The sequence below is a fragment of the Hevea brasiliensis genome, unplaced genomic scaffold, assembly GCF_030052815.1.
Source record: "Hevea brasiliensis isolate MT/VB/25A 57/8 unplaced genomic scaffold, ASM3005281v1 Scaf32, whole genome shotgun sequence".
Taxonomy (NCBI): Eukaryota; Viridiplantae; Streptophyta; class Magnoliopsida; order Malpighiales; family Euphorbiaceae; genus Hevea; species Hevea brasiliensis.
The window spans coordinates 171,802-243,890 of NW_026614829.1; the positions used below are offsets into that span (position 1 = coordinate 171,802).

Here is a 72,089-nt window from a genome sequence, read left to right on the forward strand (position 1 = left end):
ATTGGTTTTGTATACGTTTTGGTTCGGCGGTAGATCAAACTGGTATGTTATTGCATGATTTGGAAGTCTTCTGGAAGAAGATGAAGTAAGGTCTATCGAATAAAGACATTCAACAATATACTTTTTTAGACCTATCAAACAATCAATTATCAGGTGAAATTCTTGATAACTTTGGTGAGCTGAAAAATTTGAAGTCATTGAACTTATCACATAACAAACTTTTTGGAAGAAAAACTTTGAGTTTTGGTGGTTTACAAAGCTTAGAGAGCTTAGATTTATCATACAACAATCTCTTTGGTAAAATTCCTTGCACGTTGGCAAATCTCTTCGAGCTAAGTTACTTATAGTTGAGTAACAATAAATTGGAGGGTCACATTCCACATGGACCTCAGATGGATACGATAAATGACCCAAATTCTTATGCCAACAATAGTGGATTGTGTGGAATGCAAATAAAAGAATCATTTGAAAAGGGGCCTTCTAAACCAAAGCTGAACGAGGGAAAGACCAAGAAGAGCAAGAGTTGGGAGACATGGTTCTCTTGCAAAATGGCAGTGATTGGATATTCTTTTGGCTTTTTGTCAACAATTTCGGTTATGTATATGTCATTGGCTACTTCAATGTTGGACCACAGTCAAGTAGATGAAGAAGAAGACGCATTGTTAGGTATGGCCTTTTTGGTTTTAGGCATTTGATATATGCTTTTCTTAGTTTATGATTTATAAATAAAGACTTGTAACTTACAAGTTGTAAGGTCTATTTATGCAAGTAGAAGTAGGATTTGATGTGGTAATACTACCATTTTTGTCTTGTTTAGGAGTTTTTGTCTTGTTCATATTCTTTCTTTCTTTTCGTCTTGTCTAGGGATTGATCTTCTCTGATTCCAAAATTAAGAAGACTTGACTTGTAACAATGTTTTTTTTAATTTGGTTATTAAATATAAGGTAGAACTTGGTTAGATATTAAAATTATTAAAAAAAAAGGAGAAAATTTCATTGTATTGCTACTGTTTCCTCCATCAATTTAAATATAAACATGAATTGGATGAATGGTTAATTTTAGTTATTATAGATATGGGCATCCATAAAAAAAAGTTAAAAAAATTACATTTACTTAAAGTATTTTTTTTCATTGTTTTTTTTGTAGCATAAATTAAAAATTATTAATAACACATCATACAACACAGAATATATATGAATCGTCACATGAACACTCTCAAAGATAAACAAGGTTTAATACAAAATCGGTAAAATAAATAATATTCAATCCGAAATTTAAAGACAAAACTTTATTAAAAGAAAATATGATAAAGTCTAATAAAAATTTGTAAAATATGAAAATACATGATATTTATAGTGCTGTAAATCTAAACTAAGTTAAAAAAACTAATTTAAAAGTCCTAAACTAATTAAGAATAAAGTTTTTAAGAACCTAACTTAAATAGAAATAATGTTTTAGAAATCCTAAACTCAATAGGAAGTAAATAATATCTAATTAGGAACCTAAATACATTTGAAATTAAAATCCAAGCTAAAGTAGAATTGAAAATTGAGCATCTCACCCCTTGGGTATGAGATTTTTGCAAGAAACCTGATAATAAAATCAATTTATCTCACACCCTCGCTGTGATATTTTGTGGAGCGCACAGATTGAGTGTGAAATTTTCGGACGTTCTTTCTGATGCCCCATCAATTAAAAAGGCAATTTTACAAGGTAAAAAAATATATAAAAATTAGAACCAAATGACATACAAACCAAGATAATTTACTTTTGGGGTCCCCAATGTGGCTGTAACAACCTAAATTCTTTTTAATAAAATATTTTAATTAAAGTATTATTTTACTAAGCTTTTATGTTTTATTTTATTGATTTTGTTAAATTGATATTTTACATAAGGGTGGTTTTAAAGAAACTATCTACATATATTATTATTATTATTATTATCTTCTTAGACATATTACTATCTACAGATTGAGGGCTTTAATTTAAAATATCTATATTCTTACCATATGAAGATTCAAGTATGTTAAGATTAAATTAAAGGAAGATATAAGTTTATTATTATTTTACTATAATTAAAAAAAAAACTTAAAAATACCCAACAAGTTCCGGTTCTTCCCCATGTCATTCCTCCCCCTCCCCCTCCCTCTCCCCATTCGAAAACCATCTCCCCATTTCCCATGAATTCTGACCACCATCCAGACCACCGCTGGCGATGAAGGCGGCCACCCTAGCAGCACCATATGATGTCAACATCACCCAACAGCGGCGAAAAGGATGAACGACTGCAAGGGAATTTGAGGAGAGAGAAAACTGCACGGCCAAAACTTCTCTCATCAGATTTCGACCACTTCCAGCTGTCCTACTGCAGCCAATCGAATCACCGTCTTCCCAGGAGTACTTTCCATCCCACCTTGGCTTTGAAAACCCTTGTAGCCGCCTGAAGTTTGGAGAGAGAAAATAGATTTCTCAAATCTTCTAAGGCATTTTCCGGCCAGTTAGTCATCTGGAAGAGCGATCACGTTTGGTAATCTTCATCTACACTTCACAAGTTTCAATTTGATAGCAACCATGCCTCGATTGGAGATCAAATGGAAAAGATGCTCATCGGATAGTTTAAATTAAAACAAGTGATATCAAGTGATCAAAGGAGAATCTCGATGAACCGTCTTCGAATATGTCACCAATGGTCTTCGGGCATTCCCAAAGTGTACTTGAATTGGCGAAAGCTCATTGGTGCTCGAGACCGAGTTTTCAATCCGATCTGGATGCGTGACAAACCATCTAGGGCATAGTCAAGATTACAGTTGATCCTAGCATTTTTAAAAGTTTTGAATGCATTCTAGGTGTCAGAATCAGCATTGTTAAGTCCGAACTCCAACTTAGTGTTTTATATATGTGTACTGCTAGTCAATTTAATTAATAAAATATTCATGGCATGTTGAAAGTTATTAAAATAAAATTTATAGACATAAGTATGATGTGATGGACCCCAGGAATATTTTTAAAATTTTCTAAGTATATTTGATAATTAATTAGACTGTAGAGAAGTTAGGAACATGAGTTAGAAATTTGACTAATGGACATAGTTTAGGGTTCTTGTAGGCCCATGATGAGCATGTGAATACGTATTGTGGGCTTGAGGCCATTTGTGTTGCTACCATTCTAATATTTCAATTTTTTTTTCAAGGGTTAGGTCTAGTTATAAAAGTAATTCTGCTAAAATTTTGGCAAAACTCTAAGATTGATTTTTGCTTATGTAGTTTAAATTAAATATTTTTAGTTCGTTAAATTGATAGAAGTTAGTGTGCCTATATAGGTGATTAGAGCTTGCCATTTTTCCCTTCTAACTAGACTAGCTACAATCAAGTTATCAGCTCTGTGAGTTAGATATTGATTGATTTTGTAATTTCAATATTATCTATATTTCTTTCATGCTCATGCATTTCATAAATATATATATGAATATAGTTAGTTAAATATGTTAGGGGCATTTTTCTTGCTGCTATTTATTTCTTACTAATTAATTACTTGTGATTGTCGCCTTGAGGGTAATTTGATTAATTAATTAAATGTGCATTTTATTTCGGGATTGCACTAGTTTTAGGTAGTTATATAAATTGCATCTATGATTAATATTTAAACTCTATGAGTCGAATACTCACTGTTCAAATTTTTTCCCAGGTTGCAAGATGAGCATTTGCTTTTAGAGTTTAACCAGCATTTTTTCTCATAAGGTATTAAACTGTGTAATTAGTAAATTATTAAATTTATTTATTTATTTATTTATTTAATTCTTAAAACTTCATTATGATACTAATGTATAATTATATACATATTTTAAATGGTAAATGGTAATAAAATTAGTTAGCAAGGCTCCCCTAGATGCTAGACAATATATTAGGTTGAGTTAGACTCCTCAAAATGATATATGATATTTTTATTCTATAATGTCAGGTTTTAAGTTTGGGTATTGTCATGAGTTTTGGAACAATTAGGTTTACTGTGTGCTTTGAGGGCCTTATACAGTTATATATTACTGGTCCGGCTCACAAAATCGAGTCATGACAATGGCCTCCCAACCTATGTGGCTTATAAGAATGAATTAAATGGTCTGGAGATATTAGATTGCTCCATTAATTCTAAAGATGGAACCATTAATAACACTTGATTTAGAAATTAATTTGTTTTCTAGTAAGATCCCAACATGTTTGTTCGATTGTGACAACATCTATGAATTTAATCTTTGGGGAAACAAACTTGTTCTGAAAAAAAAAAAGAAATAGCACCAAGAAACAATCTTGCTATCTTCTATAGGGAAAAATTCCCAATTGGATTTCCGAGCTTTCGTTCTTGGACTTAAGTGATAATAACATGCAAGAAACTCTCCCTCAATAGTTAGGTGAAAGATTGTTATATTGTTATCTCAATCTCAAACTTTAAATTGTAATTAATATTTGCCGCTCTATGTTGTTAATCAAGATGATGGCAAAGAACAATTTAAGTGGAACACAATGTCTAATTAATGTCCACCACAATAGATTTAGGTTTTAACAATAATTTTTTAATATCATATTGTACATGATATCAAAGTAATAAAAAATATCGAGATAAGATATTAAAATATCGAGATAAGATATTAAAATATCAAGATAATGCGTAAATATTAAATAATGTATACATCATGTGTAATAGCGCTATAAAATAGTGTGAAAATGTTATTAAAAACTTTAAATTATAGAGCTTATGCGCATCACCAAGAACTCGTTAATAATTCTTATTAATATCATATTTTAAATTTTTAATAATATATAAAACATACTGTTACATTTTTTAAAAGCTGAAAACCTAATGACATTTCAACCCTCTTTGCATTTGATAATAGTCATAGGCCATAGGAAATGGTAGAATTTCAAATAATTTTCTAAAATATTCATAAGTTCAATATACTTAGCCCTTAGTAAGAGATTGTCATGTAGCACCTTTTTTCTATGTTGATTTTTTTTTATTCTACAGACCAATGTACAGTATTGGCACTCTCATAATGCATGAAGTATATTTGCTTAGAACTTATACTCTATCCACCTCAAAATATATGAATTATTTATTTTTTTAATTTTTTTAAAAATTAAACTCTAAACCTTAAACTCTTTTTTATTCTAATAAATTAACTTGAAACGTTTAGCATAATTCATATTTTTTATTCTTTATTTTTTCAACCCTAATATTATTTAAAATTATTTTCACAATAATTAATTATTTTTAATATCTTTTTGAATAATTTACTTTTAAATAACAAATATTTCTTCGTTTACTTTCATTTATGATACAACACTGGCATTATTATGATAGTTTATACAAATGAAAAGAATAACTTAAAGAATTTTTCATTGAAAATTCTTCTTATTTAAACTTATTCATCATAAATATTAAACATAAGATATATTATGGATCTCTCTATTAAATATATAAATTTCATATAATTATATTTTAAATCACAGTGAAAAGAGTTTAAATATAAATTTTCCTTCGATTCATTGCATTGCAACTATTTTTTTATTTTATTTTTTAATTTCTTGTATATAAATACTTGGATGACCTAGATAATTTTTTTTAAATATGAAAAAGAATAATTTAAATTAATATAAATAAATTCATTCCTAAAAAAAAAAAATTAATATAATAAATTTATATGAACCGTAATTAACGCAATGTTTGCTTTTCACCGACCATTTCGTATGCTATTAGAAAAGAGCACCTTGTCCTCCAATCAATATCCCATATTTGGAAAACTTACTTTCTTTCCATCACACTTTAGAAAATCGATCACCTTTAAAATATAGAGAAAGTTTGGAGTTAAATTCCTATACGGAAATTTATCACCTTCTAGTAAGAAATGAAGATGTCTATATACTCAATAAATTTCCAATGAATAAAGAAAAAATCATTTACTTAAGATAAAAAAACTATAATTATATAAACAAGTTAAATTGGAGTCACTTATTTTCTAAGATAATAATATTTATTTGATTTTTTTATTATTACAATAATTTTTAATAATTTAGGTAAAACTATTAAAATAAAAATTCGGATAAAATTAAAAAATATGAAAAAGTTTGCCTTTTTCAATATATTAAGTCTTATTTTAAAAATTTATAATTTTTTAATGATTTTTCTTATATCTCTTCATTTAATCAAATTAATTACTTTGCAGGATTTCAAATTTTATTTTAAAATTTCTGTTTTACTCTAATACATCTTTGTGATTTTAATTTAAACCCTACATCATTATTGGTTTTTTCTTTTAGGCAAGTTTTTTAATTTTTATCTTTATTATAAAATAATATGATGGATATTAACTTTTATATATTATACTGAATTTATCTTCTTAGTTTGATTAAAAAGATAAATTATTTATTTACAGTGACTCAAAACACAAACATGTAAAATTGATAAAATTGATGGATTCCATCATATATTTGGTATTTTGACTTCATGGTAAATAAGGTTTAATTAATATAATCAAATAAATAATGTCTATTTGAGAATGTAAAAATAGATTATAATAATTACTTTAAACGAAATTCCCCTCAACCCACGCAACTAAAAGAAAAATCATAGCTTTATTGATTAATTTTATTTGTTTTATTGGAGTTATGATACAACTCAACTCAACTCAACTAAACTTTTATCTCAAAAATTTGGAGTCGGCTATATAGATTCGCTTTCTCCACTCTAAACAATTTTGGGTTAATCCTCAAAAATTTGTAATGCTTCTAGGTCATGTTGTACTACTCTCCTCCAAGTTAATTTAGGTCTACCCCTTTTTTTCTTTCTATCCTCTAACCTATTGTACTCTACTTGTCTAACTGGAGCCTCCGTATATCTACGCTTTATATGACCAAACCACCTCAATCTCCCTTTTCTCAACTTATCCTCAATTGGTACCACTCCTACTTTTTCTCTAATACTCTCATTACGGACTTTATCTAGTCTAGTATGGCCACTCATCCACCTTAACATTCTCATCTCTGCAACTCTTATCTTAGACGCATACGACTCCTTCAATGCTCAACACTCACTACCATATAACATAGTCGGTCGTATAGCTGTACGGTAAAATTTTCCTTTTAACTTACTAGGAATCTTGCGATCACATAAAACTCTCGTGGCAGGTCTCCACTTCAACCATCCGGCTTTAATCCTATGACTAACATCCTCCTCACATCCCCCATCCACTTGAAGGACTGAGCCGAGATATTTAAAGTAATTACTTTGGGACAGTATCACTCCATCCAAACTAACTCCTTCCCTATCACCAATTTGGCCTTCATTGAACTGCAATGCACGTATTCTGTTTTCGTTCTACTTAACTTAAAGCCCTTTGACTCTAGAGTAATTCTCCAAAACTCTAGCTTTCTATTGACTCCTTCTCACGTCTCATCTATCAAAATAATATCATCCGCAAACATCATGCACCAAGGAATACTCTCTTGTGTATGTTTCGTTAATTCATCTAAAACTAATGTAAAAAGGTAAGGGCTTATAGCTGATCCTTGGTGTAATCTAATTGAGATAAGAAAATCTCTTGTGTCCCCTCCCACTGTGCGCACAATAGTAGTTGCTCCTTCATACATATCTTTCAACACTTGTATGTACCTAATAGATACCCTTTTTTATTCTAACACTCCATAGGATATCTCTTGAAACACTATCATAAGCCTTCTCCAAATCAATAAAAACCATGTGTAGATCTTTCTTCACATCTCTATATTTCTCCATCAAGCTTCTAATGAGAAAGATCGCTTCCATAGTTGAACGATCGGGCATGAAGCCAAATTGATTTGAGAGAGATAGAAGTATCATGACGTAGTCGATGCTCCATAACTCTCTCCCATAACTTCATAGTATGGCTCATGAGTTTAATTTCCCTATAGTTCGAGCAACTCTGTATGTCTCCCTTATTTTTAAAAATAGGTACTAATATACTCCTCCTCCATTCATCAGTCATCTTCTTTGAGTTTAGAATCTTATTAAATAATTTAGTTAACCATGCCACTCTCATATCTCCCAAATACTTCCACACTTCAATTGGTATTCCATCGGGTCCACAGACTTTATCCACTTTCATTCTCTTAAGTGCTTCATTTACTTCTAAAGATCTAATCCTTCTAGTATAATTCACATTCTTTTCTATCGTTCTATAGTCTATATTCACGCTATTACCATTTTGACTATTATTAAAGAGATCATTAAAATAATTTCTCCATCTTTCTTTAATGTCCTCATCTTTCACCAACACTTTTCCTTCTTTATCCTTAATGTACCTAACTTGATTGAGATCTTGACATTTCCTTTCTCTCCTCCTTGCTAATCTATAAATAACTTTCTCCCCTTCTTTAGTTCTAAGTTTCTCATATAACTTTTCAAAGGCCTGTGTTCTTGCTTGACTAACTGCCTTTTTTACCTCTTTCTTTGCTATCTTGTACTGTTCATATGCCTTATTATTATCACATTTAGGTAATTTCTTATACCATTCCCTTTTTCTCTTCACTGCCTTTTGTACTTCCTCATTCCACCACTATCTCTCTTTTGAGAGTGGTCCATGTTCTTTAGACTCTCCAAGTACTTTTCTAGCTACTTCTCTAATCTTTGATGCCATCTGTATCCACATATCATTGGCCTCCATATTCAGCTTCCATGCTTCGGACTCGAGAAGCTCATTTTTGAACTTCACTTGTTTTACTCCTTTGAACTCCCACCACTTTGTTTGAGCTATACTATTTCTTCTGACCTTACTTGAATTGTTCCTAAACTTGACATCCAAGACTACTAACCGATGTTGACTTGTTAAAGCCTCTCCTGGAATGACATCGCAATCCTTGCATAGAGCTCTATTTGTCTTCCTGGTTAAGAGGAAGTCGATTTGGCTTCTATATTGCCCACTTTTGAAAGTCACTAAATGTGACTTTCTTTTTATAAAGTAGGTATTTGCTAGTATTAGGTTGTATGCCATAGCAAAATCTAGGATGCTTTTTCCCTCCTCATTTCGACTGCCAAAACCAAAACCCCCATGAACATTCTCATAGCCTTGCCTATCACTTCCTACATGTCCATTCAAATCTCCACCAATGAAAATATTCTCTTCATTCGGTATGCTTTGCATTAAATCATCCATATCTTCCCAAAACCTTTGTTTACTCTCACTATTTAGTCCTATTTGTAGGACATAAGCACTAACTATATTTATTGTTTTTCCTTCTAATACTAGCTTTACTAGTATAATTCTATCTCCTACTATTTTCACAGCTATTACAGCGTCTTTCAATTTCCTATCTATGATTATGCCCTCTCTGTTCTTATTTCTCTCCTTTCCGGTAAATCACAGTTTGTACCCTGGATTACCCACTTCCTTGCTTTTCTCTCCTACCCATTTAGTCTCCTGAATGCAAGCAATATTCACCCTTCTCCTTTCCAAGGTATCCACAAGCTCCATTAAATTTCCTGTAAGTGATCCAACATTCCAAGTACCAACCCTGATCCTCCTCCTGTCCTATTCCTTCCTAATTGGTCTCCTTTTATGATATCTTCTATTATTTTCTATGTCTATCTTGTGTTCTGTTATACTATCTGTTCTACTATCTATCCTATGGACTAACTTCTTTACCCACACCCGTCCATGATGTGGGAACCCTTGCTCGCTTAACACCACACCCGGGCGCCGGCATGGCGTGTCGCTTTCAGTGAACGCCCTACACCCTTGCATATTTCTCACTACACCCGGGCTTCGATGTAGCGCGTCGTTACTAGAGGACGCCCCAAAGTTTATATCATTTGAATCCATATCATAAGGTGTGATGAAATTTTTACGCTGGTTGTCACCTACCGCAACCCTCCTCCTTTATCCGAGCTTGGGACCGGCTAAGCGCAAACTACTTAGGCGGAGTTTTTATTGGAGTTATGATATTGCTGAAAATAATTAAAGAAAGAAAATGTTCTTGGCTGTGGATGGGAGTGTTCAATGGGTAAAGTTAACATTTAAAAATGGTGGAGTCAAGTCATCAACACCAGAAAAAGAAACTAAGGCTATATGTATGCATGGAATGGGTAGAAGGATGTGCAAAGAACACAAAAATGGCCAAACTAAGCCTACTCTTTTTTATATTCTTCTTCCTCATAACCCCTTCTCTTAGTTGCCCTTCATATCAGAAAGAAGCCCTCCTCCATTTCAAATTTCTATTACTTGGAAACACTTAATCCAATTCCCACATGGTTCTTTACGGGAAAGAAAACTCCACTTCTGACTGCCGTCACTAGGGTCCGGTCTCTTGTACTTCGCAAAAGGTGACTCATCTTGTCTTTTATAGTCTCTTTCCCTCACTAGACCTAAAAACTATGGTGACATTTGATGTTTTAGCTCCACTCTTTCACTTGCAAACACTCATTTTACTCGATATTTCTTATAATAATATACATGGTGAAATCCCAAAAGTTGGGATTGCCAATTTAAGTAACCTTGAATTTCTTCGAATGAGAGGAAATAAATTCAATGGCTGCCTTCCTCCCCATTTGTTTTCTTTAAAGCATCTGGTGTTTCTCGACATGAGTTATAATTTGATTGAAGGGACGTTAAGCAACAACTTGGGAAATCTTTCCAACTTGGAGCTGCTCTACTTGGATCATAACTTAATCCATGGAGGGATTCCTACACAGATTGGAAATCTCACTAACTTGAATGCGCGTTCACTTCACAATAACAAAATTTCTGGAGCAATTCCACCATCGCTATCACATTGAATTGCTATCACATTTGAAAAGCTTAAGTTATTTGGATTTGGGACGAAATTTTCTCACCATGGAGTTACCAACTGAGATTGGCAACCTCTCCAACATAGTATCTTTGGTCTTAAGTAACAACTATTTGTCCGGTGAGATTCCAACATGGCTGTTCGATTTCAATAACCTCACTGAATTGTTTCTCGAGGGAAACAAATTTGTTATGAAAAATGCTAGAATAGCACCAAGGAGCATGTTAAATATATTATCATTGGGATCTTGCAATCTTTTAGGGCAAATTCCCATTTGGATTTCCACCCAGACCCAGCTTATGTTCTTGGACTTGAGTGATAATAACATTGAAGGAACTCTCCCTCAGTGGTTATTTCAATCTCTATCTTTAATATTTCTCTTACTTTCAAATAATAACTTATCAGGAGTATTGCCAGATACAATTGGTGAAGCCACTGAAATGAATGTGCTCATGTTGTCAGGTAACCATTTCTCCGAACCAATTCCTATAACCATCTCAAATATGTTTCACCTTGTGTTGCTGGACTTGTCAAGCAACATATTTTCAGGCAATGAGTTTCCAATATTTAATCCAAATCCATCATTGGTTTATATTGATCTTTCCTCCAATATACTATCTGGTCAGGTTTCTACAACTTTTCCTTTTGGCATAAAAGTGCTTGTTTTAAGCCAAAATGAGTTTTCTCATGTCTTGCCTCAAAATTTCTCAAATGAAGCCGGAATCGCGTCGGAAAGTTGCTGCCCACTGTGCGCGCATTGAGGAGGAAAACTCCTCCATTTGCGCTATTGCCGTTGCTCCCGCCAGTAGCTACTCAGGCGCCGCCAGGTGGGGACGCCTCACCGGCCGGCCATGGTGGCTGGAGGCTTGCCGGCTGGAAGAAAAAGGGAGGGGGAGGGAGAGTGACGGGAGGGAGAGTTTAAAGAGGAGGGGGCGGGGGGGAAGGGGGGGGGGGGGGAAAGGGGGGCGACTGGTTTTGTTTTGTTTTGTTTTTTTTTTTTTTTTTTTGAATCTGGGAATGAATCTGGACAGATATGTTGTCCAGATTCATTCCTGGAAAAATTTTAAATTTAATGTTTAATTTTATTTTTAATTAATTAATTTATTTATTTATTTATTTTTTGGGTTGTTACATTCTTCGCTCCTTAAGAAAAATTCGTCCTCGAATTTTCGAATAAACAAGAGATAAGGAAAAGAATATTATTAGAATAAGTGCAATCATTACTCCTCGTATATTATATATGACATTCTACTACTCTCTGATTCTACTATAGTGTCCTAACTGTCACCATCTCTTCCTAGAGATGCTCTTATCTCTTGGCTATTCATTGACCATTTTCTGATATCTCAAGTATTCATTATAACTCCACTACTCTCGACTTGATATTTGATAACTTTAATCAACTTTGGCGCTTACCTCACTTTTATTACGCCCTAACGTGTCTCTTGGTGACTTCAGTCCTCATTTCTTTGTTTCAATAATCTCTATTTCCCCAAAACATGACTTATGTTCCTTATCCTAAGGCATCCTATGAGTAGCTTTTCTGTAGCACCTATCATATACATCTCGTTCAAAACCTTTACTTATCCTTTGACCTTAACAGTTAGTACCAATGCATCTTCTCACTTTCATGATACTTCAAATTTCTAATCTATTTGTGTCATTACTAAGGTACTTAGACTAACCTCTGTCCATCTTATGTAACCAGTCAGGTAGAGTCCCCTCCAAGGGCCAAGTGTATCATTTATCAACATTGGAAAGTGAACTGGGTCTCTCTTTCTAGGTGATAAAAGTGTTTATATTCCCTGACAACTCAGTCTATGCGACTTTATCGTTTCCCACTCCTTCTCTGGAACAAAAATATCTAGACTTCTTCCTAAAACTTCTTAGTATGTGTCCTACTTTTGACACAGTGGCACTTAGATCGAGGCTCCACTACTCCTTTAATATATCATCTCATAATAACTGATTTCAAACATCTCTTAAAGTGTTCCTAGCATACATATTCCTTCTTATCTTCATCATTATAACTAGCTTTACCTGGCTTTTTTCCTGTCCTTTGAATCTTATCCACTTTTTTTTCCTATTTCTGCTATCTTTGATATCTTTTCAACATACTATACTTATTCCTTAATCTTAGTCCTATCTCACCATTACAACTTTTCCTTCAAGGACGTCCATTCCATCATCAACTTTAACCCTTTTATATGGTCATTAATTTGATCCTTGAACTTTCTAGTGATTTATAATCACTCATACTTGTCACTTTTTGTTCTAACCCTACTGTTGTTTTGTCATTATTGCTTCACTACAAAGTGATTCTGTTGATCACACTAAAAATGTTTGCTTGACATTCATAACGAACCTCTAACTACCTTCTCACTATCTCAAAAATCTAACCTAAAGCCTATGTGTCATTATCTATCATTCTTTTCCTCTCATCATACCTATTTGATCCCTTAGATTGACTTTTATTCAACTTATTACTTACTAACTTCTTTTTCTCTGCCTAATTAGATAGTTCGCAATACCATCGCACACCTTCTAGCTTTTGCTCATTATTATTGTATTCCTCACCTAATCTTCTTGATACTGTTAACAAGTTAAAAGAATCTTGCCCCATTGCTATTCACTTCACTTTAGGAATAGGGAATAGATAAAGTATGATCCAATCATGTAACTCCAAGCTCTATATTTTAGCCCCTGGCACTACCTCAACTACATCATGTTATGAGTATCACATTACTAGATTCCATACCTCCATCACTATTCTCACTAATGTGGTCCCATTTTGGGTTCTCCATCCTTGTCATTTACCTTGCCAAGAATAACACTTAGCCTACCCTATATCTTAACCTTATTCCTTTTTATTCTACACCCTTCAGGTTGTCCTTTCATTTATTTCCTTTGTCTTACCCAAAATAGAATTTGACTATTCTATCCTTGGTTCTATTCTTCTTCCTAACATGACAGTTGTACTTGCTAACTATATCTTTTAGAGTCTCTATCGCGTTATCATATGTCTGTGCTACTCAGATTTAGTCCTTTGACCACTTTAGCTAGTACTTCCATTGGTATTTAGATTATATTGCATTTGCAATCAATTGTCTAAACTTTCATTCTGCACTTTCTCTATCCATTGACCTTCTGTGATTTATCTTCACTAATTTATTACTCTTAACACTATCATAATTAGATTATACTATTGTTTTGAATAATACGAAGTTAGAAAGGAACTTGTATCCTCTCCAAGATGTTAGAAAGGAACTTGTATCCTCTCCAAGATGTTAGAAAGGAACTTGTATCCTCTCCAAGATACCTGAGGCAACTACTCTCTACTACACTCTACAGTCCCATCTAGGGCATTATTTTTTTGGTCACCATTATTAGTAACAAACTTCTATCCCTTCTGAAAAGATAGGACTATACCCTAACTTACTGCAATAAAGGTGCTACATTTACCACCTTGCCAAAACCATGTCAAATTAATGACTCTCTTATCATATCATAGCTCTATAAATCATCAATTCATAGTTTCGACCTTTCCTAGGTAGTAGGGTTGTACTTTACACTTTGCTAATACACACAAGGTATACTTGTAACAGCCCGATCTTTCTCCAGTTAGTATTGTCCGCTTTGGCCCATGGGCCTCACGGATTTGTCCCTTGGGAGGTTTCATTCCCAAAAGCGCGCTGACTAGGTGAGGAAGGCTCCCACATATATGGCCCAAATCTTTCCTTCCCGTTTCTGATGTGGGACACGAAGTTTTCACCCCAGTGCGTAGTTGGTTGAACAAGCACGTCCCAACCCCATCCCTGGGTCGTGACAAGCCCACCAGCTTCCGCCTGGTGCGTCCTCGCACCACACACCGTACTAGAGGGAGTCCAGCTCTGATAACAAATTGTAACAGCCCGATCCTTCTCCAGTTAGTATTGTCCGCTTTGGCCCATGGGCCTCACGGATTTGTCCCTTGGGAGGTTTCATTCCCAAAAGCGCGCTGACTAGGTGAGGAAGGCTTCCACATATATGGCCCAAATCTTTCCTTCCCGTTTCCGATGTGGGACACGAAGTTTTCACCCCAGTGTGTAGTTGGTTGAACAAGCACGTCCCAACCCCATCCCTGGGTCGTGACAATACTATTCTCACTAAGCTCTAAGCAAAATGTCTATCATACTGTAAAAACCACCCAAAATTCCATACTGAAGACTAGATGATCTCACTCTATAGGTGTCACCTTTACTTTGTAACTAACCCGAAACCTCTGGTCTGATGGCAACTCTTGATGTAACTCTAGCTCTTGCTAGGGTAACTGAGTCACTGACTCTAGCTACCTTGCAACTGTGACCCTTTAATATTCTAGCTATAGGGTTTTAAATCTCTACCTAGGATTTCCAAACTCTTTTGCAGTAATAGAACCCTATTCTGGCATAATTGTACCAAAACAGAGACTGCCTGCAAACATCCTCATCATAAGTACTATAGGGAAGTACGCAGCTCTATACAATAATCCCATGTCAATACTATAATCTGCAGCTTACAGAGCAGACATTGAGAATATTGTATAGCTAGTACGATACGTCCTGACAGACTAGGTCTCCCAATTTCTTATCTCTCTTGAATCTTCTATTATCATAAACTTATTCTGACTAGGTCATCCACTGATGACTGCCAGCAGTGGTATCCTCATCCTTATCTAGGGCAACTATACTTTCAAGACTCACCTTTATGTACTCGTGCCTTGCACGATATGGGCACACCATTTAAACCCACACAGACAGAAACATAGCATTTCTTAGAGTACGTATCCTCATGACAGACCTCAACATGTCTGCTAACTCTGTTTCGCATTCTTATGTACTCCACGAAAATCAAGACACTAACTGAGGCACTTTTATATTTTCCGAGGTAAAACGCAGAATCTAGAAACAAATAATTACAGAAAAAGACAAAATAGAATCCTATACTCCACATGTAACATCCTAACAAGACTCCTTTTACACTCCCAAGTATAGTATTTCCCATGAATCTAGAGCCTAAGCTCTGATACCAACTTTGTCACAACCCAACCTATGGGCCGGACTGGCACTAGGACTTGGGCCGGACTAAAGCTCTCGAGGCCCATAGTAAGCCTAACTATTCCTCAACCCATGACTAGGCCCACAATTTAGGCCCAATATGCATATAAAATAATTTAAATTAAACTGTTATAATTTTATTTCGGGCCAACTTAGCCCAATAATTATCAGAAACTAAAATTAAGGGTAGCCCAGCTCAACTCTATTACATCATTTACAACTATTTAAAACTTATAAAAATTTTTCATTTGTTAATATAAAAACTTAAATTCATGCAGTCCCTGACAGGATTAATACTACTACTAGTACATGCGGGGTTATAAATTACAAATTTAGATAATAATAATACAGTTAAGTAATTTTTATTTTCATAACCTGCGAGGAAAGGAACAAGTTATTCTGAAAAAGGTCTTCTCCTGTAGCCTGGAAAAATATGGTGAACAGGAGTGAGCGTTCGACTCAGAGAGTAAAATATCAATTTTAACCATAATCTCTATAGCTATCTAAAGCTAATGCACCCTGTGGAGTGAAATGCAACATCATCATAAATTTCATACAAATCACATCAAAAAGGCAATTTGGAGCACTCACACACCCAAGAGTGTTAAACAATACATATATGGGAGATGTTCCCCTATACAGCCTTCTTAATCCAACCTCTGCCAGCGAAGATCTCAAGCTGGACTTTTGCTTAATAAACCAAATACGGGGTCCTAGCAAAGAACTCAAGCTGTGTCTACCCATCCTATCCATATCCAATACTATACCACACGCATGAAAATGCACACACACTGCTTTAAATTATCACAAACAACATCCATGGCACTTTAACAGTTGTGAATACAACATAAAACGTGCCTAGAGTTTAATTACATAGATATATACATATAAGTGATGCATGAGCATACTTGAACATATAATAATATCGAAATTATAATTAAAATTAATATTTTACTTACAGTACATCGAGGACTATTGTGGCTGCTGGATGGAGGAGAAAAGCTGACATCGATCACCTAATAATTAAATTATAAATTTATTAGTACTAAGTCAAAATAAAACTCTAAAGAGGCAATAGTCAGCCTAACTCATGCCGAAAATTTGGTAGAGTTTTCCCTATACCTAGGACCTACTCAACCTGCAAAAGGCTTCAAAATATACTTCCATATCCGCCAATCACACAATCACAACTCAATCACATCACAAGGCCCCTCCTGGGCCATCCAAATAGTCAACAATCACAATATAAAAAATTACAGTTTAGTCCTTATAATTTAACCCTTTTGCAAAAACTATCCAAACGAGCTCTAAAAATTCCAAAACTTTGCCCCACAGTCCTTAGCAATATTACTAAGCTAATGCAAAAGGAATTATAATTTCCTAAGCTGCCATAAATATTTTATTCAAGAATATTACTCAATTCCATAAGTTTCCAACAACTAACATATTCTTAATTCAACCCAATTTAATATTCATATATTTAAACCTCCATCCTCAAGCTTCAACCAATCATATAAAATTTAAATATCATAATTTCAAATAATCTTATATGCCCATATGCTAAAAATCTAACTAAAATCCATCTATATTTTTCAAAAATATTCTACAATCACTCAAAAATTCAACAAACACCATAGAATATCTCTAAATAATTTTACTTTCATCATATATTTTTCTTAAAATTTTTCTCCAATTTTTTCTGTTTAAGAAATACTGCATTTATGCTCCATAGACAGAGAAATAATGAAAATAATCTTACCCAAAGCTTGTCTATGTCTCAAAAATTCTAAAAATTTATGAGGAAGCCTCTGGAAGTTGAATCATCTCCAAAGCTCACCGGAGCCACCGCCGGAACCACCGTGCATGGTGCGACATTTGCCGAATCTGATCATACCATCATGTTCCTCTCCTCTCCCTCAGTCCATAAGTGGTCTCGGATTGTCAATCCAACAGTCGGATAGTCCTAGATCTAACCCAAAAGCTTGAAAAACCTAAAACTTCTCTCCTCCATATCTCACTCATCCAACCTCCATTTGCTGCAAAGTGGGTATCAAAAGAAAACTCTCGAAATAAGCTTTCCAACGCCACCTGAATCGCCTCAATCGGACGTCGGATGAAGCCGAAATCTCGTCGAGAAGTTACTGCCCACTGTGCGCGCGTTGAGGAGGAAAACTCCTCCATTTGCGCCGCTGCCGGCGCTGCTCCGGCCAGCTGGCAGCTCGCCGGCGTCGCCCAGGGTGGGGGGACGCCTCGCCGGCCGGCCATGGTGGCTGGAGGCTCGCCGGTCGAAAGAAAAAGGGAGGGGGAGGGAGAGTTTAAAGGGGGGGGAGAGAGGGGGCGCGCCCGGGCCGGTTTTTTTTTTTTTGAATTTCTGGGAATGAATCTGGACAGACAAACATGTTGTCCAGATTCATTCCTGAAAAAATTTTAAATTTAATGTTTAATTTAATTTTTAATTAATTAATTAATTAATTTTTATTATTATTTTTTTTTGTTACAATAAGCTTGTAATGATGATTTATTATTGTTGATAGTGGAAGATGGCATGCCCGTGGATGTAGCCCTATGTTGAGAGGGTGAACCATGTAAATATTTGTGTTTTGTATATTCACTTTGTTTCTTTACTGTTTACACGCTTCTGCGGTACACAACATATTTAAAAGGCAATTTTACATGGTAAATAAATATAAAATTAAAACCAAATGATATACAAATCTAGATAAATTACTTATTGGGATCCCTAGTATGGCCTCCCAACATATGTGGCTTATGCATATGAACTAAATAGTCTAGCGAGATCAGATAGCTCCATCAATTCTAAAGATTAAACCATCAACAACACTCGATATGGGAAATAATTTTTGTTTTCTATTTTTTTCATGAGTAAAATTTTATTAAAAATTGATAAAGGGACTGGAAAAAACTTAACAAAGTATCATCCAATTAAACCCAGATCAATAAATCTCTCCAATGCATCCAGCTTAAGACAATGAAATGTTAAGTAAAAAAAACTTGGCAAAGGTAATTGTGACAACATCTATGAATTTAAGCTTTGGGAAACAAACTTGTTTTGAAAAATGCAAAATAGCACCAAGGTTCAATCTTGCAATCTTCCAAGGAAAAATTCCCTATTGGATTTCCAAGCTTTTGTTTTTTTTTTTTTAATTGAGAAAAGGAAAGACTTAAATTTAAGTTTGCCAAATAAATAACATGTCTTTAATTATCGGTCCAAGCTAGACTAAACTCTAAGCTTTCGTTCAAACTCTCCCTCAGTGGTTAGGTGAAAGAGTGTTCTTATTTTAATCTCAAACTTTAAATTGTAATTAATATGTGTTGCATTGCGTTGTTAACCCAGACAGTGACAAAGAACAACTTAAGTGGAATGGAATGTCTAATTAATATCTAACTGCCGCACTTTTGAAAGCTTGAAAACCTAATGACATTTGAAACCACTTTGCATTTGATAATATATTCATGGGCCATAGGAATTTTAGAATTTCAAATAACTTATTAAAATATTCATAAGTTCAACACTTTTTTTAATGAAAAAGAGAGCTCTCTGGATGTAACAGTGATGTTTCTATGAAATAACTTCTGCAAGTGCATGGGTCACAATAATATAGTTTTAAAAATATCATTTCCACAAAAAATTGTGCTTAAATTGAAAATAAAGGAATAAGCTAATTAGAATGCTAAAATTTAAAGATATTGATAATGAAATTTAAAATTAAAATTGGTATTTGAGGAATTTAAGCCAAATCAAACAATTAATTAAACTAGATGACTACAATTCAAATTGAAATAACTAATTATCAAATTGGGAGGAATTAAATCTAACTTTAATAAAAATTAAAGTGATTCTAGAGATAGGATTCTCAATATTGTTTATATGTGGTTTATCCCCAATTTAGCCAAACACATGAGAATTTTAATTTTGAGGGAAATCAATTCTTAGTTCTTTGAAATCTTTCTCAAGCATTTTAAAGTTGGTATTCATCAAATCAAACCCTGTTTTCACGGTATTTCAAACCTGATAAAAACCCAATTAAATCTCTAATTGATTTTAAAAGTCCCCTTAATTCTCTTAGCTTATCTCTAACACGAAGAAAACTAAGTTTATTATAAGATTATCTATTCCAAACATTCACTTTTCAGTCCATCTGTTAAGGATTAAAACTTAACTTAATAAGGGGCCTTTCATCAAGCAAGGCAACAAGCTCACAAGCAATAAATCAAAATGCAGCAAATCCCATTTAAATAACTAAATCAGTTCAAAAACTACAATATAAAATAATATTTACAGACTTATCTTTAGAATCTCAAAATTCTACTCACAAATCATGATTTTAAGATAAACCCAAGTAAAGAAATAAAGAAGAAATGAAAATCTAAGCTAAAGGACAAAAAACTTAGTGAAAATGGTGAAGAAACTGCTGTTGAAACGTTGAAGAAGGCGTCCATTTTGCTACAGCAAGACCTAATCTCACGTGCTCCTCTTTCTTCTTCTCTATCTTGCAAAATCTCCCTAATTTTTCTTCTTATGAAAGAAGGAGAAAATGGTGTTTATATATGGTTCAGAGGTCTGCTCTAGAATGGGTTAAAAGACATAAGATTCTGAAGAAAATGATGTATTAAATCAGGGAAGCAAAAGTGTCACGTCAATAATTTTTATTAAAACGTCACAAACTGAATCGTTTATGTTGCAAGTTGTGTAACTTTCTGCTTGAGAAAAGCTTCATATCCAACAATGACACAACCAGCGACACAAGTTGTGTCATAGGTTGTGTAACTTTTTGTTTATTTAAAACTCAACTTAAAAATTTTCTTTTTAAAATTTTGTAATTCAACTCTAATTTCCTCTAAATTGCTACTCTGATTAAAATATCACCAAAAATTCTTCAAATTTAACCTATAAAACAAATAAATTTTAAAAATTAAACGAAAAAGTGTAAAAAAGAAAAATTAACTAAATATAAGCTAATATCTACAGTAAAAACTATAAACAATGGTAAATTATGTGCAAAAATTATCCTTAGATGATGATATAAAATGCTTGCATCAAATTCCCCCATACTCAAAATCTTGCTTGTCCCCAAGCAAAATTTCATTTAAAACTCATTTAGAAGGGAATAGAATCAATCTTTGAAAATACAAAAATTACTAATCCAAATCACTAACTTACCTCTAGTCACCAACATTCCAAATTCCGACCAACAAAGCACAAAGAATGAAGTAATCACTCTAAATAATTACAAAATAACTAAGAATTAACTAATCAACTCAAGCAACAAATACTAACCAGCTACAAGAGTCAATTGTGCCTAAACAAACCTAAAAGAAATAGATAGCTAATGTGTCTCAAATAGATGGTGAGTAATGTATGCAGGATTGTATTGTCAAACCCATATGCAAGCATAAAAGATCTAACTCTACTAATGTAACAAGTATTTTTCAAAAAATCATTAGTTCTTTTTAAGGGTTGCAATGGGGTCAAATAGGATAAAATTGTGACTAACAAAGAAAGGAAATAAGGAAAACAAAATATAAAAATAATACTAATCACGAAACTCAAAGTGCATCCAATATTCTTTTTTTTTTCTTTCTTTTATTTCTTTTTTTATAATAATATTTTTTTTTTCTCAAGAGGAAAGAAATTCACAATGAATCTCAAGTGCTAACTTACTTCTATGATTATATAAAGGGACTACTTTTTATATTTTTTTGATTTTGTACTTGTCCCTATTTCATGTCACACCCAAAATTACCTTTGGGATATTTTGGTAACTTTTTTTTTATCACATTTTCACAATTACTCTAGTACTTTTCAAGATGTTTCAATCCTCCAAGTTTTTTTTATCATATTTTATTTTATTTTTTTTATCATCTTCAAATTTTTTTTTATATGCACTTAATTGCTAAAATATTATTCTCATAAATGGGTGATAGTATTTAGGTTTATGGCTAGGTAAATGATTTGGAATCTAAAGAAATTAGGGATTTAAGGTTCGAGGGGGTTTGCAAGGGTTGAAATGAAATTAAGGTAGGTTAAGGCTAAATATAGGGTTGAAAATATGAAGGAATGCCTAAATCATATTCTTATCAAATGCAAGTTAAAAATTTCGCTTTGAAAGATCTAAGATGCTTGTTCTAGGAATGGTGAGACAACGATAACCATTTTTTTCCTTAAATGCTTATTCAGACACTCAATAACTCAAACTAACTAATCAAAATCTGCATACCTAGATGAATATATTAATTTTCAGCTATTAAATAAGAGAAAGAATAATGCTTAAGACTTTGTACCTAGCTGGAAACTTTTATTCCACTAACCATCTAGAGGGAAGTTAGATTGCTTGAATAAGTAACTTTTGAAATTCCAAAGACTGGCTTAAAATCCAAAAATTTTTAAATGAAAAAATGAAATGCATGTATGTATGAATGTATAAAGAACCTATATGCAACTAAGTATGTATAACTAAGTATATGAAGCTATATGCAGTGAATATGTGTGAATATGTACAAGTATGAATTAATGAATGATTATGTAACTATATGCAAATGAAAAGGAAAAATAATTTTTGCAAAAAATTTACTCTCTCCCCCATGCTCAGATTGGACATTGTCCTCAATGTCAAAAGAATGCAAGGAATGGGATAATTTGGCTATAAAATAAATTCAAGAGGCTCACTCAAATGTTGTTCTTTGACTTGAGATGACACAGATTGAAATAGGGAGTGTTACCTCAGTGAAGATGCAACCAATTTAATTAAATAAAATTTGGATAACTGCAGCACTCATTGCAAAAGAAATAGGGGAATGAAATCCATGAAAGCAATTAAACTCAAAAGTTGAAATATGGAGGTTAAGCTCAAAAATATAACCAGGAGATATCTATTCACCAAGTAAAATTCCAAAGTAGCATATCAAAAACAAGTGAGCAAAGCATTAAAGATTTAAAATAAAAAGAAAAATGTACTTATAAACAACTAAAAATACTAAATAAGTAAATGTTTCAAATAAAAAAAAAACAACACAAGCAAAATACTAACAAAACAAGTCGCTAAAAATACTAATTAATTAACCATCTAAATAAAAACATGAAATATTTAAACTGAAACTAAAAATTGTCTAGCCAAGAATAACAACTCCTTTGCCCTTGCCATCTGGTGGAGGTAATGGTGGTGGTTTTGGCTCTAGGAAAATCCTATGCATACAAACTGTTGAGCTAATTCCCTTTATATCATCAATTGTATAGCCCAAAACTCTCATATATTCTCTTAAAACTCTCAACAATTTTTCAATCTCAATATCAGTCAAAGATGCATTAATTATAACAGGATATGTTTCATTGGGTCCAAGAAAAGCATACCTGAGATTGGAAGGAAGACGTTTAAGATTTACCTTTGGGGCATCCTGTAGCAATCAACCCATTAACCCAATTTACAAGAGCCCATAAATTAACTTAATAAGAGCCCATAATTAAGAAATCTCTAGATAATAATAACAGTAATAAAAAGAGGCAGCAGAATCAATTTGGAGGAATTGTTCCCGTTTCCTTCAAGAACAAAAAAATAAAATAAAATAAAAAATAAAAATAAAAATTTCACACCCAAAATTCTTCTTCTTCCTCCCTTCATCCATAACTTTTTCTCTTAAAAATCAATCCATAAACTCACTGAAGTATTAGCTAAACTCCAATTTCAATAAAAACACTAATCTAAAATCCATTTCCTCCTTGTAAGAACTAGTGATTACTTTCAAGTGGTAAGCTCTTCTTTCTTTTCTTTTTAGTTATTAAGTTCAACAATTATTTCATTATCTCATGATAATTCTTATGGCATATAATAGGAGGAAGATAAGTTTTATATTAACTTAGTGAATAAAGTTTCATTTTGGAATAATAGATTTTCTTGGACTAGTAAATAGGTGATTCTAGCTGCTAGGTAAGTTTTATTTAAGAGATACCATGAGGTAGATTTTGGAGCTATTAATGAATATTTATTTTAATAATAATAATAATAATAATAATAATAATAATAATAATAATAATAATAATAATAATAATAATAATAATAATAATAATAATAATAATAATAATAATAATAATAATAATAATAATAATAAATATTTCCTACCTAGTAGTGTGCTATCTTTAAAAAGGGTGAAATTGGAAGTTGGTGTATGTACAAGGGAGAATTTGGATTCAAGGTTTTATATCTTAAATGCTACGTTGAGAATGAATAAATTAAATAGGATGTGGTTGATTTTTGGGACTATTAGTGTATATTAATTGTATTTAAACTAAGAAGAATTTTGATGTAATAAGAGGAAGGAATTTTAGCATGAAATGCTGGAGGAAAAGGAAAACACGTTGAATAGAGAAGAAGAAAGAAATGAAGAGAATGTGAAATTTATTATATTCTTTTGTGTAGGCTATAAATGGGCATTCGAAATTCATTTGTGATATGTTGTGGCTTGTTGGGAATTAGTTAGTTGAACTGTTGAAATTTTGGGGAACATTCAGATTATGCTGAGATGCTGCCTGTTTTCTCTTAAAATTTTCGTACATAAATCATGCATTCTATATTCTACAATTTCAGATAGGATTTAAATTCTTTTATTGATGCATTGTTATCTTTTAAGTTTAGGCAAGGATTCAGCTCCTGTAGTAGATACTAGGGGTGCTCTAGCGATCTAGGCCTTGATCTGTCTTCAGTACAGATGAGTGGATAAATATATAATACTATTATTTTATTAAATGTAAATTATTTATATTATTATTTTTAAGTATGAAAATGGGAACAAAGAATGGTAATTTTATGTTTTATTATTGACTAGAATGAGATTTATAATTACAGCCGAATAAATGGCCAAATACACTCAATATATGCATCGAATAAATAGCACCTTGATGACAGGTGAATTACTTTCAACTCAAATTATATTTATATTGTCTTTGAGACAGCACTTATATACACATAGCCTTTGGGGAGCATATCAGGTGGTAGCCTTTTGGGGGTAGCTCTGCATATGTGTATGACCAGCATTCTTATTGCTCTTGGGTTATTGTTGTGTCATTATAGAGCCTAAGATACCAGCATTGCTCTCAGGCTATCAGAGTTTATTATTGCGCCTGAGATGCCAACATTATCTATAGGAAGCATATTACGAGTGTTTCAGGATATTGCAGATTTTATGATTTAATATATTTATTTCAGAAATATTATTACAGTATGAATTTTATTTCAACTCAGCTACATGATTTGGATTAAATAATATTTATTCAGCTGACTTGTTCTAATATAGCAGAATTGGTACTATTAAGTACCAAAATATCATCGGTTCCCCTTTGTTATTTATTTATCTGCTCACTAAGTAGTTGTACTCATCCTCTCATTTTTTTTTCAATATTTCAGATTTCTTTTGCCGACTCCACTACTAGTAGCCTCTCTTTCAGTGTTGTCCTCTCATCTACTTCACCAACTATAGTGTCTAGTAGAGGTCAGGCCAATATGTTGTTTTTGGATATTTCTTTTATTTTAATTTATTGTATATAAGTAAAGACAGTTAAGAGATCTAATCTGTAAATATTTTATTTTGATCCTCACGGAGAGGATTCATATACATTTGAGTATCTATTATTATCGCATCAATATAAATAACTTAAAAATTGATTATTGATGTGGCCCAACCGCAAGTGCACGGGTCGTACAAGTAATATAGAAAAGATATCGTTCCCACGAGGAGTTGTGTTAATGATTGAATTTTTTATATAAAAGTTGACTAAATTGAACTAATTTTGAAATTAAAACAATAGATTGAATGGGTATTGGAGTATGAAATCTATATGTGCGAAATTAATAATCTATCCAACAATGTATTAATTAAACTAAAATTGCATCAAATTGAAATAAGCAAGTTCAAATATGGCAAGATTCAAAATGGCAAGCAATTAAATTTGATTGGAAATTAACAATGATAAAAAGGCGATTCCGGAGTTCGGGGTTTCATATTCGAGCTATTTTGGGATTTTAAATTGGTTATCCAATCTTGTGGAACTTACGGGTTTTAAGGAGATTAATTCTTAAATCCTTTGAATACCCTTTCGAGTGAGACAAAGAGTGCCTTAATCAATCTAATCCTACTTTCGTGGAGTTAGAGTTAATTAAGACCCATTAGGTTCTTTAATTAATCTGTGAATCCTCTTAATCCTTAGCCTATTTCTAGGTCTAAGTTAATTAAGTCCAATTTCTTGATTATCTATCACAAGGCCTTCTCCTTTCGGTGCCTCAACCATGGATTAAGAACATCACTTAATGGGATCCTACACTAAGCATGTCATTAAGCACACAAGAAATGAATAAAACTCATTAAGACCACAAAATATGGATTACCCAATCAAAATCCACAAAATATCTCAAATATTACATCCCTTACTCCAGAATCAAAATAAAACTACTCACTATCCATAATGCTTACAAGATATATTGAGTTTAAATGGAAATAAAGCTTTAATCTAAGCTAAGGAACAAGAAACTAAACACTAGAAATGTAGGAAAAATATAAGGAAAGAAAGAAATCTGCAAATCTTGGTTGAAAATGGTGTGGAAGGTGAAAGTGACTCTTCAAATTCTGCACCTTTCCCTTTTTATTCCTCTTCTTTTTCCTCCCTTCTAAAATGGGAAATGGGGCTATTTATAGCATTTTCTGACATGGAGCCCTAAAATAGTGTGTTTGAGGAGGGATTTTCTGAGGGAATCTTCTGCCAGCTCATTAATGAAGTCTTTGTGGGACTGCATAAGTGGACTGCATAAGTTATGCAGTCCCTTATGCGCTGGCTAGTTCTCGCTCACTTATGCAAAACTGCATGACTTGCCGCATAGGTTATGCACAATTCCGTGAGATTGCATAAGGGAGGCGTAAATCTGCATAAGCTATGCACTCTCCTTATGCACAATTCGGCAGGTATTGGAACAGTGATTTTTCTCCTTATGCAGATCTGCATGGCTTATGCGGTAAGTTATGCACAATTTGGTCAATGCATATTTCAACTTTGAAACTTGTTTTTGACATCTTTGGCTGTAGAAGTCACTCCTCAATGGCAAAATTTCTTTTTAGTCCTTCCAAAAACATCATTTTTCCTACAAAACAAAGTAAAAATTACAAATTAATCTATAATTGACCATTATGAAAAACTAACTAATTAACTAATGATTTTTACTAAAAGTGACTAATATTCTACTAATATGGCTATTAAATTAAACCTAAATGATTATGCAAATATGTATGGATCATATAGCGGCATACTCAAGCTTTTGCTTGTCCTCAAGCAAATTTTAAAATGTGATGCAAAAAAAATTTTTTTAGGGGTGCCTTATCCAAAGAGCTATGAAAATCACCTATTAAAGTAACTTAACACACCTTTAGCCATACCAAAGAATCAATATACCCATCCTTCAAAATTCAAAGAATCTATTGCTTATCTAAGCTTTCATCGCTTAGCCATCAAGTCAATTATCATTCAAAATTCCAAAACCAACCAATCAAAAGAGAGAGTCATGCTCAAAAGGAATTCTAGGACAATCAATAGTCAAAGTGTCTCTATATAGAATGATGGAATTAAATGAATGAATGGATAATTTTCCAATCCCATAGGCAAATTCCCTACTCCTATCTCCACTAATGTAGCACGTATTATCAAGAGATCAAAGGTCTCTTTAGGGATGTAATGGGGCCATGGGGTTCAAAATGAGGCTAAGAAGAAGAATGGGTAAAAAGGATTCAAAGCATGAGAATATTTTCAATTTTGAAACATAAGGTACACTTATTATTTTATTATATATATTTTTTTATTTATATGGGAGAGAGAAATATACAATGAGAATTGTCAAGTGCTAGCATATTTTACAAAACTCATAAAAATGGAGGGACACTTTGATACTTTTAAACTTGTATCTTGCATTTTTCTTTTGATGATTGTCCCTAAAATTGCCACCCCCAAACTCATTTCTTTTAATACTTTGGGTGGATTTCTTTCAATTTGAATGACAATAATGAAAAGTACATATACTAGCACTTTTACAAGATGACAAGCATTTCTTCTCCCTTTTATTGTATTTTTTTTTCTTTTCTTTTTTTTTTCTTTTTTATTTTATTTTTTTATAAAGTGTACCTAATATTCAATTATTCTCATGAAAAGGGTTGGAGTGTTTGGTTCATTGGCTAGGTAGCAATAAGGATTTCAAGAAAAATTAGGGATAAAAAGGCTCAAAGGGGTTTGCAAGGGTCAATTTTAATTAGGAAAAGGGCCAAAGGTTTAAAATGAGAAGGTTTAAATCAAAGAATGCCTAATCATCTCTCTCATCAAGTACAAGCTGGTATTTTACCTTGAAAGGTTTAGAAAATTTGTTCTAGGATTGGTGAGACATCATTTGACTACCTTATATCCAATAACTCCCTCTAAACATTCCAATCTCTAAAGGACTAGTTGGGTGGCTTTTTGGCTAAGAAGATATAGGCAAGGGATAAACACTTCAAAACCTTGCACCTCTTAGGAAACTTTCAATCCACAAACCCAACTAAAGGTAAGTCAAATCACTCTCATAGGCAACTTTTCAATACTCAAGGGATTTGGCAAAAGATTTTAATGCATGATGCATGATTCCTAAAAGTGAACAATGCATTAACTGAATGGAGAAAATCTAATTGTGTGCAATGTGTACAATGTGTGTGTAAATGTGTAATGTATATGTATGTATGGATGTATATGTAAAATATTTACAATATATGTAAATGGAATGGGATGAGATGTTCCTATACTCAAAATGTGAAAAATGTAGCAAAAATCAAAATGCTCACCCCCAAACTCAAAATTGGACATTGTCCTCAATGTCTCAAGCAGTGCATTATCAAAACTCAAAGCAAATAGTAATTACCAAGAATTGTGAAATTTAAGAGCAAAAAGAAAGAGTTACCTGGTATAGAGCATATGAGAATTCAAGAGATAATAGGAATGCATAAGAAGCTGCACAGGTTATGCAGAATAAAGTGCTGTCCAGAACAGGTGCATAAGGAGGGTGCATAAGCTGTGCGGTTCTGCATGAGTGGCAATAAGGACTGCACAGGCTATGCAGAACATTTGCATAAGGGGGTTACAGCCTGTGCAGTTCTGCATGAGTAGCATAAAGGACTGCACAGGCTATGCAAAATATTTGCATAAGGGGATTCACAGCCTGTGCAGTATATTTAAAAGCTGCTGCATGATGAAGAGCAAGGAAAAATGTGCAAACACCAGTAGAAGCATGCAAATAGATACAGTGTATGGACAAGTATGCACAAAAGGGCAGTAAAGGCAATGAAAATCAATGAAAAACTAATGTAATAGCCATCCAATAGAACTTCAAGAAAAACAGAATTCAAAACAAACTAAAATTGTTTCAACATATCTACAAAGAAAAACTCCTACAAGTTTGAACAAAAGTAAAACAGAAACTAATCTAATTCTATTGTTTTGCCCTTGTCCAAAGATGCTGCTAAAGGACTGGTTGGAGCTGTTTGCTGTCGAAGTGATGGTTCTGGAGGAGGTGATGGAGGTGGAGGTGGCATTCCCAGAAAAATCATGAGCTGCTTCATCATCTCCTTTAATTCTTTCTGCTTATCTCTGGTTTCCATGACAAAATCAAATAGTTGATCATGACGATCCTTGAGGGTATCAAGACCAGATTCAAGCTTTCTATCCACAAAATATATATCATCACTAAGCCTTTCAAGATAGGTGAATAAGGCTTTAGTGTTGAAGGCAGGAGGGGCTGTGGATGAAGAGGGTCCAGCTGCAGAAGGTGTAGGCTGTGCAGAATCTGCTGGGATGTCCTGTGCAGGCTGAGTGGGTGGTGTAGGTTCAGCAGAATGCTGTTGGGCTGGTGGGACAGATTGTCCCTCTGGTTGTGCAGTGGGTTCAGTTTCTGTTGCTGGTTGTGCAGTGTCAGAAGGTGGCAAGCTGAATCCAGTTTTGGATAGGTGTGTAGCATCAAAATATAGGGTGTCTGAAAGTGCTGGTAGTGGATGCTGTTCCGGATTAAAACCAAAATGCTTGGCTATAACAGTTATGAGCCCACCCATGACAATGTCACCTATGGATTTGGTGGCAATATGTAACACATGCTCACAAAAGAAGTAACCAGGAGAAACTTTAACTTTATGAAAAGCACACCATAGCATGAACAATTCAGATTTCCCAACAGCACCAGAACTAGTCCCTCTGCCCAAGATAGTGCTAGCAATAAGCCTATGGATAAATCTAAGTGCAGGGTCTAGTATTTGAGAGGTTTTGGATCTGCCAGCAGAAAAAGTCTGAGGTTGGTTTGTGATAATTCTCCAAAACTGAGCAGCATTCCAAATACCTTTGTTTGCTACCTCTACCCCTGTATATGGTACTCTAAATAGCCCATCAATTGCAAACCCAAGAATGCTATGAAATTGGTCCAATGATAACTCTCTATTTTGCCCCAAACATCTAAATTTCATAGTTGGCTTATAATCTACGTCATGCAATTTCAGGGTAGCAGAAAATGAGGAAATAAATTCCAAAACTAAAGCTGGATAAACTATTTCTTGCTTATGCACAAATTCCATCCAACCTAAACCATCAAGGTACGCAACCACATTATCAAATAAACCAACTGATTGGAGGGCATCTGCAGAAATGTACCAAGTGGGTTGTACCCTCCTTTCCTTAAGTCTCTTAAAGGCTGCCTTGTGAGCTGCATCAGGAAGAGGCCAAGGTAGTTTTGATACCTGTGATGCTGCTGATGTTTGCTTTTTTACTGGAAGAGGGGGATTTGGCTTGTGTGGAGGCTGAAGTTTTGGGGTTTTTGGGTGGAGGCTCTGACAGTGGGGTGGTGGGTGGTTCTTTGGGTTTTGAGAGAGGAGGTGCAGAGGCTATGGGTCGGGTGGATTTCGACCTGATTTTTCTCTTGTAAGTGGCTGTGGGAGGTGGTGGAGGGGTTTCTTGTGGAGAGGAATCGGGGTTAGGAGGCCACATTGCCAAGGGTGAGACTTGGAGAGGGGAGGTTGGAGGGGAATGAGGAGGCGTTTCCATTGGGTGTCGATGGTGAGAATGGAGGAGTTTAAGGAGAAAATAAAGGATGCAGAGGGAAGCTAGGGCAAAGGCGTCGGAAAGATGAGTGGAGAAGAAGGGGAGGAGTAGTGCCGGAATAAATGGACGTGGAGGGACAAGCGTGAACAGAAAAGACGGGAAGTGGAGGTGGGAAAAATGGATGCCGAAGAAAATTTTGATTTGAACAGGACTTGTGTAAAATTACATAAGGGGAGAATGGGTGTGCATAACTTATGCACTCTCTTATGCAGGTTTCGGTGGAAGAAAAGGGTGTGAAAAATTGATTATGCAAGAGTGCATAGCTTATGCGCTAACTTATGCAAGTTTCGGCCTGTTTTGGATTTCAGAGAAATAGGTCATGCGGAAGTGCATAAGCTATGCGCTCTCCTTATGCAAGTCTCGGCAAGTTTTGATTTTCAGAGAGTGTGGTCATGCAGAAGTGCATAAGCTATGCACTCTCCTTATGCAATTCTCGGCAGGTTTTGGAATTCAGAGTTGGTGGTTATGCGGAAGTGCATAAGCTATGCACTCTCCTTATGCAGGTTTCGGTGGAAAGAGAAAATGCAGGATTTGAAGTCATGCAGAAGTGCATAAGTCATGCACACACTTATGCAAGTTTTGGCAGATATGAAATTTGACAAAAATGTGGCTATGCAGAATGGCATAAGCTATGCACATCCTTATGCAATTTGCAGCAGAGATGAAAAATGGCAAGAATTGTGGTTATGCAGGATTGCATAAGCTATGCACATTCTTATGCAGTTTTTAGCAAGATGAGAAAATGGCAAAATTTGTGATCTAAAAGCTGTATAAGTTATGCAGTTGCTTATGCACAATTCAACAAGATTGAGATTACAATTGAAAATGATTTGCAAGTGTGAAAAATACCCTAGAATGAAGAAATATAATTCTATGAAGCATAAACCATGAGAAATTGTCACAAAAAACACATCACTATATACAAAGTCCATCAAAATTGCATCACACAAGCTTGTAGAATTGAATCCTGCATGAGAGGTATTTGTGAATTATGCCATTTCAACTCAAATTCTGTAGATCAACATTTAGCACATTAAGACTCAATAAAATCTGCATAAAGTTGCATCTATCCACAAATGAGAATGGACTCCCTAAGTTATGCCAAGAAAATGCAATACATCCACCTTGAATCTCACAACCCAAATAAGCTCAAAACTACAAAAATGACCCACTTACCATCACATTAACATGATAAGCACAAATACTTAAAAGTTACACACCCAACCTCACCAAGAAACATAAGCCATCTGCTGCAGACCCTTCCTTGCTGCAAATTTCATTTTTCTGCATAAACAAAGTAGCAAACCTGCACAGGTTATGCAGTAAAAATCAATCAATTTTGGGAGAGTTGAAGGACATAATTTCAGATTAAGAGTCACTCCCCAGCAGTTCACCAACCTTCCTCCATTGAAATACATCTACAAGGGACAAGATTCAACAATGTCAAAAATTGAATTTGGGGAGATTTAAGATAAAAACAAAAGCAATGTAAATAAAAGTAAATCAACAAAAAGGAAAATAAAAGAACTTGGGATGCCTCCCAAGAGGGCTAATTTATAGTCCTTAGCTGGACTTTTCATGTATTTCACTGAAAAGAGGTGAGGGATTGGAGAGCTTGTAACAGCTTGCTCCTTTTATTGGGTCTCCAGTTATGTAATGTTTCAATCTATGCCCATTGACCTTAAAATTCCCAGATTTTTCACTCCAAATTTCAATTGCTCCATAAGGGAAAACCTTAGAAACTCTATATGGACCAGTCCACCTTGATTTAAGTTTTCCAGGGAACAATTTCAATCTTGAGTTGAACAACAAAACTGAATCACCCTCTTTGAATTCCTTTTTTCTAAGATGCTTATCATGCCAAACTTTAGTTCTTTCTTTGTAAATACGGGCACTTTCATAAGCATCCATCCTCAATTCTTCGAGTTCATTAAGTTGCAATAGCCTTTTCTCACCAGCTTGCTTAAGATCAAAATTCAAGGTCTGAATGGCCCAATATGCTCTATGTTCTAGCTCCACAGGTAAATGACAAGACTTACCATACACCAACCTAAAGGGAGTAGTTCCTATAGGGGTTTTGTAAGCAGTCCTATATGCCCATAAAGCATCATCTAGTTTGACAGACCAATCTTTCCGAGAATTGCTTACTGTTTTCTCGAAGATATGTTTGAGTTCTCTGTTAGAAATTTCAACTTTTCCTGAAGTTTGAGGGTGGTATGGGGTAGCTATCTTGTGCACTACACCATACTTCCTCATTAAGCTTTCAAATTACTTATTACAAAAATGTGAACCCCCATCACTAATTACAGCCCTTGGAGCTCCGAATCTACTCAAGACAAATTTCTTCAAGAATTTCACTACCACTCTAGCATCATTAGTTGGAGTTGCAATAGCTTCCACCCACTTTGACACGTAGTCAACTCCAACTAGGATGTATTTATTACCATATAAAGGAGGAAATGGCCCCATAAAATCTATTCCCCAAACATCGAATAATTCCACTTCAAGAATATCATTTAGGGGCATTTGATATCTTTTTGACAAATTTCCACTCCTTTGACATTTATCACATTCCAACACAAATTTCCTCACATCCTTAAAAAGATTTGGCCAAAAGAAACCAGCTTGCAAAATTTTACTAGCTGTTTTAGAGATTCCAAAATGTCCTCCATAGTCAGAAGCATAGCAATGATACATAATACTCTGTGTCTCCTCATCAGGAATACATCTTCTTATTAAACCATCACAGCATCTCCTAAAAAGTAAATGATCATCCCATCTATAAAATTTTGCCTCATGCAAAAACTTTTTCTTTTGTTGCCATGTCATACCTAGAGGTAAAACTCTACAAGATAGATAATTCACAAAGCCTGCATACCAAGGTAGTTTAGCAACAAGAGAGAAAAGTTGTTCATCCAAGAAAAACTCATCAATAGGGACTTCATCCATTTCTTCATCATCCAATTTCAACCTACTAAGATTATTTGCAACTACATTTTCAGCTCCCTTCTTATCTCTAATCTCCAAATCAAACTCTTGTAGCATCAGAATCCACCTAATGAGCCTAGGTTTAGCCTCCTTTTTACGGAGTAAATACCTGATGGCTGCATGATCTGAAAATATAACCACCTTTGAGTCAATAATGTAAGGTCTGAACTTTTCCAATGCAAAGACAATTGCTAAGAATTCCTTTTCAATTGTTGCATAATTTGTTTGAGCCTCATCCAGTGTTCTACTAGCATAATAAATAGTATAAGCCTTTTTGTCCTTTCTTTGACCAAGAACAGCTCCAATTGCATAATTGCTAGCATCACACATATTTTCAAAAGGTAGGCTCCAATCGGGCGGTTGCATGATTGGTGCAGTGATAAGAGCTTGCTTCAACCTGCAAAAGGCATCCAAACAATCTTGGTCAAATACAAATGGTATGTCATGACTTAACAAATTAGACAAAGGTTTAGCTATTTTAGAAAAATCCTTGATAAAGCGTCTGTAGAACCCGGCATGTCTCAGAAAACTTCGAATTCCCTTGACATTGGTAGGAGGAGCCATCTTCTCTATCACTTCAACCTTGGCTTTATCAACCTCTATTCCTCTGTTAGACACCAAATGTCCAAGCATTATCCCTTCTTGAACCATGAAGTGACACTTTTCCCAGTTTAACACAAGGTTAGTATTTGCACATCGCTGAAAAACTTTAGAAAGGTTAGCCAAGCATATGTCAAATGAAGATCCATAAACAGAAAAGTCATCCATAAAAACCTCCATTATATCTTCAATGAAATCTGAGAAGATTGCCATCATGCACCTTTGAAAAGTGGCTGGTGCATTACACAACCCAAATGGCATCCTCCTATAAGCAAAGGTTCCATATGGACAAGTAAAAGTGGTTTTCTCTTGATCATTTGGATGGATAGGGATTTGAAAAAAACCTGAATATCCATCTAAATAGCAAAAATAAGAATGCCTAGCCAGTCTTTCCAACATTTGATCAATGAAGGGAAGTGGAAAATGATCTTTTCTAGTGGCAACATTTAATTTTCTGTAATCTATGCACATTCGCCAACTAGTCACTATTCTGGTGGGAATTAATTCATTATTTTCATTTTTGGCAACTGTCATTCCACCCTTTTTTGGGACAACATGCTTGGACTCACCCAATCATGCGAGATGGGATATATGATCCCTGCATCAAGCAACTTTAAAATTTCCTTTTTAACAATTTCTTTCATATTTGGGTTCAACCTCCTCTGATGTTCAATAGATGGCTTACAATTTTCTTCCAAAATAATTCTATGCATGCAAAAGTGTGGGCTTATTCCCTTAATGTCATCTATGGTATATCCTAAAACTTTCCTAAATTGCCTCAACACTCTTAACAACTTATCAGCCTCTAAGGTACTCAAGTTTGCATTTACAATTACTGGATAAGTGTTATTGGTGCCAAGAAATTCATACCTGAGCTGAGAAGGAAGTTGTTTAAGTTCTACCTTAGGTGCATCTTCTTCCTTGAATGATGGTTGCTTAGATTCGACTTTTTCCTTTTGTGTGAGTTGAAAAACTGGAGCAGAAATGAATGGTGGACTACCCTCTAAATATTGAGCATATGCAGCCACATGAGGGTTGTCATAGTCTATGCCTCCTCCATGAACCAAACAATTTTCAAGTGGATCTTCTGGATATTTCTTTCTGAAGTGTTCTTCAACCAGCTCATCAATGATATCAATTCTCAAACAAGTATCAGCTTCAGAATGATGCTTCTTCATAGTGTTATTAATATTGAAAACCAATTGATCTTCACCAACTCTAAGAGTCAATTTTTCTCCCTTAACATCAATCAATGCTCCTGCTGTAGCTAGAAAGGGTCTTCCCAAGATGATTGGGATATTAGAATCCTCTTCCATGTCCAAGATGACAAAGTCAACAGGTATATAGAACTTCCCAACCTTTAGAGGCACATTCTCCAAAATCCCTTCAGGATACTTAATTGATCTATCAGCTAACTGGAGAGAAATGTGGGTTGGCTTAAGATCTCCCATATTGAGCTTCTCATAAATGGAGAGGGGCATAAGGCTAACACTAGCCCCTAAATCATATAAAGCTTTTGTAGAACATGATTCCCCAATGTGGCATGGAATTGAAAAAATCCCTGGGTCCTTGAGCTTTGGAGGAAGTTTCCTTTGGAGGATAGCACTACATTCCTCAGTTAAGGCTACAGTCTCATGGTCTTCAAGTTTCCTCTTGTTTGAGAGAATTTCTTTCAAGAATTTTGCATAAGAGGGCATTTGTGAAAGAGCATCAATAAAAGGCACATTTATGTATAGCTTCTTCAAAACCTCTAAAAACTTCCCAAATTGCTTATCAAGCTTGGCTTTTTAAAATCTTTATGGAAAGGGAAGTTGTGACTTATAGGGCTCTGGAGGTATATATTTCTCTTCCTTCTCTTCAATTTTCTCTTTACATTTTTCTGCACTCTCTTGTTTTTCATCTCCCTCATCAATTTCTTTCTCATTTTCTCTCTTCTCACTATTTTCACTTTTCTCATTTTTTACAACTCTCCCACTTCTTAAAGTAATAGCTTGACACTGCTCTCTTGGGTTTTCTGGTTGACTTGGAAGCTTTCCAAAAGACTTGGTACCTGAGGAAGATGCTTGTTGTGCAATCTGATTTTCTAGCATTCTGTTATGTGTCTACATCTGTTCTAGCCTTGCTTTCATCTCTCTCATCTCCTCATCATGCTTAGTTTGGTTAGCAAGAATCTATTGTAATAAAGCTTCTGTGGTGGAACTTTGTTCTTGCTGTTTTGGTGGAGGATTCATAGTTTTCTGCTGAAAATTAGGCAATGATTGCCTATTTTGCTGATACGAAATTCCTTGTTGCTGTTGTGATTGAAAATTCTGATTTGGAACTTGACTTTGCTGATTTCCCCATGAAAAGTTGGGATGATTCCTCCAAGTTGGATTATAAGTTTGAGAGTAAGGATTCCCCATTTGCTTGTTTCCATAATTACCAACATATGCAGCTTGCTCTCCATAGTCTACTCCACAGCTGGTAGTTCCCTCTGCATAAGCAACTTGTTGTGAACTTCCAGATGATGATGATGAACTAACCAACATACTCAAATCTTCCATCTTCTTAGCCAAGACATTTGTAAATGCATCAAACTTGGCATTAATCATGTTGAATGGATCAAGGTCATAAATTCTAGCAGCTTGCCTCTTTTGAGTTGGAGCTGGTCCTCTTGGACTACTCCAAAGATGAGTGTTCTTTACAATTTTCTCCAATAACTCATAAGCTTCATCTTCATGCTTCATAATAAATTCTCCTCCTGTTTGAGCATCAATAATCCCTCTAATTGCAGGAGTGACATTTGTGTAAAAATTCTGGTTTATCATGCATTTCGAAATAGCATGATGTGGGCATTGTCTCTCTAATTCCTTCCATCTCATCCATGATTCATAAAGAGTTTCATCTTCTCTTGGTCTAAAAGCTGTCATTTGATTCCTCAATTCTTGAGTTTTTCCAGGTGGAAAATATTGTGCAAGAAATGCATCAGTGAGTTGCTCCCAATTTGTGATGGAGTTGTGAGGTAAAGAATCAAGCCAATCCAATGCTCTATCTTTCAAAGAGAATGGGAATAGCTTCAATCTTGCTGCATCATCAGACACTCCAGGTTATTTTTGCATGTCACAGATCATAGCAAACTTCTTCAGATGTGTGTGTGGATTTTCAGAAGGATGTCCCCCAAATTGGGAATTTTGAATCATTTAAAGAACCCCAAAATCCATCTTGTAACTATTTGCATCAATTCTTGGTCTTGCTATGCTCTCTCTCAAGTCATCAAAGCGAGGAAAAGCATGATCCATCATACTTCCCCTAGGTACATTAGCATTTACAACCTCTTCACCTTGGGCTGCATTTTCATTGTTTCAATCATTTCCAGCATTACCGCCACCAATTCTAATTCTTTCATCAGCCATGTCTGCTTCTAATTCAGTTTCTCTCAAAGCTTCTTTTCTTTTTCTGGTTTCTTTCTTGTTGGCTTTACAAAATTTCTCAATTTCAGGATTGAACAATAAGGATGTGTCACTTGTGCTTCTAGCTCTTCTCATAAAAGATTAAGAGTAGAACAAACAAACACAAAAATGAAAAGATAACAAAGATAAAACTATAAACAACTAAAATAATCAAGAATTCAATCTTAAACAAACAACTCCCCGGCAACGGCGCCAAAAACTTAATGTGGCCCAACCGCAAGTGCACGGGTCGTACAAGTAATATAGAAAAGATATCGTTCCCACGAGGAGTTGTGTTAATGATTGAATTTTTGATATAATAGTTCTAACTAATTTGGACTATTTTTGAAATTAAAGTAATAAATTGATGGCTATTGAGATGTGAATTCTATGTGTGTGAGATTTATAATCTATCCAACAATGTATTAATTAAACTAAAATTGCATCAAATTGAAATAAGCAAGTTGAAATATGGCAAAATTTAAAATGGCAAGCAATTAAATTCGATTAGAAATTAACAATGATAAAAAGGCGATTCCGGAGTTCGGGATTTCATATTCAAGCTATTTCGGGATTTTAAATTGGTTATCCAATCTTGTGAAACTTACGTGTTTTAAGGAGATTAATTCTTAAATCCTTTGAATACCCTTTCGAGTGAGACAAAGAGTGCCTTAATCAATCTAATCCTACTTTCATGGAGTTAGAGTTAATTAAGACCCATTAAGTTCTTTAATTAATCTGTGAATCCTCTTAATCCTTACTCTATTTCTAGATCTAAGTTAATTAAGTTCAATTTCTTGATTATCTATCACAAGGTTTTCTCCTTTCGGTGCCTCAACCATGGATTAAGAACATCACTTAATGGGATCCTACACTAAGCATGTCATTAAGCACACAAGAAATGAATAAAACTCATTAAGACCACAAAATATGGATTACCCAATCAAAATCCACAAAATATCTCAAATATTACATCCCTTACTCCAGAATCAAAATAAAACTACTCATTATCCATAATGTTTACAAGATATTTTGAGTTTATATGAAAATAAAGCTTTAATCTAAGCTAAGAAATAAGAAACTAAACACTAGAAGGTAGGAAAAATGTAAGAAAAGAAAGAAATTTCCAAATCTGGTTGGAAATGGTGTGGGAGGTGATTGTGACTCTTCAGCTGCTGCCTGCACCTTTCCCTTTTCTTCCTCTTCTTTCTTCCCTTCTTTCTAAAATGGGAAATGGGGCTATTTATAGCATTTTCTGACATGGAGCCCTAAAATGGTGTGTTTGAGGAGAGATTTTCTGAGGGAATCTTCTGCCAGCTCATTAATGAAATCTTTGTGGGACTGCATAAGTGGACTGCATAAGTCATGCAGTCCCTTATGCAGTTTTCGGCTGGTTTCTGGCTCACTTATGCGAAACTGCATGACCAAGCGCATAGGTTATGCACAATTCCGTGAGATTGCATAAGGGAGGCGTGAATCTGCATAAGCTATGCACTCTCCTTATGCACAATTCGGCAGGTATTGGAACAGTGTTTCTTCTCCTTATGCATATCTGCATAACTTATACGGCAAGTTATGCGCAATTTGACCAATGCATATTTCAACTTTGAAACTTGTTTTTGACATCTTTGGCTGCAGAAGTCACTCCTCAATGGCAAAATTTCTTTTTAGTCCTTCAAAAACACCATTTTTCCTACAAAACAAAGTAAAAATTACAAATTAATCCAAAATTGACAATTATGAAAAACTAACTAAATAACTAATGAAATTAACTAAAAGTGACTAATAATCAAATAAAATGGCTATGAAATTAAACCTAAATGATTGTGCAAAAATGTATGCATCAATTATTAAAGGTTATATAGGCATTTTATATTACTTAAATTAAATATTATGAGGTTTTATATTATAAATTAAATTTTAACTACTTTTTTCTTTGTAGAAATTACTTATCATCTGAAATTCATTAGCCTGATTAATCCGAATTTGTGTCGAGCAAGCCCAAAAGAAGGGCAAAGCGCTCTCTTCCAAGTTTTAAAGATACTTAGAATTTAAACCTGAGACCAAAGGGAGAAAATACCCCTATCATTCTATCTCACCCCTGGAGGGTAAATTTTAACTACTTTGCTATTATATAGCCTTACGTGAGGAAACAATCATTAAATATACCCTTTAAAATTTTCATTGGAATTTCCTGGAAACTGCAGAGGAATAACTAGGATGAAGGAGGAGATAATACAATATAAACTCCTCGTATAAATTTATCATTTCCAAAAGAAATTTTGCAACCATTTAATGCATAGAAAGGCAATTTTAAAATAATGAAATATTATTTAATTTTTTATAAGAATATGCACAGATGCATGTGTAAAGATATATACCAATAGATTTAAAAATTTACTATTGATTTTAGAAAATAAATTTTGTATAAAAATATTAATTAAATAATATATTACTATTGATTTTTAATTTGATACTACAAATTTGTCCTCATGAAGGAAATTTTAAGTAATTCTTAATTATTTTGTATAAAGATAACCGCCTACACGGATTCACTTTACAATCCTTTTCTAAGACTCTAAGAAAGAGAGACAAAATACATAAAAAAAGAATTAAAAAATTAGAGGACAAGTAAAGGTTTAAGTTTGGGAAAATTTAATATACATATTTTTTATAGGCATTTTAGGGTCATTTTGAGTCTATTTTGCCTTTTATTTTAGAATTTATGGCATTTTAGTATTTAATTTAGTTAATGTGTTAATTTTAGAGTTTTATATTTGATTTTTGGATTTTTTATATTTTTGTTAGGTTTTGAAGTGATTTGAAGATGAAAAAGTGCAATTGGAAATGATTTGATATTATTTGAAAACTTAGTGGTGAAGGAATTGAAGAAACATCATTTGAAGAATGGTTGAAATTTTCCTAGCCTTAACATGAGGCATGTTACTTCTTCAATCACAGTAAGGCAAAAAAATTAAGTGAGGCAGTAATTTTCAGGTGAAGCCAGATGCTCAGTGTGGCTTTATCAGTTTTTCAACACTAGGCACATTGAAATTCAACACTGGGCAGTGTTGCCTGACTGAATTTTATGCTGACTAAAATTATTTTCTCCACTTCACTATTCATTGAACCTTTTGTCTTTTCTTCCAACTAGACATTTTAAGGTAAAAATATGACACTCTTATATACATCTTTTTCTCAACTTTTCTACAAGAAGTAAGAGAGAGAAAGTCAAATTTGAGGAAAGAAAGAGGAAATGCCATTTTTGGGAGGAAATTTGACCTAAAAAGTGATGTCTTTGGCTGTCATTTTCAGAGATTTGGACTTCTTTTCCTTTGGGTTCTTTTATTTTTTAGTCTTATTTTCATGTTTTCCTATTTTATTTCATCTTTTCTTCTTATAAAGACAACTATGAGTGAGTAGATTTTCTAGATTTCGAAGTTGGGTATAATGATTTGAGTTCTATTTTATGGATTTGAACTAGTTTTAACTAGATTTTGAAATATATAAGTTTTGATTCATATATTGTGTGCTTTATTTACATACTCATTGTTGGTGCTCTTTGAATTTTGTTCTTAATCTTAGATTGAAATACTGAGAATAGAAAATCTTTGATAGATAATCAAGATATTGAACTTAATCATCTAGTACTAAAGATAAACTAGTGGGTTAAGAGGAAATTTTATAGTTGATTAAAGTGCTTAAAGGGTTTTGGATAAATTGAGTATCGCATTAGAATAAGGTTTAGTTTTCTTTAAAATACTCTTTAGTTTGCTTGAAATAGAAATTAAAGAAACTGTAATACCCCTAATTTTTAAATTTATTATTTTATGGGTAAATATTAATATTTTATTTTATTTAAATTTTAGAAAATTATTTAAAATTTTTTAGATTTTAGAAATTGGGTTCGATTTTCGAAAATATAAAACTTTGATGATTTTTAAAATTTAATTTAAAGATCACGTGGTAAAACTAAAAATATATTTGGACTCTATGATTTTTTCTGAGTTTTCTAGAATTTTTTCGAAATTTTTGGGCCTCATTTTCGGTCCCAAGGCAGAGTAAAAATTCAAAATTTTATATCTTGAATTGGACCGGCCGAATCGAACTGGACCGAATCGGATCGATCGAATCGGACCGGCCATTTCCTTTTCTTCTTCCTTCCGTGCGCGCACCTGATACTCCCTCTCTCTCTCTCTCTCTCTCTCTCTCTCTCTCTCTCTCTCGTTTTCTCTCTCCTCTCTCCTCCTCTCGCCGCCTTGCCGTCACCCCAGCCTTCCCAGCTCACAAGCGCACCACCCCAGCCTGTCCCCCTCGCCAGCCGTCGCCTGAGGAGCTGGGAAAAGGCGCCCGAAAATGCCCCAACACGCAGAGCGTCGTTTCGACTTCCCGGGCCGATTCTGGTCGATCCGACCACCAATTGGACCGGATCTTATGCCAAACCTCTTCTACACCTCGAGAGCTTTCCATAGACACTAAAAACACCAAAATCCATCGAGCGGTTTGCCCAATTTTTGTCCGGGAAGTTTTAGCCCATTTTGACTTTTGGGCTAAATTTCTCGCAAACCGTGAACCCCACGAGAAAACCGAGAGCACCGGAGTGCTCCATTCGTCGAGAGCTTCGTGGCAATACCAATTTCAAAAGTTTCTGACACCATTTTTCTATGGGTCTCGCGAAACTTTGTAGTATTTTTTCGAGTACTAAATGAGCTTAGAAAATTTCGTAAAAATTATATACTAACCCTCGTATTGTGGGCTTCATGTAGGTACCTTCAATTCGTGAAAATTCAACGGTTGCCCAGGTCTATAAATTTCTGGCTGGATAGATAGGCTACCAAAAAAGTCTTAGAATTGGGTCAAGATTTTGGCTACCCCATCATTGTCAAACGTCTCGAGTGCGTTTCCTAGGTCGGAATCGGCATAGGTAAACCCGAACCTTACTTTTCTTAATTATCTAGTGCTTGAATTGGATTAAAAATCCATAAAATATTCGTGGTAGCTTAGAAAATTATAATTCCTTTTGCATTAGCTTAGTAATAATGCTAAGGACAACGGGAAAAAGTTTTAGAATTTTTAGAGCTCATTTGGGTAGTTTTTGCAAAAGGATTAATTATAAGGACTAAACTGTAATTTTTCATATAGTGATTGTTGACTATTTGGATGGGCCCAGAAGGGGCTATATGATGTGATTGAGTTGTGGGTGTGCAGTTTGTGGATATAGAAGTGTGTTTTAAGCCTTTTTACAGGTTGGGTAGGTCCTAGGTATAGGGGAGACTCTGCCGGATTTTTGACATGACTTAGAATATCTTTGGTCTTTTCTTAGTTTGTATTGAGTCAAATGTATTAAATAATTGTAATAAAATTGTCAGGTGAGCCGGGACAGCCTTCCTCCTCCGCCCAGCCACCACAGTGACTTCGGTTAAGTCTATGAGTAAAATATTAATTTTAATTGTAATTTCAATATTACTATATGTTCAAGCATGCCCATGCATCACTTATAAATATGTATCTATGCAGTTAAATACTAGGCATGTTTTATATTACATTCATAAATGTTGAAGTGCCATGGATGTTGTTTGTGGTAATTTGGAGCAGTGTGTGTGCGTGGCGTGCGTGTGGTATGGTATTGGATATGGACAAGACGGGTAGACATAGCTTGAGAGACACTCACTAGGACCCAGTCCTTCAAGGTAGACACGGCTTGAGAGACACTCACTGGGACCCCGCATTTGGTTTATTAAGCGAAAGTTCGGATTGAGAGACACTCGCTGGCAGAGGTTGGATTAAGAGGGCTGTATAGGGGATCAACTCCCATATATGTATTGTTTGACAGTGTTGGGTGTGTGAGTGCTCCAAATTGCCTTTTTGATGTGATTTGTATGAAATTTATGACGATGTTGCATTTCACTCCACAGTGTGCATTAGCTTTAGATAGCTATAGAGATTATGGTTAAAATTGATATTTTACTCTCTGAGTCAAACACTCACTCCTGTTCATCTATTTTTCCAGGCTATAGGAGGATTATTGTTGTGGCTAACCTGCTCTTCTTCTTCGCTGGTCCATTGATAGTATTTAATGTATTTTGTACAATGGAGTTAAATTTTTAGACTCCGTATGTGTTAGAAGCACTTATTTTATTTGGGCCTATATTATAAAAGTTATGTTGGACTTGTAAGATTATTAACTGTATGCATGATGGGATTGGATGAGGGAGCTGAGCTCCCATTTGTGTTATGACCTTTTTATTATGTGGAGGGTGAGCTGAGCTCCCCAATTTATTATATATTGTGTTTACAGGTCGAGCGAGTCAAAAACTCCCCGTTAAATGGTCCATTTTATGGCTGGACTCTGTCTGGTTGAATTCTTGAAATTGGGCCCAAATGGGCCTTAGAGTTGGGTTGAGGAATAGTTAGGCTTACTACGGGCCTCGGGGGCTTTAGGCTGGCCCAGATCCTAGTGCCAGTCTGGCCCATAGGTTGGGTCATGACAAATGTGGTATTGGAGCTTAGGCTCCAGATTCATAGGGAATGTATGTCTAAAGTATTGTGAAGAGTCTAATAGGAGTCACATGCGGAGAATAGGGTCCACATTCGTCTTGCATTGTCATCTTTGCTTCTAGTTTCTGCTTTATATAATTGTGTGTAAATATAAGTCTATATAGTTGTGTAACATGCCGTTTTGAAATTTTGTGGGCTAATGCTACTAAATTTCAGGAAAATGCGTAGAAGCAAAAGAGCTGTCACTACACCATAATCGGATGTGCCTGACGAGGTGTCGACACAGGATGAGGCACCTGCCTCGAGGAGGCAGGGTAGGAGGCCTAGAGCTGCTCAAGTAGAAGAGCAGCTGCCACCAGTTCAGAATCAGTCTTTTATGGCGCAGGGTCCCATGGACCCAATGGCAGCTACCTTAGCCGGATTGCAGAGAACCATCGATATGATGGCACAGTATATGGTCCACCCTCCCCAACAGCAGTAGTCCACCGCACCAAGAGGGGAACCTTACAAACAAATAATTAATTTCAATAAGTTGGTGCCTGGTACTTATGATGTGTCAGACGATGCCTATCGGTTTTTAAATTCCTGCAAACAGGCAGGAATGGAGTTGCAGTTGACTGATATGAGGCTTATAGAGTGTGTGCAGCATGTATTGAGGCCAGTGCCAAGATAGTGGATGACAGACTACGTACTACCTCGTATTGAGGGATTATCTTGGACCCAGTTTGTAGAACTGTTTATCAACAGGTTTGTACCAGAAAGTTTCAGAGATAAAAAACAGTGGGCCTTTGAGGCCTTAAGGCAAAATGGCAGATCTGTAGATGTAACACCCTAGGAAAATCCCACATCGGCAAAACACGGGAGAGATGCTGGGTTTATAAGTTGGTGGTTCGTAACTCCTAGTGACGCGTTTTAAAACCGTGAGGGCTTCGGCCTAGAGTGGACAATATCACTAGTGGGCCGGGCCGTTATATTTGTGGTATCAGAGCTGCTCCGTGTGCAACCTTGAGCGATGGTGGGGCAAACCTCAGCGAGGACGCTGAGTCCCATAAGGGGGGTGGATTGTAACACCCTAGGCAAATCCCACATCGGCAAAATACGGGAGAGATGCTGGGTTTATAAGTTGGCGGTTCGTAACTCCTAGTGACGCGTTTTAAAACCGTGAGGGCTTCGGCTCAGAGCGGACAATATCACTAGTGGGCCGGGCCGTTACAGTAGATGAATATGCTATAGAATTTCTAGAACTGAGCAGGTATGCCCCTACAACAGTAGCTACAGAAAGTATGAAGGTAAAAAGGTTCCTAAAGGGGCTGGACAGGAGGTATGCAAACCTGGCCATGATGTCTGATCAGTCTTTTGATATGGTAGTTGATTGAGCCCAACAGATTGAGATTAGCTATATAGGAGATGACAGTGGAAGAGCAAAGAAGAATAGAGCAGAAGGTTCTTCAGGTGTTCCCTACACGGGTACCACGGATAGTGGCGGCCAAGGTCACCACAGAGGAAGAGGTAAAAGATATAAGAAGGGTGGTTTTAAACACAAATCTTGAGGATTCAGACTAGGGTACGGATCCAGCAGTGGTCACAGTTCGGGTTATAGCAATTCTGGGTCTGGTTCAGGATTCTCCTTTGCACCTTGCACACAGTGTGGAAGAGGACATTCAGGACCTTGTATGATGGGTTCAGGAGTATGTTTCCGATGTGGCCAGTAGGGTCACTTTGTTAGAGAATGTCCAGTGTTCAGCGAGCCACAGATGGGATCACAGGGTTCTGTTACAAATGTTCCTCGTCAGTTGTATCCTAGTGCTTCCAGCATGGCAGGTAGTCAGTTCAGTGGCCAACAGGGTCGAGGACAAGGAGGACATGGATTTGGAAGCAAGTCAGGAGGTAGAAGTCAATATCAGGGTTCTGCAACGTAGGGTAGGGGTCAAGCTTGGGTTTTCACCCTGACCCACAAGGATGCTTAGGCTTCCAATGCAGTTGTGGCAGGTATTCTTCTAGTCTATTCCTATGAGGCTTGTGTTTTGATAGATCCGGGTTCAAGCACTCATTTGTCTCCCCAGTATTTGCCATGAGATTGGGTAGGAACCCTACAACTTTAGAATGCCCTTTGTCTGTAGCTACCCAGCTTAGTGACAACATAAATGTAGATATGGTTTTTCTGGGTAGACTAGTAATAGTGGATGGAAGAATCCTCCCAGCAGACTTGGTTCCTCTACCAGTAATGGATTTTGATGTAATTTTGGGAATGGATTGGTTGGCAACTTATTATGCCACTTTAGACTGTAGGAACAAAAAGGTGTATTTCCACATACCTAGTGTGGAAGAGTTTAGCTTTGATGGTGACAGGAGCGTGGCTCCATATAATTTAGTGTTAGCAATTAGTGCTAGAAAAATGTTAAGGCGTGAATGTCAAGGGTATTTGGCATTGGTGAGAGATACATTTGTAGAAGGTGTCAACATGGAAAATGTTTCTATTGTCAGAGAATTTATGGATGTCTTTCCTGAGGAGCTTCCAGGGTTGCCACCAAGAAGGGAAATAGAGTTCTGCATTGATGTTGTGCCGGGTACAAACCTCATATCAATGCCACCTTACAGGATGGCACCAGCAGAATTGAAAGAGTTAAAAGAGTAGCTACAGGAGCTTTTGGACAAGGGTTTCATACATCCGAGCACTTCACCCTGGGGCGCTCCTGTTCTATTTGTGAGAAAGAAAGATGGGTCCTTGAGGTTGTGTATTGCTTATAGACAGCTGAACAAGGTGAATGTGAAGAACAAGTATCCACTTTCTTGGATCGATGATTTATTAGATCAGCTCCACGGGGCTAGATTATTTTCCAAGATAGACCTACGATCAGGCTACCATTAGTTGAGAATCAGGAATGAGGATGTGTCCAAGACAGCATTCATGATAAGATATGGTCATTTTGAGTTCTTGGTGATGTCTTTTGGACTCACTAATGCACCAGCAGCCTTCATGGACTTGATGAACAGGGTGTTCAGGCCATTCCTGGACCGTTTTGTCAATATATTCAAAGATGACATTTTAGTATACTCTCGAATCGAGGAAGAACACGTGTGGCATTTGAAAATGGTGTTATAGACTTTGAGGGAGCGCTAGCTATATGCTAAATTTTAAAAATGTGAATTTTGGCTAGAAAACATCTCATTCTTGGGACACGTGGTTTCTAGTGAAGGCATTCAAGTGGATCCTAAGAAAATTGAGGCTGTAACTGATTGGCTTAGGCCTACAACAGTCACTAAGGTGCAAAGTTTTCTGGGCCTAGCTGGCTACTATAGGCATTTTGTGCAGGATTTTTCCAGGATAGCAGCTCCCCTAACTAAGTTAACTTGAAAGAATGTTCCATTCATTTGGACAGATGATTGTGAGGAGAGTTTCCAGAAGCTTAAGGAGTGTTTAACCATTGCCCCTGTGTTGACATTACCGATGAGTGGTGAAGGATATACTGTGTACTGTGATGCCTCCAGAGTTGGCGTAGGGTGTGTTTTGATGCAGAATGGAAAAGTAGTGACTTATACTTCAAGGCAGCTAAAGAGGCATGAGCAGAACTACCCCACCCATGATTTGAAAATGGCGGCTGTAGTCTTTGCACTAAAGATCTGGAGACACTACCTGTATGGTGAAGTGTGCGAGATATACACCGACCACAAGAGTTTGAAGAACATCTTCCAACAGAGAGATTTAAATTTGAGACAGAGGAGATGGATGGAGCTTCTGAAGGACTATGATTGTACCATCTAGTACCACCCTGGGAAGGCCAATGTAGTAGCAGATGCTTTGAGCAAAAAATCTTCTGGCAGCTTGGCGCATATATCAACGGAGAAGAGACCATTGATTGAGGAAGTGCATGAGTTGATGGATCAAGGTTTGATTTTAGATCTTTCTGATGAGGGGGTATTGTTGGCTCATTTTTCAGTGAGATCAAATCTGCGAGATAGAGTCAGAGTTTCCCAGTACAGAGACCAGCAATTGATGAAGATCATAGAAAGAGTACAGCAGGGTGAAGGTGGTGAGTTTGGATTTACCAATGATGGCGCCCTTATGCAAGTTTCCAGGATATGTGTGCCCGACGTGAACAATCTCAAAAATGAAATCATGCGAGAGGCACACTATACACTGTACAATGTCCACCCAAGCTCCACCAAGATGTACCATGATGTGAAAGATAGCTATTGGTGGAATGGCATGAAGAGAGACATAGCAGACTTTGTGTCCAAGTGCTTGACTTGTCAGAAGGTGAAGTTTGAACACCAGAGGCCGTCAGGGAAGCTGCAAGAGCTCTCTATCCCAGAATGAAAGTGGGAAATAATTACTATGGATTTTGTGACTGGGTTGCCTCGTACCACGCAGGGATATGATTCGATATGGGTAATTGTAGACCGTCTAACTAAATTAGCTCATTTCTTACCTGTGAAGACCACATATTCTGTTGCACAGTATGTCCAGCTCTATATTCGAGAAATAGTCAGATTGCATGGAGTTCCTGCTTTCATAATATCTGACAGAGGGCCTCAGTTCACTTCTCGATTTTGGAGGAAGTTGCAGGAGGCACTTGGCACACAGTTGAACTTTAGTACCGCTTTCCACCCTCAGACAGACGAGCAGTCCAAAAGGACAATCCAAACACTGAAAGACATGCTTCGCATGTGTGTTTTGGATTTTGGAGGTCAATGGGATGATCAGCTACCCTTGGTGGAGTTTGCCGACAACAACAGTTATCATTCCAGCATAGGGATGGCACCCTATGAGGCACTATATGGCAGAAAGTGTAGGTCTCCTCTGTGTTGGACGAAAATGAGAGAAGCGAAGGTGGATGATATAGACCTAGTGCAGTACACTTCAGAGATAGTTCCTTTAATCAGGGAACGATTAAAAATAGCTTTCAGTAGGCAGAAGAGTTATGCAGATCCCAGACGGAGGGATGTAGAGTTTGCAGTAGGCGATTACGTATTCCTGAAGATTTCTCCGATGAAAGGAGTCATGAGATTTGGGAAGAAGGACAAGTTAACACCTCGGTATATTAGACCTTTTGAGGTTACTGATAGAGTTGGAGCAGCTGCCTACCGGTTGGAGTTACCACCCAACCTTTCTCATGTTCATTCTGTATTTCACATCTCTATGCTCAGTAAATACATTCCTGATCCTTCTCATATCCGGATATAGTAGAGCTGAAGGAAGACATGACGTTTGAGGAGCAACCTGTAGCCATAGTGGACTACCAAGTGAGGCAGCTAAGATCACAATAGATCCCTATGGTTAAGGTTTTGTGGAGGAATCAGTCAGTGGAAGAGTGTATCTGGGAGTCAGAGCGGGACATGCGTAGCAAGTACCCTTATCTATTCAATGTGTAATTCTGTACTTTATTCTGCCTTGTGTAAAATTTGAGGACGAATTTTCTGTAAAGGGGGAAGAATGTAATACCCCTAATTTTAAATTTATTATTTTGTGGGTAAATATTAATATTTTATTTTATAAAACTTTGATGATTTTTAAAAATTAATTTAAAGATCACGTGGCAAAATTAAAAATACATTTGGACTTTACGAATTTTTTCGAGTTTTCTAGAATTTTTTTGAAATTTTGGGTCTCGTTTTCGATCCCAAGGCAGAGTAAAAATTCAAAATTTTGTATCTTGAATCGGACCAGCCGAATCGAATCGAACCGGACCGGATCGGATCGATCAAATTGGACCGGCCATTTCCTTTTCTTCTTCCTTCTGCGCGGGCGCCTGACACTCCCTCAGCCTTCCCAGCTCACCGGCGCGTTGTCCTAGCCTGTCCCCCTCTCCGGTCGTCGCTTGAGGCTCTAGGAAAACTCGCCCGAAGACGCCCCAATGTGCAGCGTGTCGTTTCGTCTTCCCGGGCCGATTCTAGTGGATCCAGCCACCAATCAGACCGGATCTTGTGTTAAACCTCTTCTACACCTAGACAGCTTTCCATAGACACCAAGAACACCAAAATCCATCGAGCAGTTTGCCCAATTTTTTTGTCTGAAAAGTTTTAGCCCATTTCGACTTTTGGGCTAAATTTCTCGCAAATCGTGAACCCCATGAGAAAACCAAGAGTACCGGAGTGCTTCACTCATCGAGAGCTTCGCGGCAATACCAATTCAAAATTTTCTGACATCGTTTTTCGGTGGGTTTCGCGAAACTTCGTAGTATTTTTTCGAGCACTAAATGAGCTTAGAAAATTCTGTAAAAATTACATACTAACCCCCGTGTTGTGGGCTTCGTGTCGGTACCTTTAATTTGCGAAAATTCAACGGTTGCCCAGATCTATAAATTTTGGGTCAGACAGATAGACTACCGAAAAAGTCTTGAAATTGGGTCGAGATTTTGGCTACCCCATCATTGTCAGATGTCCCGAGCACGTTCCCGAGGTCAGAATTGGCATAGGTAAACCCAAACCTTACTTTTCTTAATTATCTAGTACTTGAATTGGATTAAAAATTCATAAAATATTCGTGGTAGCTTAGATAATTATAATTCCTTTTGCATTAGCTTAGTAATAATGCTAAGAACCGCGAGGAAAAGTTTTAGAATTTTTAGAACTCATTTGGGTAGTTTTTGCAAAAGGGTTAATTATAAGGACTAAACTATAATGTTCCATATAGTGATTGTTGACTGTTTGGATAGGCCCAGGAGGGGCTATATGATGTGATTGAGTTGTGGGTGTGCGGTTTGTGGATATAGAAGTGTGTTTCAAGCCCTTTGGTAGGTTAGGTAGGTCCTAGGTATAGGGGAGACTCTGCCGGATTTTCAGCATGACTTAGAACATCTTTGGTCTTGTCTTAGTTTGTATTGAGTCAAATGTATTAAATAATTGTAATAAAATTATCAGGTGAGCCAGGACAGCCTTCTTCCTCATCCCAGCCGCCACAGTGACTGGGACTCAGTCCTTCGGGGTAGACACAGCTTAAGAGACACTCGCTGGGACCCGGTCCTTCGTGGTAGACATGGCTTGAGAGACACTCGCTTGGACCCCGCATTTAGTTTATTAAGCGAAAGTCCGGCTTGAGAGACACTCGCTGACAGAGGTTCGATTAAGAGGGCTGTATAGGGGATCAGCTCTCATATATGTATTGTTTGACAGTGTTGGGCGTGTGAGTGCTCCAAATTGCCTTTTTGATGTGATTTGTATGAAATTTATGACGATGTTGCATTTCACTCCATAGTGTGCATTAGCTTTAGATAGCTATAGAGATTATGGTTAAAATTGATATTTTACTCTCTAAGTCGAACGCTCACTTCTATTCATCTATTTTTTCAGGCTACAGGAGGATTATTGTTGTGGCTAATCTGCTCTTCTTCGTAGTAGGTCCATTGATAGAATTTAATGTATTTTGTACAACTGAGTTAAATTTTTAGACTCCACATGTGTTAGAAGCACTTATTTTATTTGGGCCTGTATTATAAAAGTTATGTTGGACCTGTAAGATTATTAACTGTATGCATGATAGGATTGGATGAGGGAGCTGAGCTCCCATTTGAGTTATTATCTTTTTATTATGTGGAGGGTGAGTTGAGCTCCCCAATTTATTATATATTGTGTTTACAGGTCGGGCGAGTCAAAAACTCTCCGTTAAATGGTCCATTTTATGACCGAATTCTGTCCGGTTGAATTCTTGAAATTGAGCCCAAATGGGCCTTAGAGTTGGGTTGAGGAATAGTTAGGCTTACTACGGGCCTCGGGGACTTTAGGCTGGCCCAGGTCCTAGTGTCGGTCCGGCCCATAGGTTAGGTCGTGACAGAAACTTAGAATCAACTTCCTTAAACTTGTTTTTCCCTTAAAATTGGTTTTACATATCCAAAATCTCAATAAAATTCATTTCATACAATTCTGGAATCACCTTTGCAGTCAATTAATTTTAGTTTTACATTCTTATTGTTAATTCAGTCACTTTACATCTAGTTTATGGATTTATTTACATTACTCATTGCTTAGTTTCTCTTTATTCATATTTAATTGCTGCATTTACTTTCTTTAATTTAGATAGACTTTATTGGTAGCCCAAATAATTATGACTATTATAGTTTAGTACTCAAACATCAAATTCCTATGAGACGATATCTTTTCTTTACTACTTGAATGATCTGTGTACTTGCAGAAAGTACACATCATTAAGGTTTTTATTAATTTTATTATAATAAATTAAATATTTTTTAATGCATTAGTAGAGTTAAGATTATAAAATTACTATATTAGAAATTATAATAGGATTTTTTTATAAGCAGAATTATTATTACAATAATATTAAAATAATAATTTATATTTGAAATTAAAAATATTTATAAATTTAGTGACGAATATGTCATTGCTAAAAATTATTAGCGAAAATTAATATGAATATTCTCTCATCATTAAAAGTTTAAGCAAAGAAAATTATGTCACTAAAAGTTATTAGCAGTGATGTAATATAAATTAGAGACAATTTGTAAGTGACAAATTTATATATCTGTCACTACAAATATATTTTTATTAGTATTTTTATAAATAATAAAGGAGTTTTGTCAAAACTAATGTTTTCCTTCTCACGTATACACTAGCTTGATGGAATTATCTAATTGACAAAAGATTGCAAAGCTGAAGTCAAGTGAATTTGAAGAAAAAAAATAAAGGCCCAACACAATACATGAATTCAATTACATGGATCACAATTCATGTTTATACATAAACACCTTAGGATCTTTACTATTTTTATTTCACTAATCACATGTTTATAATCATGAACTGCATTGAAAAACTACAATCTAAGTGTATCTTGAATTGCAAAAGAAATTTATACTCCACCAAATTGAAGAATGAATAAGAGAGTTTTTAACAAGTCAAGAACTAAGAGGTCAAAACACTTCCACTTTTTTCTCTTGTGGGCATTATTTTCCTCGGAAAAATGGTACGTATTCTATACATTTCTGTCTTGTAATTTTCTACAAAAAGTGTATTGAGGGAATAAGCCTTTTGACTTTATATGGTTTTGTATTATAACTCTTGGTTATATTACATGAAAGACAAAACCACCTTTGACAAATGATTATGTCTTTTAATACAATAATACAACTTTTAGATGAAGTGATGTATCCTTTGGCTTGATATAATTTTACTATATGATGTAATTATATACTATTAAGTTTTGATTTTTCTTTTTATTATTATAATAAATAATCACATAGATCTATATTGACCTATTATAAGTGATTATATATATATATATATATATATAGAAAACATCTCATAAAGATATATAATAATATTAAATTTATAAAATTAATATTTTATAATGGGTTGATTTGCTGGGTTCCTTGTATTTTCACTCATTGCCCGTTGAAACTTCGTCCAAACAAAATCTTGCAGGTGATTTGATTCTGAATTCTACCAAATTGATTGGTCGGACTGATTTATTTATTTTTTTTGAAAGAGACAAATTGTACCTGAAGCTCATCAACCCACCAGTCTTATCCAGTTAAAGTATTTCTATTTTTTAATTTAATTATTTGACAATAATTGTCCTCATGAGAGAAAACTCATGCATTTCTAATTATCTCTATTTATAGTCTTCATTGAAACTTTCAAGAAGTTACATATTAGATAAAAAAAAATTAATAAAATTATTTCAAGAAAACTTTTATAAAAAAATTATTAGTTTATTTCTTTTAAATAAATCGGTTAATATTTTATATAAAATTAATATCATTTAATAAATAGTATTTCATAATCGGTTTAAAGTACATTTCCGCATAAGGTCCAATTAAGTTGTAAAATGCTTTGATCCATCAGGTGAAAGAAAATGGTGGGTGCATTGTAATTTCCTCGAACATACGAAGTCTTGTAGGTGGTATGACTCTGATCAATATAAAGCCTTCACCTAGGTGAGGTACAATTAGCATTCTTTCATATCTTTCCTCTTTCTCGACAACTCCTCTATTTTCTTTTCTACCAAACAAAATAGAGCAACTACTTACTTTTCAAAATGACTTTCACTTCACCTTTAGCCTTCTCCTTTAAAACGACCTACGATGTTTTCCTTAGTTTTAGAGGACCTGAAACTCGTCCCAATTTTACTAGTCATCTTTATACTGCTCTGTGCCGAAAAAATATTACAACATTCATAGATGATGTTCTTGAGAGAGGAGAAGAGATCTCGCTAACGCTTATGAAAGCGATTGAAGAATCTAAGATTTCTATAGTAATTTTCTCAGAAAATTATGCGTCCTCCCGGTGGTGCCTAAATGAATTGGTGAAAATTATTGACTGCAAGAAAACAATGGGACGAAAGGTTTTACCCATTTTCTACCATGTAGATCCTTCTCATATTAGAAATCAAACTGGAAAATTTGGAGAAGCATTTGGGAAAGTTAAAGAAAAGCAGAGCTTAGACGTTGTGGAAGAGTGGAGCACTGCTTTGACGGAAGCAGCCAATCTATCTGGGTGGGATTCCAGCAACTACAGGTTATTGTTTGAAAATTGGACCAAACTGACTGGTTGGTCTGTTTAAATTGTGAACTAGATCAGGCAGCTGGTTTGGTCTAATTTAATTTATTTATTTTCAATTATTACTAGAAAAATAAAATTTTTCAAAATTAAATTATTTTTACTTAATCAAAATATCCTTCCATTTAGGCTCATTGATGCACTTATATTATATGGGATTTTGCACAACACGCATTAATTAATAATGCAAAATTGAAAACAAAAAAAAGGAAAGGATAATTTGGGAATTAAAAAAAAAAAAACTGAATCGCGAACATACTCCTAGTTAGGTCACGCACGGAAGGGTAGTTGATTTGACTGCCTTTATATTTTATGGTAACAAAGTGAGTGAACAAAGTGAGCAGCCAAACATGACACAACACGTTCACTCTAGTAATTTTTATATTTATTTTTAAGTATATAAAAATTATTAGAGTGAAATTGTTTTTAATTATAGATATATGTTTTTTTATTTGCTGATAGTAAAATAAATAAAAATTATACTCAAATAATAGTTTTATTTGTTATATTTTTTATCTACTATACTTAAAAAATAAATATAGAAAACAAAAAAGGATGGTTGAACCTTTCAAATCGGTGAAATAGCTTTATTATACAACTGATTTCAATTGAATTTCAAATTTTGAGAATTTATGATCTTGAAAATGACTTTAATATTATTAAGTTAAAATTTAATGCATGGTTTGATGAAATAATTAGTAATTAGATTCAATGATAAATATGATTTTAAAACCATTTCTACATGTATTTTCAAAAAAAAAAAAACCATTTCTACATGTAAATCCCCATAACAAGTGTGCCTTTTGGTTAATTCTTATATAAAAAGTGTACTTTAGATAGATATATTTGCTGAAAATAAGTATAAATCTATATTTATGTTGCAATTGATAATATATAAACTTTCTTTCTTCTTTTTTATTTATAATAGAAACTTATCCAATTAGTTTTCGAGCAATCAAATTAAGTCCAAATTCAAAATGCCTTTAAAATGATCAAGTTTCTTTTTATCTCCGACTCATTATTACTTTACTTTGTTTATCATGTTTTGCTAGGACTGAATCGAAATTAATTCATAAAGTTGTCAACCAAATCGAGAAGACACTGTATCCTGTCTCCTATAGCGCTTGTAATGATTTTGTTGGGATTGATGTTCATATCAACGAAATTCTATCATTACTATGTATTGAGATGGCAGATGTACGTTTTATTGGAATTTGGGGAATGGGCGGCATAGGAAAGACAACCATTGCTGAAGCTCTTTTTAGTTAAATTTCTAATCAATTTGATGCTTGCTACTTTCTAAGCAACGTTAGAGAAGATGCAGAAAAGCATACATTACTGCATTTACAAAAAACTCTTATTTCTCAACTTGTAGAGGATGAAGATTTGAGCATACAAATGCTTGATGTACTTCCCACTATCGCTCTGTGTAAACTTAGAAGAAAGAAGGTTTTCATTGTTCTCGATGATGTTAATGATTCAGAGCAATTAGAGGCTTCAGCCGGAGATCATGGTTGGTTTGGTTTAGGAAGTAGAGTCATAGTAACAAGCAGAGACAAAGAAGTACTTGTTGGAGTTGATCACATATATAAGGTTGAGGAATTAACATATCGTCATTCTCTTCAGTTATTGAGTGTGAAAGCCTTTAAACAAGAGCATCCTCCCGAGCGGTTTATGGAGTTGGCACAAAGGGTGGTAAACTGTCACGACCCAACCTATGGGCCGGACCGGCACTAGGACCTGGGCCAGCCTAAAGCCCCCGAGGCCCGTAGTAAGCCTTAACTATTCATTAACCCAACTCTAAGGCCCATTTGGGCCCAATATCAAGAAAACAAACGGACAGAGTCCGGCCATAAAATGGACTTTCCAACGGGGAGTTTTCGACTCACCCGACCTGTAAACATAATAAACAATCCATTGGGGAGCTCAGCTCACCCTCCACATACTCATCAACATAATAATAAATGGGAGCTCAGCTCCCTCATCCAATCCATCAAACAGACTTAAAATATTAAGTTTACAGGTCCAACATGAATATAATATTACAGACAAATTTCAAATAATTACTGCTAACACATGCGGAAATTCTAGGAGTAATTAAAATTACACAATATATGAAGCAGAAACTAGAAGCAAAGACGACAATGCAAGACGAATATGGACCATATTTTTCCGCATGTGACTCCTATTAGACTTTTCCCAACACTTTAGACAACTTTTCCCTAGGAATCTGGAGCCTAAGCTCTGATACCACATTTGTCACGACCCAACCTATGGGCCGGACCGGCACTAGGACCTGGGCCAGCCTAAAGCCCCCGAGGCCCGTAGTAAGCCTTAACTATTCATTAACCCAACTCTAAGGCCCATTTGGGCCCAATTTCAAGAAAACAAACGGACAGAGTCCGGCCATAAAATGGACTTCCCAACGGGGAGTTTTCGACTCACCCGACCTGTAAACATAATAAATACTCAATTGGGGAGCTCAGCTCACCCTCCACATACTCATCAACATAAAATAAATGGGAGCTCAGCTCCCTCATCCAATCCATCAATATGCATAACATATTTAAGTTTACAGGTCCAACATGATAAAAATATTACAGACCAAATTCAAATAAATACTGCTAACACATGCGGAAATTCTAGGAGTAAATAAAATTACACAAATATTGATAAACAACCTGCGAAGTAGAAAAGCAGGTTAACCCAGAATAAAATATCCTCCTGTGGCCTGTAAAAATTTTTGAACAGGAGTGAGCGTTCGACTCAGAGTAAAATATCAATCTTAACTATAATCTCTATAACTATCTCAAACTAATGCAACCTTTGTAGAGTGAAATGCAACATACACAACATTTTCACATCATAACATCAAAAGGTAATTTGGAGCACTCACACACCTGTAGTATCAATCATAACATATGGGAGTGATCCCTATCTGACTCTCTTAAATCCAACTGGTGCGGCCAATTACTCAAGCTCGGACTTCCACTTAATAACCAAATCGAGGGTCCCGAATTACTCAAGCCGTGACTACCCCTCGAAGGAATGGGTCCCAATTACTCAAGCCGTGACTACCCGTCCTATCCATAGTCCACACCACATCACACGCACGCCAACGCACGCATTGCTCCAAATTACCACAACAACATCCATGGTACATCACGATTATGAATGCAACATAAATCGTGCCTAGAGTTTAACTACATAAATATATGCATATAAGTGATGCATGGGCATCTTGAACATATAATAATATCGAAATTATAATTAAAATTAATATTTTACTCACGGACTTGACGACAAATTATCGTGGCGGTGGGCGGAGGAAGAAGGCTGTCAGCTCACGACAATCATATTACATTTATTTAATACAATCGACTCAATACAAATAAAGAAAAAGACCAATTACGTCCTAAGTCGTGCGAAAATCGGCGAGTCTCCTATACCTAGGACCTACCCAACCTGCAAAAGGGCTAAAAACGCACTTCTATATTCACAATCCATATATCCACAGTTCAATCATATCACACAGCCCCTCCTGGGCCCATCAAATCAATCATCCATCACAATACGCAAAATTTCAATTTAGTCCTTATTATTGATCATTTTTGCAAAAACTGCCCAAACAAGCTCTAAAAATTATAAAACTTTGCCCCGCGGTCCTTAGCAATATTACTAAGCTATTGCAAAAAGAATCATAATTTTCTAAGCTACCACGAATATTTTATGGATTTTTAATCCTATTTAAGCACTAGAAAATTACATAAAAACTAGGTTCGGGTTTACCTTTTCCGATTCCGACTTCGGGGTCGCGCTCTGGACGTCTGACAATGGGTGGAGATCCAAAACCTCGGCCTACTTCGGAGTCTTTTCCGGTCACGGGTCTGTGGCCGAAATTTGCAGACCCGGTCAATGTCGAATTTCCGCGAATCGAGGATACCTTCACGATGCCCATTACACGGGGGTTAGCAGATAATTTTTTCATTATTTTCTAAGCTCATTTAATGCTCGAAATTATCTTTGCGAAGTTCCGTGGGACCCACCAAAGCGGTGTCGGAAAAATTCGAAATTTATGTCGTTGCGAAGCTCTCGGCGAATGGAGCGTCTGGTGGCCTCGGTTTCCTCGTGGATTCACGGTTTTCGAGAAATCTAGCCCAAAAGTCAAAATGGGCTAAAATATTCCCGAGTAAAAATCAGACAAACCGCTCAATGGATTTCGGCGTTCTTGGTGTCTATGGAAAGCTCTCACCGAGTAGATGATTTTAGACACAAGACCCGGTCCAATTGGTGGCCGGATAGGCCGGATTTGGCCGGGAGAAATGGAGCGACGCGGCAGCGCGGGAGCAGAGAGAAAACAAAGTGAAAATAGAGGGACGACGCGCGCGGGAGAAGAAAAAGGAAAGGGAGCCGGTTCGATTCGACCGGTCCGATCCGGTCCGGTTCGATTCGGCCGGTTCGATTCGAAATACAAAATTTTGAATTTTTACTCTGCCTCGGGACCGAAAACGAGGTCCAAAAATTCCGAAAAAATTTCATAAAACTCAGAAAAATACGTAGACTCCAAATATATTTTTAGTTTTGCCACGTGGTCTTTAAATTAATTTTTAAAAATCATCAAAGTTTATATTTTCGGAAAATCGAACCCGATTTTTAAAATCCGAAAAATCTCAAAAAAATTCCTAAAATTTAAATAAAATTAAAATATCAAAATACTCATAATTAATAAAATTTTGGGGTGTTACATAAACTATGCTAAAGGTGTTCCATTAGCCCTTAAAGTTTTGGGTTCACATCTATGCAAAAGATCTCCCAAGCAATGGGACAGTGTATTGAAAAAGCTAAAAAAGAATCCACAATCCAGGATTCATAATATATTAAAAATAAGTTATGATTCGCTAGAACCAACAGAAAAGGCCATATTTCTTGATATTGCTTGCTTTTTCAAAGGCCATGACAAAGATTGTGTAGAAGAAATACTAGACGGATGTGATCTTGCTCCAAGTTTGGGAATAATTCGTTTAGTGGAAAAGTGCCTCGTAGTTTTTGTGGAAAATAAGTTAGAGATGCATGATTTAATACAAGAAATGGGTCAACACATTGCTCGGCATAAAGGTAGTAGATTGTGGAAATTTCCAGAATTTTGTGATATGGTGGCAACTAAGAAGGTAAGACATGAAAAATCTTCTTTTTTTTTTTCCATATTATAATTTATAAATAATATAAACAAGATGATAGTTTTTGTTTTTTTTTTTTTCTCTTTATAAAATCATTTTTTAAATATTACTACAACTTCGAGTGTACTTCTGATTTTGGAGATGAAGTAATTGAAGGCCAGCATGCATGTAAATGCGATGTGGTCTTATGGTATCATTTTTGATAGATTTAGATATATATTCTTCTGATCATATATATTCATCACAGTTTCTTATTCTTTGAGTTAGGTGAACAAAGCAGTGGAAGGCATATTCTTGGATACATCTAAAATTGGAAAGACACGGTTGAATCCTGAAACCTTCTCACGGATGCCTAACTTAAGATTACTCAAATTTTTTAGGGCTCAATATTGTTCAAATAAAAAAGACTCTGGCTTCATACTTGAATCTGCTAAAAGGAATTGTCTGCAGCATCTTCCCAACAAGTTGGGTTTACTACATTGGGAGGAATATCCTTACAGGTCTATGCCTTCATATTTTTTCATGGAGAATCTTGTTTTACTCAATTTGGAAGACAGCAAGGTTGAACGACTTTGGAATGGAGATAAGGTATGCTTTTGTTGTGCCAATTTGCATGTCAACTTTAAAATCTTATTTAATGGAAAATAATTTTTTTTATGCGTTTTCCCTTTTGTTTGCAGATTTATTTGGTTAAAGTTTTTTTCACTAAGTTCTATATAAACTTTATGTTTATTGAGCAAAAATCCAATTTGAAAATAGTGAAATTCTTATATAGATCCAGTCTACCATGAATCTAATATACAAGCATTACGTGATAATACTCATATATTTAATAGGTGCAAGAAAAATCCTTAAAAAGATTATATTTTGTGGTCTAAGGTGGAATGACTATTTTACATAATTATTTGAAATTAATTGTTGAAATTCTAATTAAAATTGTCAATATTTAGTCAATAAAATTATTGGAAATTGTTTGAGAATTAATGAAAAGTATTAGCAATTCTAACATAGTTATTATTGCTAAAATTATGTTTGAGGTTTTTCTTTTCGAAGTATGTATATATGTACTTCTCTATCTTCTCATGTGCAGTGTCCTCAAAAGTTAAAATATCTCTACCTTCGTGGATCCAAGAAACTAGCCAGACTCCCAAATCTCCGTTCGGCTGCAAACTTAGAGCAGATATGTCTTATGGGGTGTGAGAGATTGCGTGAGATTCCCTCTTCAATTCGCTTTCTCCACAAACTTGATTATCTTAACCTTTATGGGTGCAAAAAGCTAAGGAGTCTTCCAAGTCTCTTTCAGTTGAAAAATCTGCGGTATCTTTCTCTGTCCCTCTGCATAAATTTGAAGCAAATTTCAGAAATTCCGAGTGTTATTGAACAGTTAGATCTAATAGAATGTGGAATGGAAGAATGGTCCACAGATATTCAATCTCTAGACAATCTTGAATACCTTCCTATTTCGATGTGCAAAAACCTTAGAAGCCTTCCAAGCACTTTACATTTCAATTGGGTTGAGGAACTTGATCTCTCTGGATGCTCAAATCTAAACAAGCTCCCTAATGTTACTGGACATCTGAAAAAATTGGTGTTAGAAGAGACTCCAATTGAAGAATTACCCTCAACTATCGGGTGTCTCCCTTCACTTGTTGATTTGCAATTGGGGAAATGCTATAAGCTAGAGAGTCTCCCAGACAGCATTTGTGAGTTGAAATGCCTTGAAAGGCTTCTTCTATGGGGCTGCTCAAAACTTGACAGATTGCCTCCTTTATATGGTTTGTGCTCTTTAACAGATTTATATCTAGATGGCACTGCAGTTTCAGAAATCCCCAGTGACATTGTTTCTTTATCATCTCTAAGATTATTGAGTTTAAACAGCTGCAAAAGACTCCAAAATTTACCAGAGCTTCCAGAGCAAACAAGAGTGCTCCAAGCGTTTGGTTGTGCATCGCTACAAACTGCAAAATCACCTTTGTCCTTCGCACACGTACAAACTCCCAATGAATGGCGGTGGGGAAATAAATATCTATTCAATTATTGCAATTGCTTAAATTTGGACCATGAAACACTTGGCAGCATTATGGCAAATGCGCGACTGAGAATTGAAGAAATGGCCATTGCTAGTCATATGTCTGTAAGTATATTTCTTTCCCCTCTTTCTTATAAAACCCAAGTTTTCTCTTCTAAATAATTTCTTTTCTTTGTTATTCCCCCTTCACGCAGGTACTTCCAGAACTTAGTGATGGTTTTCTTGTTGGTTTTCCTCGAAGTGAAGTTCCAGAATGGTTCAGCTATGAAAACCTAGGATCTTCAATGGCTTTTGTGCTCCCTCCCTGCTGCATTTGATAGAAATAAAGCAAAGTATATGCAGTAAAGGAGATTAAGTTATTTTATTCAGTAGCAAATGACTTGCTTAAATAGCCAATTTACAACGGTAATAAACAAAGAAATAGGAACTAACTATAAGACTAAAAATCTGCTAAAAATCAGCAGCTATCCCAAAGACCAGAACAAACAATAGACATGGTCAAATAGGACGTGAATAACAAATTTATTTAACATTCCCTCTCTTAAACTGATATCAGTTTAACAAGATGCACCCTCTCTTAAACTGGACAAACTCCAAGTAACCTTCTGAACTTCTCAAACATGGGTAATTTGAGAGCTTTTGTGAAAATATCAGCTAACTGGTCTTCACTTCTGCAGTAGATGAGATCAATCACTTTTTCATTTGTGAGTTCACGCAGATAATGATATTTGACATCTATGTGTTTACTGCGACCGTGCAAAACTGGATTTTGAGAGAGTTTTATAGCAGAACTGTTATCACAGTAAATCTCAATTGCTTCTTCCTGTATGAATCGCAATTCGGTGAGAATTTTCTTCAGCCAAATAGATTGACATGCACAGGAGGTTGCTGGAACAAATTCCGCCTCTGTCGTCGATAAAGTAACAATTGGTTGCTTTTTTGATGACCAAGATACAGCTGCCGAACCCAACATAAATACATGACCAGAAGTACTCTTCCTATCATCTTGATCACCTGCAAAGTCGCTATCGGTGAAACCGATTAAATTAGACATGACACCCTTCTTATAAAACAACCCAAAATCTCTAGTTCCCTGCAAATAACGGAGGATCCGCTTGGCAGCTAATAAATGATTCTCTGTTGGATTCTCCATGTATCGACTAATTAGACTGACAGAGAACATAATATCAGGCCTTGTGGTAGTTAAATACATTAAGCTACCAACAATCTGCTTGTAGAGTGTACTGTTAACTTTCTTCCCTTCGTTATCCTTGCTTAACTTTACTCCAAATTCCGTTGGTGTAGTCACAGGATTGCATTCTTTCATTAAGAACCTGTCCAAAATTCCCAGCAGATACTTCTTTTGAGAAATTGAAATTCCAGCAGGAGATTGAACCACTTCAATGCCAAGGAAATAATGCATCATGCCTAAATCTGTCATCTCAAAATCTTCCATCATAGACTTCTTAAAATTTTTAAACATGAGAGCATCATTTCCAGTAAATATGAGGTCATCAACGTATAGACAAGCAATAGTAATCTTCTCTTTTTCAGTTTTCACAAACAGAGTATATTCATATGGGCATTTGTGAAAACCATCTCTCAAAAAATGTGCTTCAATTTTACTGTACCAAGCACGTGGGGCTTGTTTCAACCCATACAAAGCCTTTTTTAATTTATAAACTTTGTGCTCACTTCCTTTCTTAATATAACCAAGTGGTTGATGCTCCTTTAAATCACCATGTAAGAAAGCTGACTTTACATCCAGTTGAAAGATTGGCCATGATTTTTGGGCTGCAACTGCAATCAATAAACGAATTGTGTCATGGCGAGCTACTGGTGCAAACACTTCAGTGTAGTCGACCCCAAACTCCTGCTTGTAGCCTTTCGCTACTAAGCGTGCTTTAAACTTGTCTACTTCACCGTTCTCATTAAGTTTTGTTTTATACACCCACTTTACTCCAATTGTTTTAACACCATCGGGAAGCTCAGTTAGCTCCCAAGTTTGATTTCTTTCAATCGCAGCGATCTCGTCATCCATGGCTTGGCGCCATTTAGACTCCTTGACAGCATTTTCAAATGTAGTAGGATCACAATCTGACAAAAAAGCAAAGTGAGTGTCAGTTTGATCAATTCCAGTTACCTCATAGTCTGACATCCATGCTGGTCTGCGTCTAACACGATGAGAATGTGAACTTGCTGGTTCACTAGATTGTTCTTCAGATGCTGTCAATGGTGGTAAAATTTCAGGAGTTGCAGGAACTTCATGTTGAGCATCTTCAGAAGAGTTATTAGAAACAGTTTGCTGGGGAAGATTTTCAGTAATCTTTTCTTCAAAATCTAACATGGCAGAAACTTCATTTGTAGCAGCTTTTCCATTCCACTCCCAAAAAACTTCTTCATCAAAAACAACGTCACGGCTGCTTAGAATTTTCTTAGTGTTAGGATTATACAGCTTATAAGCTTTAGATTGTTCACTAACACCAAGAAAAATGGATTTTTCTCCCTTATCATCCAGCTTTTTCCTTTTCGCATCAGGAATATGGGCATAAGCAACACACCCAAATATCCTGAAATGATCTACACATGGTTTTCTTCCACTCCATGCTTCCTCTGGTGTCATATTTTGAACAGACAGAGTTGGACTTCTATTCAAAATATGTATGCTCCATGCAACCGCTTCAGGCCAAAAATTCTTTGGAACATTACTCCTTGTTAAAATGCTTCGCACCATGTTAAGAATTGTACGATTCTTCCGTTCGCTAACACCATTCTGTTGAGGCGTATAAGCTGCAGTTAATTGCCTCTGGATCCCATTTTCTTCACAAAAACTTGTGAACTCATGAGAAGTGTATTCTCCTCCACGGTCAGTACGAAGAGCAGTTAAGAAGTTACCGCTTTCTCTTTCAACAAGCACTTTAAAGCGTTTAAAAGCATCAAATGCTTCTGATTTTTCCTGCAAAAAATACACCCATATTCTTCTACTGAAGTCATCAATGAAGGTTATAAAGTATCGTTTACCACCATTGGAGTTTGGTTTTATTGGACCACAAAGATCTGAATGAACTAACTCCAGCACTTGTTCTGCTCTCCGTGAGTTTCCTGTTGGGAATGAACTGCGTGATTGTTTGCTAACAACACAGCTTTCACAAATTTCTGCAGGAGCTGCAATTTTAGGAAGCCCAGTCACCATGCTCTTTTGATACAAAGTTTTCAATCCATTAAAATTTAGATGACCATATCGAAAGTGCCACAACCATGCTTCATCTTTTAACTTTGCAGTAAAACATGTCTGCTCAGTTTTATAAAGATAGAGAGGAAACAACCTGTTTTTAGTCATCTTGACTTCAATAATCAAATGTTGTTTGTCATCAAAAATTTTGCAAACTCCGCCTTTGATGGAGATTTCATAATCCTCTTCTTGTAACTGACCAACACTAAGAAGATTAGTCTTTAACTCTGGAACAAAAAGAATATTAGCTAAAGTGGGAGTAAAATCTCCATTGATTTGAATTGAAATTTGTCCTTTCCCATGACCGCAACTCGAGTTATTTCCCAACTTCACAAGATCTCTAAAGGATTCACAAGAGTAGAGAAAACTGACTTATCTCCACTCATGTGATTGCTACACCCGGTGTCAAGAAACCACAGATTTTTATTAGTTTCTTCTTTTGTTTGACAAACCATAAGCAAAGTGATTTCTTCTTCTTCTTCTTCTTGTTCAATAAAGTTTGATTCCTCTCCTTGTCTTTTTGACAAATCAGTTTGACATTCATATGCAAAATGACCAAACTTGTGGCATCGATAACATTCAATTTTGGATTTGTCAAAGGACCTCGAGTCATAGCTACTTGTTCCTGCTCCATGGCCGTTGTTGCCTCGGCCTCTGCCTCTACCACGACCCCTGTTACTGCCTCTACCTCTTCCTCGACCAGCTACATGAAAATCAGTTGAGACTTTCAAAGCTACTTCTTCTTTATCCTGCTGGGTAATTTTCAGTTCATGAATCAATAAAGAGCTTTGTAATTCGTCAATTGAAAGCTCATCAACGTCATGAGATTCTTCAATAGAACAAACTACAAAGTTAAACTTTGCCGTCAATGTACGAAGAATTTTTTCAACAATAGTAACCTCCGCTATCTTATCACCATGGATTTTCATCTTATTGATGATTGCCATCACCCGAGAGAAATAATCTGCGACTGTCTCTCCAGATTTCATTCGGAGTGTTTCAAACTCGGAACGAAGTATTTGAAGCTGCTGCCTCTTTGCCCTTGTTGTTCCTTGATATTTCTTTTTCATGGAATCCCATATTTGCTTAGAAGTATCCTTAGACAGAATTGTTTCTAAGATTGAACGATCAATTGCTTGAAAAAGATAATTCTTTGCCTTGAGATCCTTCAGTTTCGCTACATCTATCTCTGTTTTCTGTGCTTCAGACACTGCTGTGCCTGGGGCTAGTTCTGAAATGCCTTCAGAAACCACTTGCCAATACTCTTTTGATCTTAGGAAATTTTCCATCAACATGCTCCAATGATCATAATGACCATCAAAGCGAGGAATTGCAGGTTGCACAAAATTTTCCGCAGCCATTTTTGCTACAGCAAACACTCAAACTCTCTCCCTTACGTGTTTCGCTCAAACCTCTCGTGTTGAACTCTCCTAACCCTGCTCTGATACCACTGATAGAAATAAAGCAAAGTATATGCAGTAAAGGAGATTAAGTTATTTTATTCAGTAGCAAATGACTTGCTTAAATAGCCAATTTACAACGGTAATAAACAAAGAAATAGGAACTAACTATAAGACTAAAAATCTGCTAAAAATCAGCAGCTATCCCAAAGACCAGAACAAACAATAGACATGGTCAAATAGGACGTGAATAACAAATTTATTTAACAGCATTAATGCTATGTATCTAGGTTTTGCTTTTTGTGTCGTTCTAGAATTTGAGGTTCCTCTTGCCATGAACAAGGACGATAAGTTGTTGCTTACATGTGGATGCCGTCTGAAAAATGCTGATGGTAATGAAATGCTCTTACCGTTTGTTGCTCCTGAGAGTAGGCATGATAGTTTGCATTTAGATACTGTCATTCAATCAGACCATGTGTTCCTTTGGTACAATCATTACTACATTGAAAGTTGTCTCATACAAAATTATTCTGACGTCAACGAGCTTTCGATTGAGTTTGAGTTCAAAGCAGAACACTATGGGTATACTGTTGGTGATGCAATGCAATTTAAAGTAGTAAAGTTAAAGGTGAAAAGATGTGGAGTCCACTTGATGTATACTTCCAAAGATGAGGAGTACCAATGCAGCCCCAGCATAATCCAAACCAAGCACTCTTTGCACTATGCAGCAACTGATTCTGATTTTATGCAAGAAGTGATAGGAACCGCCGATACCAGCAAGAAAAGAAGCTCCAATCAAGCCAATATCATTGCAGATGGCAGATCTGATAAAAGAATGAAAGAATTTTGACTAGGTTACTCTTTAAATGCTCATGATGAGACTGATCAGTAGTCGCTACAATGGTTTTCTCTTTAATGATAATCCATATTTTATAGATCTACTATTGTACTTTTAATTACCAACATTTTTTTTGTTGAAATCAAATTCAATTATGATTGTGATTACTTAAGGTATTACTCAAAATTAAAATTTAGCTATTCAATTTATAATAATAATAATAATAATAATAATAATGGTAATATTTTAATTTTTAGTTAATATGGGGTAGAAATTAGAAAGGGAATGATCGTCGGTATTAAATAATAAAAGGTCATCTTATGAACTCACACAGATTTTGATATTAAGGAACAGTTCCAACTGCCTAATCTGCATTAATATTTCTCAAGTCTTATGCACTGATCATCCCTCTTTCTCCATTAGTTTGTTTTGAGAAAATTTTTGGTCAAATGCAGCTCATCATAGTCCAAGAAATAAATATGTGGAATCTATATATTTAGTTTATAAATCTCATTATATATCTTATATTTTAAATCCAAGATAAATCAAATTTAGAAAAAAAAAAAAACATTTTTCGTACTTATCAGAATCACTTCTACTTATCTTCCATAATCCCCTCTAAAATCACCTATCCTGCTTTTCTTAGTCATATTTATGTTGTATTGCGTCGTAAACATTGATAACAATGGAGATGCCTCGTTTGCTGTAGATAAAAAATTGAAAGAAAATAAAGATTATTTTCAATAAAATTGAAAAGATTTTGCGAACAATTTTTATCATGTTTTTAAAATTTTTTGTTATATTTCTTGAATTTTTAAATTTATAATTTTTAATAAAGCGCAAGTATGGATGAAGAGGTCTTCCCCTTCTAAGCCAAAGCTCAAAAGGAAGAGGGCTCTTATCCCACATAGCCCGAACCTTCTCATTGTGAAGAGAACGGGTGTGATTGAGTCTACTAAGAGTACGAAATCTGGCCCGGCATCCCCTATCCGGTGAAAACCTAATGACAGGATATGTCATGTTGACTGCAAACAGACCACAAGGGGGATTTTAATTCAAAAGATTCTTGAAAGGGAAGGAAAGAAATACTTACGCTATGCGTGGTCGTGGTCAGAGGGCTATTCTTCTATTGTATTGATTCAGCGGGTGATTTGGCGAATGAAAGAGCTAGTTCTGCAGCTAAGTCCACTCGGCTTATCACCTGTTTGCTTTTTCCTTTTTATCCCCTGCCAGGCAACTTCCCAGCGGGTCAAGGTGCTCCAATCCAAGGCTTCATGTACAGGGGGGGGATTATATAAATGCAAAACTATTCAACAAAGGTGCAGATTATTCAATCATATGCTTTTATATCCTTCCTTCAAAAAATCTAACAGGTGATAATAGTGTTGATGGAGAAGAAATCAAAGAAACACTTTTCAAAGCTATTGAAGAATCGAAGATTTCAGTAATAATTTTCTCTGAAATTGATGGAAACATCATTACAATAGAAAGCAAGTTCTCATTAATTTGCATATCATATCTACTATTGTAATTATAGAAATCCTCATTAAGAGATTGAATGGTAGAAGACCTAATATTGTAATGTATCACAAGAGACTCCATGCTTTGCCGTTAAATTGTACGCTAATGGACACTGCATGATCATACATTGTCCCCATTGCAGAATGTGAAGAACTCAGCGGGTCATATAATGTGTACAACTAGTGTAATAGCGTAAATTGTGATCAGAATGCGCGTGGTGACATTATCGTAGATGCACTACTGAGAATGAAAGAAATAAGCATTACTTGCAGTGTAAGCCTCTCCTTTCCTCTCCTTTTCCTCTTTCTAATTTTACTTTTGCACCAAATATTTCTTTTAATTTCTTTTTTTTATCCCTCTTTAACACGTAGACAGACAGATGCTCATGTAATTGTTGGTCTACCCAGAAGTGAAATTCCAGAGTGCTTCAGCTATCGAAGCCCAGGATCTTTCATTGGATGTTCTGTTCCCTCAATGTTGCTTTAATTCTTTGTTCTTGGGTTTTGCTTTTTGTGTTGTTCTAGATTTTGAGGTTCCTGTTGTTCCCAAGGATGGTGATTGTTTCTACTTTACATGTGAATGCCATTTCAAAATTCCTACGAGAGAAACATATGCTGATGAAAGGTCTGGCAGGTTTTTGTCTTCCCTCAACCTTTTTGAGGTGGCCTTTGAATCAGACCACCTGTTTCTTTTTTACTACAAGCCACATTATTTTTGTAATCTAAATCAGTGGCTCATAGGAAGTTGTTGCAATGTCATGGAAACCTCATTTGTGTTCAAATCAGAATTCAAATATTCTCAGTTAAAGGTGAAAATGTGTGGGATCCAACTATTGTATTCCAAATATGAGCTGCACAAATGCAACATAAAACAAAGAAAGTTCTCATTATAATATGGAGCAACCAAGCCAGAGTTCCTGCAAGTGATGGAAAGCGACACCAACAAGAAGAGAAGCAGGGAAAACTCCTTCCCCTTGGAATGCATTACTATCATCGCAGATGGCAAATCTGATTATGAGGAAGAAGAACAACCACAACCTAAAAGAGTAAAGTGAGCACTTGCACCAAAGTGATTGTATGTCAACCCCCAAATTCCCCTTGTTTTTGTCACTAATAAATATTACAATCATTGAATTCTTACCATGTCTTCTGTTATTTGTTCTTGGGTGGTGCTTTCATAGCATTAGCCACACGTTGCCTCGAGTATAGATAAGATATGAAATTAGCTTTATAAATTGTAAGGCTATGTTTGAACGTGAGACATGTTGACATATTTTTCTGAAGTACATAATTCAACATTTTGTGATTTGAACACATGATTTTAGATTGAAAAGTATTCAATTTGCATATTCATTACATATATTCAAGTGAACGAGCTGCCCATTGAATATCAAACCACAGAAAATTTTGGCATTATATATACACGTAGTGAAATTTTCATGTCAAATGTGATTTGCTTTCTTGGTGGGTATATTAAAAACTTCTGCAATACCTTGAAATTTTGGCAGCATTCTATCTTTGATGATTCAATGATTTGTGCATGGATACAATAGTTTGAATGAATTTTGAACAAAAATTGTTATGAAATTTTAATTTGTATATTCATATCCAGGGATGTGTGTGTATAAGAGCTCTGCTTTCCAGTGTATCCGACACCTGTTACAAAATTAGTATCTTCACATCATAGCAAAGTGATAAAAAAAAACAACTTTAATATACCTCTTATCTTCTAATTTATTGACGTTATTCACATAGAAAAAGCTTTTCAATACTCTCTAGGTCCTCTAGCTTTGATAAACCCTGTAATTTATACGAATGCTCTGCATGATATAGTATTACCATTAGCCATGTTGTTATATTTATTAATATAATATTCACATTCATATTCAATTTCTTGCATGGATCATGAAATATAGGTATGTATATTTTCTATGAATTATTATTATTATTATTATTATTATTATCCTGACTGCAACTCACTTTAGACAATTACTGCATGTGAGATGGTTTCAATGAATTTGTATGAAAATTAATAACAAAGAGCAATAGTAGTTAAAAGTGTTTGTGCGTACGCTGATGTTGAAAGTTGAAAACGAAAATTGATTCTTGCATTAACATCACTTCTCCTTACAATTCATTAGTCAATTAGTGTTAGCCTGTTAAGATTGGTTAATCTTCTAATTGAAGAGCTCTGAATAACAAAGTTCTCTTGTAACTGAAAAGTGAAACAGAGCATTACTGTGATTTTATCAATAATTTCTCAAATAGAGCACCGTAGTAATACATTGTCAATTAAAAGAATTGAGCCTGCAATTTTTTGCAACAAGAGAGTCTAAATTTTAGCTGACTTTAATTACTAATAATTAGGATTCTTTTTCGTGGAAAAGACTAATTGACAAAAGACCTGCAGAGCTGAAGTTAAGTCAATAAAAGAAGCAGACTTGCTTTAGAAGAAGCATATAACAGAACAGACCCAAACAATGAGCCCATACAAGCACAAGTTGAACCAAGGCATCCTGCACTTGGTACCAAAGAAGAAATACTATCAGTGTTAAAATTAATAATTAGCATTAACAGAAGCATGTATTCACCTGCATGGTAAGGAAAATTCACATAGATTTAATGTTCCTTTTCCACCGAACAAAACATATTAACATACTTATCAAATGGCTTTAACTTAATCTTCTACCATCCCCTCTAAAACAACACATGATGTTTTCCTTAGCTTGCTGATACTAGTGAAAATTTTACCAGCCACGCTTTGTGTAAAAAATTGTTTGTGCCATTGAAAGCTTAAATGATACCATGATGTTAATTTTTGGTGTTTAAATTA

The 72,089-nt window shown here is 35.4% G+C and overlaps 3 protein-coding genes and 1 non-coding gene across 4 annotated transcripts; all 4 read left to right on the forward strand.

Moving 5' to 3' along the window:
* Nucleotides 1–10,855: 10,855 nt before the first annotated feature.
* LOC131177072 (receptor-like protein 46) lies at nucleotides 10,856–30,740 on the forward strand. Its single transcript, XM_058142065.1, has 5 exons — nucleotides 10,856–11,434; nucleotides 11,526–11,724; nucleotides 29,410–29,475; nucleotides 29,779–29,937; nucleotides 30,652–30,740. The coding sequence occupies exons 1-5, from the start codon at nucleotides 10,856–10,858 to the stop codon at nucleotides 30,738–30,740; spliced, it is 1,092 nt and encodes a 363-aa protein (XP_057998048.1).
* A 6,702-nt stretch (nucleotides 30,741–37,442) lies between these two features.
* On the forward strand, nucleotides 37,443–37,549 carry LOC131177080 (small nucleolar RNA R71). Its single transcript, XR_009146792.1, has one exon. It is a non-coding gene; the product is annotated as a small nucleolar RNA R71 (small nucleolar RNA).
* A 16,920-nt stretch (nucleotides 37,550–54,469) lies between these two features.
* Nucleotides 54,470–62,697, forward strand: LOC110662913 (disease resistance protein RPV1). Its single transcript, XM_058142066.1, is given in 6 exon segments — nucleotides 54,470–55,018; nucleotides 56,113–56,755; nucleotides 59,812–60,228; nucleotides 60,505–60,825; nucleotides 61,328–62,371; nucleotides 62,461–62,697. Coding segments are annotated over 6 exon segments (3,027 nt in total). The 5' UTR covers nucleotides 54,470–54,539; the 3' UTR covers nucleotides 62,584–62,697.
* Nucleotides 62,698–65,908: 3,211 nt separating this feature from the next.
* Nucleotides 65,909–67,892, forward strand: LOC131177077 (uncharacterized). The gene has a single exon (XM_058142073.1). The coding sequence runs from the start codon at nucleotides 67,179–67,181 to the stop codon at nucleotides 67,746–67,748; it is 570 nt and encodes a 189-aa protein (XP_057998056.1). The 5' UTR covers nucleotides 65,909–67,178; the 3' UTR covers nucleotides 67,749–67,892.
* The last annotated feature ends 4,197 nt before the right edge of the window (nucleotides 67,893–72,089 follow it).

What these genes read in the sequence shown, in the direction of transcription:
- LOC131177077 (XM_058142073.1), top strand. Translation starts at nt 67,179, where the DNA reads ATGTATCTAGGTTTTGCTTTTTGTGTCGTTCTAGAATTTGAGGTTCCT.
- LOC131177072 (XM_058142065.1), top strand. Translation starts at nt 10,856, where the DNA reads ATGGAGTTACCAACTGAGATTGGCAACCTCTCCAACATAGTATCTTTG. An exon ending in TTCTGGAGGAGGTGATGGAG is followed by an intron (nt 29,476 to 29,778) that starts GTGGAGGTGGCA and finishes TGGGTGGTGTAG; the next exon opens with GTTCAGCAGAATGCTGTTGG. An exon ending in TAGGGTGTCTGAAAGTGCTG is followed by an intron (nt 29,938 to 30,651) that starts GTAGTGGATGCT and finishes GAGCTGCATCAG; the next exon opens with GAAGAGGCCAAGGTAGTTTT.